At 58.1% G+C, this 56,079-nt stretch overlaps 1 protein-coding gene across 1 annotated transcript; it reads right to left on the bottom strand.

The window, feature by feature from the left end:
- Positions 1-631: 631 nt before the first annotated feature.
- Positions 632-45,648, bottom strand: KNDC1 (kinase non-catalytic C-lobe domain containing 1; the record flags this gene model as incomplete). The annotated part of the gene is given in 33 exon segments (XM_081268803.1): positions 632-863; positions 2,555-2,712; positions 3,364-3,423; positions 3,503-3,625; positions 9,051-9,201; positions 9,375-9,457; positions 10,109-10,315; positions 10,884-11,063; positions 11,153-11,300; positions 11,746-11,859; positions 13,802-14,022; positions 14,129-14,226; positions 14,299-14,392; positions 18,681-19,090; positions 19,879-19,964; positions 20,292-20,436; positions 20,723-21,387; positions 21,462-21,645; positions 22,110-22,203; positions 22,556-22,633; positions 23,145-23,303; positions 26,328-26,389; positions 26,460-26,531; positions 27,316-27,441; positions 27,444-27,485; positions 27,488-27,547; positions 27,550-27,589; positions 29,939-30,669; positions 31,635-31,752; positions 32,179-32,325; positions 37,966-38,024; positions 38,692-38,890; positions 45,454-45,648. Coding segments are annotated over 33 exon segments (5,445 nt in total). The 5' UTR covers positions 45,553-45,648.
- Between the last annotated feature and the right edge of the window lie 10,431 nt (positions 45,649-56,079).

Below are 56,079 nucleotides of genomic sequence, written 5' to 3'. Positions count from 1 at the left end.
CCCAGCTGGGGCACCAGGCATGGGGGAGGAGCAGCTGCCACAGCAGGATGGCTGGCTGGGATAGAGCTCCTTCCCCCACATGCTGGCACAGTGGGGGTGCCCGTGGAAGGCCAGGTGGGTGGGTGGTGGGAGCATGATCCCAGCAGGGCCCAGTCAGAAGCCTGGGAGCTGCTGGTGCAGGGATCAGTTTTGGTCCTTTGCTTCTGGACAGGTGTGGCAACACTGTTCAGTGAGCAGCTGGGTCTGGAATCTGTGGGGTCAGGGATGAAGGGGTTTTGGGTGGTTTTGGGCAGGAGTCACCAAAGAATAGAGTGAGAGACATTTGTTTATGGAGATATTGTAAGTACGAAACTGAAGGAAGTCTACTTATTCTAATTTCATTTCAAGTTGCAGCAGAAGTGGGCTAACAAATGCTATGCCCACCCTGTGCAGTGTCCTGGAGCTGCCGCCTCTGCTGCGGGGTCAGGCTGGAGCAGCTCTGGGCGCCCAGTGGCAGGGCCTTGGGCCAGCTCCTCTGAGCTCCACCTTCGGATCCGGACCTGGTGGAAGTCCAGGTTCTGCGGGGTTCTGGGAATGCAGCTGCCTCCCCCAGGTCTGGTCCTGCTTGGACCCCCACCGGCCAGGTCCCGAGCTACTGGAACGTGGCCTTCATTCTCCGCAGCTTGTCCTGGATCTTCCGAGAGTGCTTTTCGCTCGGGACCTGGTGCAGCTTGGCCCTGTTGTCTGCTGCCAGGATGGCAATGTCGGCCCCGCTGAAGCGGGCGATCCTCTGCTTGAGGTGAGACTGTAGCTTGGGGTCGGGGCTGAATGTGTAGGGGTTCTCCTGGAATGCGTGGACCTGGCTCACCACCTTGGCTATGTTCCTGTGGTGGGGAAGGAAAAGCCACAGTCAGTCTGCACAAGCCACAGGGAGTCGCGTCCCTGTGAATCCTGGCGTGTTCTTAGGAAAGACTCGAAACCAGCGCTCTCAAAGCATAGTCACCAAAGGGCAGGTTTCCTGCCTCTGTTCACAAGGCCTTGGCTCAGGTCCACATGGCCTTGCCCACTCTTGGTTCCACAGCATTTACTGACCCTCTATCAGGCTGCAGAACTGAATGTCCCAGCACCAATGAAACCCGGTGCCAGTGGTCACGGCTCACCGGGGGACGATGCGTGCAGATGTGTCCTTGTGTGGTGCCTCTACTCTGTGCTGCAGTGACGCCAGTGGCCAGCATACCACTGGTCATCAGCTGAGGACTCAGGCCCTTTCGCCTGTCTGGGGGTCGCAGGCCCTGCAGACAGGCACTCCGCCTGAGTCTGGATGGAGAATCAGTGTGTCCAGCAGGAGTTATGTGGCTTTTGTCCATCAGAGGCCAATGTGTCTACACACATCCACACAGAATCAAGAGAGGTCACCAAGCCTCAGCCCGAGTCCCTTCTAAATGGTGGCACTGCCTTGTGTCATTAGTTCTGTGGACTGAGGCAGGCTTTCTGGTCTCTTATGATAAACTTACATTTGGGATGCATTTTAATTTTTTTTTTTTTAAGTCGGTGACTGTCTGAATAGGGAGCCACTGTGCACTGGGCCCTCTGGGCCTTGTCTGTCCAGCCAGGCTGCAGCCTAACCAGGTACTGTGACTGCCATGTGGATGACGCAGAGCAGGGGTGAAGGTGCGAGCTGAGAAGGTGAGGCTGAGACTGGGGCCTGGGTGTGTCTGCAAGCTATGGCACCTGGAGGGGTACCTTGGACAGGTCCTGGATCTCTGAGGAGAGGCCACCTGGCCAGCACCTCCTGAGGCAGAATGAGAGCCAGGCTCCTATGAGGCCTGGGTGTGTGGGCTGCTGGAGGGTCATAGCAGTGGGCTTTATAGCTCCCTCCCAGGCAGCATGTGGATGGTAGTGTGGCAAGTATGCTGGTCAGGGAAACAGCGGGACCCGGGAACGGCTGGAGAACTGACTGGTTCCAACTGATGTCTCGGCGAGGTGCCTCCGGGAGGCCTAGAGAAGGGACACCCAGGCCGGGGCCTTCATGTACTGGCAGCCTCCCTGCTGCAGAAGCCAGGGAGGTGAAGGTAGGGTGCCTGGGTTCCATCAGGAGGTCATGCGAGAACCCGGGGCGTTTAGGGACCGTAGATACCGGCAGTACAGGAATCACACTGTTTTCTGAGAAGTGCTGAGGCCCTGGGGCAGGGCAAGGGCTGAGACAGGGTAAATGCCCTGGCCTCTGAGCTCCATCTGTAAGCCTGGACACATCTGTAAGCCTGGACTCTTATGGTCTGGGCACAGAATGCCGACAGCCAGAGAGCAGGAGGAACTGGAGGAGGGGTGCACCTGAGCCTGCTCACCCGTGGGCTCCATGGGTCATGGTGAAACCTTCACCTGAGCCTGCTCACCTGTGGGCTCCATGGGTCATGGTGAAACTCTCCCACCTAGTCAGCTCACCTGTGGGCTCTGTTGGTCATGCTGAGCCCCCTTACCTGAGCTTGCTCCACCTGTGGGCTCCATGGGTCATGGTGAAGCCCCCAACTGAGCCTGCTCACCTGTGGGCTCTGTTGGTCATGCTGAGCCGCCTTACCTGAGCTTGCTCCACCTGTGGGCTCCGTTGGTCATGGTGAAGCCCCCTGTCTCCAGCTGCTGAATGTGCATGGCCAGGAGGCGGGCTGAGGGCAGGGTGGGCTGGGCTCGAAAGCGCCGACCTTCCATCAGACACAGGCTGTCGCTCTTCAGGAACACCTGGTGGCCCAGCCAGGGGTGTCAGCAGGAAGTCAGGGCAGCCTGTGTACTGGGTGTGTGGGGGGTGCTGCACAGCACTCTGACTGCACATTTAGTTCAACATGAACCTGGGGTTCCTGGACTGAGGGTTGTAAGCCTGGACTCTGATGCACTGGGCACAGAATGCCGACAGCCAGAGAGCTCTGAGCTGCTCTTTCTCTGCTGGGCTCCTAAAGAGCCAGGGGCCCGACCTTCCCAAATGAGACCCCTGCTGGCAGGTAGTGCAGCCCATGATTGTGTTTGCAGTGAGGACACACCAGCCCGACCACATGGATGCTCTGGGGTGTCTGCCATAGGCTGACAGTTGAGGCTCTTGCTGCCTCACTTGGGAAAAGTCCAGGTCACTTCAACAGTGTTTTCTACTTATTATCCTCCGGGGCCACTTGGGTGCCCAGGAGCAGGTCTCTCAGTCAGCCATGCTCAGGTCCTGCTTCCAACCTTGGTTGGTGCCCTGTGCCAGGAAGGCAGCCCAGCCAGGCCATGTGACCTGGCAGGTGGGGCCCCTTTGCCTAGGTGACCAGGCTGTGTCTGGGGTCCTGACATGGGCTGTGTGGGTGGGTGCCCTGCAGGGTGTGGAGTAAGGCCTTAGGTTGGAAGCTCTGTGGTCAGTACCTCCACGGCTTTCAGCTCCTCCAGGACCTCTGCGATCTTGGCAGGCAGCATTCTCCAGGCCTGCAATAGAAGCGCAGGTGAGACCCCTGCTGGCCGTGTGCCTTCCACCCACCCATGGCCATGGCCCAGGTGCACGCACAGGAGACTGCCTCACAGCCAGGTTCTCTAGCCCACCCAGGATCTGCATAGCTGTGGCGAAGTTCCTCTGCTCATAGCAAGACTTCGCGACCAGTAGAAACTTGGACAGCACGTTCACCTGCAGCTGAAACAAGGAAGCAACAAGTTCAGTGTCCGGGAGCCGCGGGGGTGGGGTGGGCAGCTCAGTGGAGAGGCTGGCCCAACATGCACAGGCCCTGGACTCCACCCCCAGCACTGTAGAACCAGGCCCAACAGAGAGAAGCAGACATGGTGAACAGGTGAACCCAGGTTCAAGGCACAGAGTGGTATGGCTGGGTCATTTGTACAAAAAGAAGGTGGGTGGTGGCTGTGGGGGCTCCGTTGGCAGTGGGGTGTGCTTCGCTTGACCAGCCAGCTCCCACCAGGGTTCTCTGCAATCTGGTGTGGTCCCTCCATCCCCTGCCTCCATTCCCTCCCTCCGCCCCCTCCTTCTCTCCCCTCCCTCTGTCCCCTGCCTCTTTTAGTCCTGTCCCCTGCCCATCTCTTGCCTCCAGCAATGGGTGGCTTCTCACACCTTCTCACCACACACCACGTGGCTGCATTCATGGACCCACTTCCAGCCACTTGAAGACCTGGAGAATCTGGCTCGTCCTTGGTTTCCGAGCTGCCCTGACCTTGTTGCCAAGATGGGCACCCTTCAGGTGGGAACAGGACGTGTGCTGGACACCTTGCACCAGGTGTGACCAGGTCTACTTTGGTCCTGCCTGGCGAGGGTCAGCGCTACTCCAGGAAGTCCTTGGTGACCAGTTCTGCTGTGGTCCTGTGGGGTAAGGGTCAGCCTTGCCCCAGAGGTGCTTGGTGACTAGCCTCTGGCTATCAGCTTGAGCCTCTTAAAGAGTCTTCAAAGACTCTCACTTGCTCATGATTGGTAAGTTAACATCTCAATTTTATTCTTCATAGATACAAGGTCTATCATTTCCAGTGTTTTCAGATAAAAATCATTCTATCACTTTTTTTGTTTTTAATTCTTTTCCCCTCAGTGCTGAGGATCAAACCCCAAAACCCAAGGGCCTCACACCTGCAGGCCATCGCTGTACCACTGAGCCACATCCCCGGTCTTGTTTTTAATTGTAAAAACGCATAGTTATGGCTGTGGTGGTACAGTCTGTCATCCTAGGGACTCAGGAGGCTGAAGCAGCAGGATTGGGGGCGATTTAGTGAGACCTTGTTTCAAAATAAACAAGGGCTGGGGATGTAGCTCAGTGGTGAAGTATCCCTGGGTTCAGTCTTCAGCACAGGAAAACCACAATAGAACACAGAGTTGTAATGCTCCCTGGACTGGCCTCAGGAGTCCTCCCCCAGCATCTCACACAGCCGCATGCTCTATTAAAGAAGCTCTTCCTCCCTGGGCGGCCCGGCCAGCCTTGTGTCTGGGGCTTGGACCCTCAGGTGCTGCTCTTGCTCATGATGGAGCCTGCAGGCACTTCCTTTCTGTATGGCTCTGTCTCTTGTGTTCTGTCCTCAGGCTCTTCCACCTTGGGGTATGCCAGAACTTCCTCCCTTTCAAGGTTAGATGGTGTTTCTGGATGTGTGTCCTCATCTGGCCCCCATCTGTGGACATTCAGCCCTGGGCTAGTGGGACCAGGGTCACGGGCCAGCCAGGCAGGGATTCTCCACTGAGCTACATCCTCAGCCCATTCCAATAAAATAAAAATCCTATTTTGCTTTCAAACCTACCATTATTCATCTAAGAAAAAGACAGTGTTCATTAAGGTGAGAAATTTCACATCGTCTCTTGTCTTGTCTTTCCACCCCTACCTCAAGCATTAGGTAGAGTACCGCTGGTGGCCAGCAGCCTCTCTGGCTGGGAGGGGCTCAGAGGGGACTGTATATCAACAAGAGCTAACGTTGATTCCATTATGCTTTCTGTCAATTTCTGTATTTTAACAATGTTCTGGGAACATAAGTTTGCAAATGTAAAACTCAGCTTTGTTCTGAGTTATAGTTCTGGCACCACAATAAGTAAAATGCAAAGATGTCAAAACCATATAGATTTCAGATTGTGCTGAGCACACTGGATAGAGACCCTTGTAATTTTGCAGGAAACACTTCCCTGGGGAGACTGTGTCTGTGTCCTGTCTCAGAGAATTGTTCCTTTCAGGGGGTTCTGCTCCTCCCAGATGGTTCTGCTCCACCCAGATGGTTCTGCTCCTCTCAGATGGTTCTGCTCCACCCAGATGGTTCTGCTCCTTCTGCTGGTTCTGCTTCTCCTGGTGGTTCTGCTCCTCCTGGTGGTTCTGCTCCTCCTGGTGGTTCTGCTCCTTCCCCGGTGGTTCTGCTCCTTCCCCGGTGGTTCTGCTCCTTCCCCGGTGGTTCTGCTCCTTCCCAGGTGGTTCTGCTCCTTCCCAGGTGGTTCTGCTCCTTCCCAGGTGGTTCTGCTCCTCCTGGTGGTTCTGCTCCTTCCCTGGTGGTTCTGCTCCTTCCCTGGTGGTTCTGCTCCTCCCGGTGGTTCTGCTCCTCCCCCGGTGGTTCTGCTCCTCCCCCGGTGGTTCTGCTCCTTCCCGGTGGTTCTGCTCCTTCCCTGGTGGTTCTGCTCCTTCCCTGGTGGTTCTGCTCCTTCCCTGGTGGTTCTGCTCCTTCCCTGGTGGTTCTGCTCCTTCCTGGTGGTTCTGCTCCTCCTGGTGGTTCTGCTCCTCCTGGTGGTTCTGCTCCTTCCCTGGTGGTTCTGCTCCTTCCCTGGTGGTTCTGCTCCTCCTGGTGGTTCTGCTCCTTCCCTGGTGGTTCTGCTCCTCCTGGTGGTTCTGCTCCTTCCCTGGTGGTTCTGCTCCTTCCTGGTGGCTCTGTGGTTCTGGTTCTGGTTCTGGGGTGGAGGGTGATGCTCAAGAGTTTTGCTGCTGTGGTGTCATGGGTGGCTTTTGCCCTCCCATGCTGGGAGTCACTGTCCTGTTGCCTGCAGATTTCCCTCTGCCCAGCCAGTGTCTTGCAAGCTGGGCCTTGTTTACCCAGATGGACGGCTCTTCCTGCCACCTTGGGCTGAGTGCAGCAGGTGACAAGCCACCTCTCTGGCTAGGAGGGGGCCATCCTCCACCTTCCAGGCAGCTTGGCTTGAGAGGGGCCTGAATGCTGAGGTCTGCAAGGTGATTGTCACCATTCTTTCTCTGGTCCTATGAATCCCAGCCATATAGGCCCCATTGGACGAGCCTGACAACCAATGTCATGTGAAGTTTGTGACGTTGTGGATCAGAGGACACTGATCAGCCAGGCCCTGTTCCTTGTGCTGGTGAAGACAGTGGGTCGTGTGGCTGATGAGTGTGCGGCGGCGGGAACAGCCTGTGAAGCCCAGGCCTGGGAACTATTCCCTGTGGGCTGCTGGGTTGGGTGGTTTGCCTCAGGGAGCCTGAGTTGGAGGCTTGATCCCCAGGGTGGTCCTTCAGGAGGTTGGGGTTGAGGGACCTGTCGCAGAAGGTTCAAGGCATCTCGGGGGGGCCCCTCTGGCTGCCTTGAGTGGCAGTGGCAAAGCCCAGCCTGGGCCCTCTGCTCCCTGGATCCTGTCTGGCCATTGCTCCTTCACCCCACCAGTGCCCCTCCACCTCTGCCACTGGGATGTCAAGGCCACAAGAGTCCAGCTGATGCAGGTGCCGGGCCTTTGAACCCCTTCGTAAACAGCCTCCCTCTACTGACTGACACGTGAGCCTCAGTTGCTCCACAGGGACTGTGGCTCTGAGAGACTGCGGAGAGGAAGAGCCCACAGTGGAGGCTGCTTTGGAGTCCAGCAGGGCCTGGACCTCTGGGCTCCAGGGCAGCCCTGGTCAACACCATCCCAACTCTGAATTTCCTGTGGAGCACCCAGCCCACGCCAGAGCCATGCTGGTGAGCATGCCGGGGCCTGTGTCTGGGGCCAGGTCTGCTTCAAGGGAAGCTGCGGCCCTGGTGGTGGGTGCTCACTGTGACCTCAAGTCACTGTCCTCTTGCTGTAGGAGACGGCCACATTGCACAGGAGCCCTTGTACCCTGATGCCTGTCCTCTGCCTGCCGGTGTGGCCACCTCACAGGAGAAGAACCGAGCTAACCCCAGCCCACAGAAAGCCAGTTCCTGTGGACCTCCGTCCAGGGAACTGGAGGCCCCTGCAGTGGGGAGCTTGCTGCATGAAGGTGCAGACCCCTCGGGCCCGAGGCTGGACACTGGGCTCTTCCTGGGTGGAGGGTGGTCCCTGCTGGGCTGCCAGGAGCCCTCTGAGAGCAGGTGGTCAGGTTGGGCTGAGAAGCCGTTGGGCAGACCCAAGGCCTGTGGGACTTTGGAACCTTGGATTTGGCCACAGCAGCTGGAGCTGGACCCTGGCCTGGCCAGAACACTGAGCTAAGTGTCCTTCGTTCCAAAAGGGCTGAGGTCTTCAGCAGGAGCATGGGCTGCAGGCAAGGAGTTTATGGCTGCCTTAGAGGAGCTCCAACCCTGCCCCGGGGCAGGACAGGCACAGGTGTGAGGGCCGCCTGGCCTGGCCGAGGGCTTGCTCTAACGGAGCCCTGTGGGAGGGTGTGTGCAGGACTGGGGACTGTGTGTATGAGAGGGCCCTGTTGGAGGGTGTGCATGTGTGTGTGTGAAGGATAGTGTGTAAGTCAGGCCATGTGAGTGTGTAGGAGGGAATGTGTGTGGGTGTGTAACAGGGAATGTGTGTAAGAGGGCCCTGTCACAGGGGCTGTGAATGTGTGAGTGGGAATGTGAGAGGGCCTTGCCGGAGGGGCTGTGTATGTATGTGAGAGGGAAAGTGTGTAAGAGGGCCCTATCAGGCCGTGTGAGTGTTTAAGTGTGTGAGAGGGAATGTGTGTGAGTGTGAGAGGGAATGTGTGTAAGACGGCCCTGTCACAGGGACCATGTGAGTGTGTAAGATGGCCCTGTTGGAGGGGCTGTGTGTGAGTGTGAGTGTGTAAGAGGGCCCTGTTGGAGGGGCCATGTATGAGTGTGTAAGAGGGTCCTGTTGCAGGGCCATGTATGTGAGTGTGTGAGAGGGAATGTGTGTAAGAGGGGCCTGTTGGAGGGGCCATGTGTGAGTGTGAGTGTGTAAGAGGGTCCTGTCGCAGGGGCCGTGTGTGTGTGTGTGTGTGTGTGTGAGAGAGAGAGAATGTGTATAAGAGGGTCCTGTTGGTGGGGCCGTGTGTGTGTGTGTCAGAAGGCCCTGTTGGAGGGGCTGTGTGTGAGTGTGAGTGTGTAAGAGGGCCCTGTGGCAGGGGCTGTATGTGTCTGCGGGTCTGTGTAAAGGACCATGTGTGAGAGGGATGTGAGTGTGAGCACTAGCATGACCGGTGTTTCTGGGCAGGGCCCACATGTCCTGGCGTCCTGTAGCCCACAGCGCTGGAGCTGCTGCAGAGGAGGAAGGGTCGGCCTGGTAATGTGATGGCCATGCCCGTCTGGGCCCGTGTCAGTGGCCACTGTGGTTTGCTCTTTCCCTTTGACTGGGGTTGAGTGTTGCTGTGAGGGACAGGAAGTGTGGGCTCCCTGACCCTGGAGAAGGGGCAGGCTGTGGGCCCGACGCCCGTGGGTCCACGCCTCTCTGACCTCAGCCAGGAGGTGCCTACCTTGGAGGTGTGGCTGGTCACGATCTCAGCAGCCACCCAGGTGCTGACGTCGTCTGCGTTTCTTAAAAGCTGTAGCAGGTACTTGTCCTGGACGTAACTGGGCAGAAACAGGCTGCAGGTTTGGGCAGACAGAGACTCGGAAGAGCTGGCTCTGGGGAGAACACGGAGCACTTCACCTGGGGATGGGGCAGGTGGCTTGCCCGGCCCCGGGGCGTGCGGAGCCTCTCTGCAGCCAGGAGCAGCCAGGAGCAGCCAGGAGGCACTTGGGGGAGGCCCCCAAACCCTCCACCAGCCCTCTGGGCCTGGGCCTCCTTGACCACTCACTTGGGGATGGTTCCACTTGTGTCCATGACACCCAGGGCCCGTGAGTTCAGGAAGTGGACGGGGTGGCACTTTTGAAACAGTTCCTGCCGGGACATAGAAGCAGATGGTCAGGCCACTGTCCCCAAGGGCCTGGAAACCACGGCAGTGTCCCAAGGAGGACTGGATATTTGGTGTCGTCTCTTGGGGTATCGGGTGACCTACGCAGTGGGCCAATGAGCTCGACCAACAAGCTCCCGTGCTCAGTCCTTGGGGCTGGTGACACGGCCAACCCGGACAATGGTAGGATTTCTTGGCATTTCTGTCACCTGCCTTATGGTATGGTATCCTAGGGCAGCAGGGGGTCATGGAGGGGCTCCTGGGCTCTGGACCCAGGCCAGGAGCAGAGAGAGGAATTGGGCAAGGTCATGAGGAGCTGTGCTGACCCAGGTCCAGAGTGCGGTGGCCAGTATGTGGTGACCTGTGTGACATCTGTGTGCCCTGAGCAGCTGGAGAGGAGGGTCCAGCTTGGCTGGAGACCAGTTCTGTCCCTGACTCCAGCCTCCCCACTCTTGGAAGCTGCTCCTGGGGACCTGTGTTCCTGGCAGCCAGGTCCCTCTTCGACTGTCCCATCTGTGGCTCAGGAAGTGTCTGCTGAGGCCCATGATGCCAGATTGTCCCTGGCTTGCCCCTTGCTGCCTGTGGCCAGCCCAGTAGGGGTCCTCTGCCCCCTCCTGGTGCCCGCAGCCCCCACGCACCTGTTGTAGCAGCGTCAGCTGAGTGAAGAGCTGGTGCGTGCTGTACTCTGTCAGGAAGTAGGACCCCTTCCCGCTAGCCTTGGTGTAGGGGCCGTAGAAGTCCTCGAAGAAGCAGGGCTTGGGCAAGGCGGATGCGATGGTGTACTGGCGCTCCCTGTGGTGTGGCAGGGTCAGCCCGTTGCCCAGGGGCAGTCTCCAGGAGAAGCTCTGTGGGCAGGCCAGGTCCCCCCCAGGTCAGGCAGGCCAGGTGGGGGGGCTGGGTGAGGACAGGCAGGGTCCTGCCCAGGGCTCTTCAGCCTGGCTCAGCCAGAGTCAGAGAGCAAATCCCTCCCACCCACTCTTAGAACAAAGACCACTGTCCTGGGTTCTTCCACCCAGGCCTCCCACCCCAAGGTCAGAGAGGCAAGGCACAGTAGGACCCACCTCATGGGAGTGCCTGGTGGGCCCCTCCTTTGCCCTTGCCGAGGGCAAGGGACCAGCCCCAAAGAGGAATGTGCATGGAGAGAATGTGTGTGCACCTGTGTACACACACATGTGAGTGCAGGTCCATGCGCACAGCGCGCACATATACACACATGCATGCACGTGCAGATCTGTGTATGCAAGTGTGTTCCTGTATGTGCACACTGTCTTCCAGATCGTGTGTGCACATGCATGCATTCTCTGGATGTCGATGCATGTGCACGTGAGTACTTGCACACCATGTCCTCCAGGTGGGTCTCAGGGAACATCATCTGCCCCTACAGGGAAGCCCTTCCCTGGGAAATGCCCCCACCTTCCGGGAGATGCCATCCTCTGAGAACCTCTTGCAGAGGGCATTGAAGGGTCTGGTGTCCTCCTCAGCCTCCTTGGGATCCTCTAGGTCTGTGCTGCGAGGGGAACCATCAGCCCGCCGGTCAGTGCCCACTTCCAGGAGGCCCAGTAGGTGCTCAGCAGAACCGTCCAGGGGCAGGATCTAGGCAGAAGCGTGGCAGGGGTGGGGTCAGGGCAGCGCCTCCCTCTGTGCAGCCTGGAGTGCTGGCTGGCCAGAGGGGCAGTGGCCACCTGAGAGGAGATGAAGTCCTCGAGCCGCCCCAGCAGCCCTGCATTCCTAGTGAAGTCCACGGTGTAGCAGTCCTCCACCCAGGCCTGCAGCACGCAGAGGCTCCGCCTGTAGATCTTGTTGAAGGTCGAGGTGGGGTCCTCGTGGGCCCTGGAGGGAGACAGGATGCCTGTGGTGGGGCACCCGGCTTGTGTGGGTGAGGGGCATGTGGGGTGTATGGGGTGATGACCGGCCAGGCCAGAGACCAGGCCAGAGCTTGCGCCATAGCCCACTGCCCCTCTGCAGCCCCTGTCACTGGCCCTGCTGCCCTGGAGAGGGAGACTGAGGCAAGCAGGCCTCTACCCCCGCTTGGCTGTCCTCTGCTGGGGGTGGGCTTGGCTCTCCCCTGGGCCAACAGGAAGGGGCCAGCCCTCGCCAACCGGGCTGCCTCCCAGGACACCCAGAAGCGCTGGCCCTGCCCTGCACCCTGCTGCTCTGCGTCCCGGCCGTGGCCTTCCCAGGTGAGGCTCTCCTGGGCCTAGTCCCTCTTGGGGCCACCTGGGGCCACCTTGCCCTTCACAGGGCCCTCTCCCCAGCCTGTCCCAATGGGTGGTACCTGGACAGGGTGCTGCTGATGCGGTCCAGGAGGAAGTGCAGGAAGTCCTGTGGTGTGCAGAAGTACCGGAAGGTGTACAGGAACTGCTGGACGTAGCCCTCCAGGAAGGCATCGCTGGGGAGAGAGCCGCCGCCTGAAGCCTGGGCCTCAGGGGTCTCTCAGGGGCCTCAGGACTCACCTGTGCTGACGATGGGGGGGTCCTGGGGCGAGTGTGAGTGTGTGAGGGAGTGTGGGTGTGTGGCTGTGGGCTCTGAGAAGGAGAACCTCTGTGTGAGCTGTGTGCTCCTGGGTGTGGGTGGGGGAGCTCTAGGCAGCTCAGATGCCCCTGGGGGTCCTACGTCCCTGAAGTCCCCCGCCTTCCTGAGGTGCAGCACCAGGCGCCTGTCCCAACTCCGCAGGCCGCCTCCGAGGGCTGCACTCGGGTGGTCAGGGAGCCGCCCCTGGACGGAGCACTGCGCTCAGTGTCCTCACTGGGTGTCCCAGCTGGGGACACTGGCTGGAGCCCCACAGGTGGGCTGGGGGTGGGGGAGGGCTGACAGGGTGCTGCCCAGGTCCAGGGAGGAGTCCAGGGCTGGGACATGGTGTCCACCATAGGGGACCCCTAGGGGACGAGGACCCTCATGGCCACAGCCCAGGGGGGGACTAGACAGCCGCGGACTCAGCTGGCCCCGCAAAGGTGATGCTTCTCAGAGCTGGGCAGAGGCCCTCGTGCCTCGTGAGCATTCACCACCACCAGGGCCCCGCCCACTACAGTGCTGAGCTCCCACACGCACCACACCCTTGCGTGTACACCAAGCATGCATGCCACACATCACGACTACACCACACAGCACCCCAGTGCGCACTGTGTGTGTGCAAGCTTGCACATAACTCATGCACAATCACACAGTACCCATGTTACCCAACCCATCATCCACATGCACACATGTACCACCATACCACATCAGGCCCCACATACCACACGACACAGTACACATCACACATCACATGCACCACACCATACATCACAGGCACAGCACACGCCCATGAACGCACATCGCTCTGTACACACTTGGAGCACAGCACACCCCTGAAGCTGGCAGCAGGCCCCATGGTGGGCATGACTGCACCTCCTGCAGGCAAGGGGAGGCTGAGTTGAGGGTCAGCCTGGAGTCCCAGCAGGCAGGAGGCCCCAGCATGACTGGGTGAGTGCTCCTGGGAGACAGGGCTGGTGGGAAGGAGGCAGCTGTGCCAGGAGGCCTGGGTCTCTAGAGGGAGTCCTGTTCCTTGACTGTCCTCTCTGGGCCCTGCTGACACACAATGATCAGGTCTGGGGTGGCCACGGCCCCTGACCCAGAGGATGCAATGGTGTAGAGCCTGGGAGGAGCCCTGTCATCTGGGAAAGCCCAGGTGACCCATCTGCCCCCACGTCTAGTGTGGGTAGTGCCATGGGGGAAGAGAGCCTGTGGGAGGCCTGGTGCCTGGGAACATGGTGACACTGCCAGGCCAGAGGGCATGGGGCTGGTGTGTGGGAGAGGTGGGCACCTAGCCACAGATGGCTCTGCAGCCCTGGCAGAGGGGGTGGGTTCCAGGGCTCTTCCCTGGCTTCCTGGTGGTCACTCAGGGCATCTGACAGCAAAACAGAGCTCACACCAGAGGCTGGGGTGCAGCAATGCACACTGAGTGCTGAGCCCAACCCATGCCTTGCTCCAGGGGTTATGGCAGAGGGCGTGACAACCCCTCCGGGCCGTACCAGGCTCCTGTGAGCATTCGTGCCCGATGGCGTGCTAATCATGCAGCCTCTTCTCCACTCTCCCAGGACAACCTCCTGGGTACCCCCTGAGACCCGATGCCGGGGCATCTGCAGAAACGGCCGAGGCTACTTGGCACAGCAGTGACAGTGAACACAGGTCAAATGAGCAAACGTTTTCCTAAATTAAAGAACGACCCAGCTTAGATGGGGCTTTCCCTGCCTCTTCTGGGGCCGATTTCCTTTTCCTGAATAAGCTCTTCCTGCTCCTGCTCTCCACCTCGTGCCCAAGGATCGGCAGGCACCTCCCCGGGCACCTGTGCGCACCTGGAGTAGAGGTAGGCCATGAGCCCCAGTGGTGTGCCAGCCTGCAGGATGCGGGCCTTCTGCTGCCGGCCCCCACACGGGGGCTTGTTGACGTTGTAGAAGATGAGGGAGGAGGACTCGTCCAGGGGGCTGAAGTCCAGTGTGTCGCAGGGGGCTGCCGCGATGTTCACGATCACTGGCAGGGCGCAGGGCTCCAGGCCCCAGCGCTCTGCATACATGACCTGGAGGAGGGCTGAGTCACCGTCACGGCTGGCAGCGTGCTCACCCTGCCTCTGTCCCCCGGGAGGGAACCTGGGTGCCATATGCCGCGCAGGGGAAGGGCCTTGCCTGCAGGTACTTCTTGACCAGGCTGAGGAACTGCACCTTGGCCTTCATCTCCTCCAGTTGCCCTCGCAGCTTGGACAACATGGTTTTCACCTCGGAGCCTGCGGGGCAGAGCGGGTTGGCACTGGTGGCCCCCAGGCCCCGGGCTGGCCTGTCTGTCGGGTTGGGCTTACCTTTGTTGCGCTTTTCCTTCTGCAAGAGCTTCTGGTAGAACTTCAAGGTCTTCCGGTAGTTTCTTTTCTCTATCAGGAGCTGCTGCTCCAGCTCCTAAGAGGAAGCACAGAGTGTCAGCCCAACTGCCAGCCGGGGGCAACTGTAGCCGGAGCCACCTCTGGCCGTCACATGAGGCCAAGGCCAGGGGGACGTGCCTGAGGAGAAAGGGACGGGAGGAACACTGAAACAGGGCAGCCAGTGGTGTGTCACCTTACAGTGACCATCACCCCAAGGGGCACCACATCCGCGAGCTCTGGTCTGCCCCTCCCCCCCACCAGGGGCCCTGTTTGGGACATGTCCACTCCTCCTGAGATCTGGTTCCCCTCTTCCTCCAGGCCAGGGCAGCAGGGCATGCCCCTGCCCTTAGTGGCCTCGCCAGATGAACATGTGTGCCTCTGGGTGTTTCTCCTGAACCTGTCTGGAATCCAGGTTCCTGCCCCAGAAGACAGCAGGCCTCACCTGAGTCAGGGCGATCAGTCCTTGCAGGCATCAGTCCACCTCCATGAGGGCAGCAGGACTTGGGCCAGACCCCCCTGCCCTGGGCTTTGCTTGAGGCACCCTATACCAGGTGGGTCTGAGTTATTCCTGGGATGAGGTGGGTTTTTTTGTACCAGGGATTGAACCCAGGGGCACTTAACCACTGAGCCACATCCACGGCCATTTTAATTTTTGTTTTGAGACAGGGTCTCACTAAGTTGCTTAGGGTCTTGCTAAGTTGCTAAGGCTGACTTTGAACTGGTGATCCTCCTGCCTCAGCCTCCTGAGCTGCTGGGATTACAGGAGTATGTCATTGTGCCTGGCTGTATGTTTCGAGGGTTCATTTGACATTCAGGAGGAGGATGCCTTACTCCCCCAGGACACCTCTGTAGCCTGGCAGGCAGCCCCCCTCCAGGTACTATGTCCCCTCTGTCCCATGGCCTGAGACATGGCCTCCCTAATTGCACCCAGGGGCCTTGGGCCCAGCTGGATGGGCTGGGCTGGGGTGAGTTTGGGCCCTCAGCTGGGACTGAGCCTGGGCTGTCCCCATAGGGAATGGGGTGTGGTCCAGTGGGCAGCTCCACGATGGTCAATGTGGCCAGGCCCAGGCAGCTGTAGAGGGGTCCAGACCCAGCAGAACCTGAGTCTTGCTGTCAAGCCAGGTGGTGCCAAGACTTCTGGCCCTGCCGCAGCTTGGCCGAGGCACACTCCGGGCAGGGTCTGTCTCCATGGAAATGTGCTGGAGAACACCGGTGTGGACCACATGAGGACCCCATGCAAGGGCCTTTGCTGGCACTGCCCCAGAGCTGCTGAGCATCACCTTCCCGGGGTGGAGGAGAGCCTGGGTCTGGCATCCCACAGCCAGGCTTCCAGTCTGCCTCCCCTCAATGGCGGTCGGAACCAGCTCTCTTTTGTGGTGGGGACTAGGACGGGTCCCAGCCTGTGCCATGGCTGCATGCTCAAAGCCTGGGCCTCCCACTTGGAGCCACATGAGGCTGTCTAGATTATTAACATGAAATAAAACTGAAGTGCCAGTTCCTTAGCCACACGGGCAGCATTCATGTGCTTAGAAACTGCATGTGGTGGCTCCCTGTACACAGTGCAGACCCAGAACATCCTGTCCTGGGGAAGACCGGGGCACCTCATAGGTCGAGGCTGGTGACTGCAGCCTCCCGAGCTGTGTGCACAGGCTGTATCCAGCTCTCTGCTGGCTCCAGGCCAGAGGTCTTCAGAGCTGTGATCCTGGCCTCTGAGGAGGGGGGCCATGGTCCCAGGGCTGTGCGGCTCCTGTCTGTCCCTGGAGGTCACCCTGTACTGGGTTCTGTCTGCCCTGTCGTCTCTTGTCTGAAGTGGAGGTGCTGATGTTGACAAATCCTTGGGGAGGGTTTGTGGGTGCCAAGGACTTGGGAACATGGAGGTGGTTCCCTGTGGGGCCGCACGTGCCTGCCGCCTGCTAGAACACAGACCATGCAGACGTGCTGCCATCAAGGCCGCTCCCAACGTGAGCAGCACTTGGCACCGCGCAGCCCTGCAGACAGGTGCAGATTTTAGATAGATCTACATGATGTGATCTTCACACAAGCTGGAGAGGAAGACACAAGAGCTGGCCTCCCTATGAGGTCCACACTGTGGCTGATGCACAGAACAGCGTGGCCCGAGGCCCAGGTGGTTGGTCAGGCCCAGTTGCAAGGACGGTGAGGCAGGCTTTGCCCCTATCCTGACCAAGAGCTCTTAGGAAATCAGAAGAGCACTGGTTTATTACAGAAGTAAGTGTGTGTGATCTGAGGTGCAATTTAGGCACCATGGCTACTGGATTTAATTGGCCAAATGGCTAATGGACCCCAAGGTAGACAAAGAAAGCAACAATCAGAGGTTAGAAAACCCGGAAATTACAAAAAAAGGAAGAAAACAGGGATGAACTGAAGCCACTGCCAATCCCCAAACACAGAAAGCAAAGTCCGTTTCCACAGCAGAAGCAAAACCCGGTGCGCAGGCTAGGACACGGGGTGTTGGGTGCGCAACCGCGGCTGCAGACACTGCAGCATGTATTCCCGCCTGTGGCCGGCGGGTGCTCAGGGGCTGTTTGTTCATGCTGTCGGTGGTCAATGCCACCCTCCCCTCTCCACTGGGGTGAAGGGGCTGCCTGTGCAGGCCCTTGCTCTTTGGGTCGCAATGTGAAGTCTGCCCACAAACTGTGATGCTCTCCTTGCTTGAGGCAGACAGTGGTTTCTCACAGGCACAACCACTGTGACGTCTCACCTAAGCCACCCACCACGTAGACCAGGGCACAGGAAACTCATCCGACATTCCCCCAGGGGAGCAAGCCACTCCTTGTCCCCTGTGCCCCAAGGGCAGCCACCCTCCTCAGAGGAACCCCTGTATAGCCATCCTGAGCAGGAGCCACAGCAGTGACATCAGGCCTGGCCACCTGTGCCCTCAACTGGCTGAGGACGGGTCAGTGCTTAAGGAACCTGGACCCAGCTGTGGGACCACAGCCAAGTCAGCAGGAGCTGGCCTCAGCGTGTTTTCAAGGTCTTTTCTGGGGATAGAGCCCACGGCCCCTTCTGGAACTGCCTCGCAACACACAGCCCTGCACCTGGGCTTTTTCACGGTCTGAGTGTTGGAGCAGCCCAGTTAGGGCTGCCCAGCACACAGCTGCAGGGCAGTGCTACTCAGGTTGCCACTGGTGGAGGACTGACCTCTGGTCTGGTGCATGTCCTGGGGGTGCTGAGCCTGGTCTCTTGCCACCTGTGCTAGTGCCTTACCCCTCCTGGTCTGTTTCTTGCGCTGATGGACAACAGGCGGGCACTTTCTGCCACGGTGGTTTTGTTTTCTGCTGCCTGGAAAGGTGGGGCTGGGGTGGGGGGCCAGTGCTCCAGGAGCTGCAGGAAGACGGGAAGCAGGAGGAGGCCCACAGAGTTGAAGGAGCGAGGCTCAGGGACATTCTGGGGCCCGGGAGGTGCCAGGCACCTTGGTCCTGTTCAGGGCTGAGCCTCGTGATGCTGAGTCCCTGGTATGAGAGATGAGGGGTGCTCTGGGCTCCCCTGTTAGGCACGGTATCTGGACCCTGCTAGTCAGTGGATGTCTGTGCAGAGCGCCCCTGCTTGTGGGGTCCCAAGGCACACGTGCAGGGCTGAGGGATACTGCCCTGTGCCATGGGCTGGGCCAGAGGCGTGAATGAAGTGGGCAGGGGAGATCCCAGGAGTCCATCTGCTGAGGGGTTTCCTCTTGTCAGACCCCATGGGCCTGGACCTGTGTAGCTGCTGCCCTGCAGGGGGCTCCTGGTCACTGTCGGGCCCCAAGAGCAGGGACAGCAGCCCTCCATCCAGAGCTCTCCTGCACATGGTGCTGGCCAGGCCCAGCTGCTCAAGCCACAGCCTGCTTGTGCCCTGTGACCCGGAACAAAGAGCCTGGGTTGCCCCTGACCTGGATGGTGCTGCCCACAGATAAGCCCAGGCCAGACCACACTGACCCCGGGTCCAGCCAGGACTTGCTGTGGACAGGACACTTCTGGTGCTTGCTGTCATCTCCGAATGGCACTGCTCAAGGCAAGGGACCAGATAAGGAGGAAGAGGCTGCACCTGCCCATCCCAGTGGGAGGTGACCCAAGCCATACCATGGTGGCCAGGATGGGTGACCCGGTACCACACGCTCCGTTAACAGGAGAGGAAAGCTATTGCCCACCTCCAGAATGTGCACAGCGTGTGCCAACGAGCAGAGCACCGTCCCCACAGGACCCCAGAGTGGGCCACGGGGTACAGGATGTATGTCATCATCAACCCTCAGGGTGACCTAAAGCTCTGCCTGAGCAAGGCCCTCTGCCTACAGTGATCCCACCCCCAGTGGGCAGATGCCCTGGACTCACAGGGCTCTCGGCTTCAGGCTCTGGGTGCCCGCTGGCCTTCCGCATGCCTAGACCCTTCACGTAGTTGTGGACATCGGCCCCGAAGCAGTCGGCTTCGTAGAAGGCGCTGGACCAGCCAGGGCTGCAGCTACGGAACTCTGTTGGGCCCAGAGACCCAGCAGGGCCACGCTCCTTGGGTCTGGCCAGCCGGGCCACCGTGTCCATGTCTGAGGCCCTGCTGGCAGGCTCTGGGCCAGGGACTTGCTGCCCGTTCACCTCAGGCTGCCCTTCTTGAGCAGCTTTTATCGATTTCTGAGGCCGAAATCCCACCTCAAAGTTTCCTTGTGAGAGTATGTCAGAGTCTCTGTCCGATTGCGTGGTGGGCGAGCAGGGGCCCCCGCTGCCCCGGGCTGCCACCACCTTCTCTTTGCCTTGAGAGAAAGAGATGAGGGTCAGGAAGGAGGTTCAGGTCATGTGTCCCAATGAAAGGGGACTTGCCACCCAGGGAGTGTGGGGGAGGCTGGATGCCCTTGGGGGAGGTCCCAGCCAGGCGATCCTGGGACAGGGCTGGAGGCTGAGGAAGCCAGACTTCCCGTGAAGTTCCAGGTAAGGGGCCCTCCCACATGCCTCCTGTAGGCATCTGCTTTGTTTCCAGACTTCTTGTGGGACCAGGTCCCTCTGTCCCTGCAGCCCATCCTCTCTGGAACATTCAGACTCCAACCCCACTCTGTCCCTTCCCTACAACCCTCAGGCCCTTGGTTCTGTTGACTCTGAAGCTTCTGTCTGTGCTGGTGGCTTCCTGGGTCCCTGGCCATCAAGAGCAGGTGGACCTCAGGCCTGGTCTATCATCTGCTCCCTGGTTTGCTTAAATAGGGATGAGGCCACCACGGAGGCCCTATTGCAGCCAGGTGTGGTCAGCAGCCCCCCGTCTGCTCTCTCAGCTAGGTTAGGAAAGTTAGGTTTCAGCTGACCTGGAGCCTGGGCTGATGATCTGGGAAACCAGCTCAGAGGGTTTAAATGGCTAGTGTTTCTAGGGGGGTGCAAAGGCCCCAGTGGGTGCTGGTGGCTGGCAGAGGGAGGAGGAAGGCCCCTAACTGACAGTCCTCAGCCCCAGGATCCTGGGTGTCCTGGGCACCCAAAGCCCTTCCTGCTGCCGAAGGGCCAGGGCTGGCTGGCAGAGTGCGCACCTGTTCCCCGCGCTGCAGGCGGTATCTCTTACCCAGTCCGTGGAGCGAGGGCCTTTTGCCGAAGGTTGAACAGCTGCCTGACGAGCTCTCAGGCTGAGACCCCGGTTCCTGGGAAGTGCTGATAATCAGAACAACTGGTCAAGACCCCTGCCCTCTGGGATGGTCTTGGGCCCATGCAGCTGGCCCTCAGCAGGGAGCCTCACCTGCACACCCTGGGGGAGGGTGGGACCTCTCACCTCTAGCCTGCACCTCCTGGGGCATTGGCCCCACAAAGCTTGCTGGACAGGACTCAGGGACAGGTCAGAACACCTTCTAGAACCACGAGTTAGGGTGGGCCTGCCCCCCAGGGAGCAGAGTTCCCAGGCAAGCACCCCGTGGCCAGTGGCCCTGTGTGCAGTCACCCTGGAGGCGGGGCCTAGAAGGTGGTCTTGGCCTGCGCACCCACCTTTCGGAGGGTGAGGCTGGCTGGTTGACCACCTGGAAGAGATTCTTCAGCAGCCGCTCATCCCAGTAGAGGTCACAGAACTTCTCAGATATGGCTCCACAGAAGGTGGCGAAGGTGAGGTCTTTCAAGGCGTGAATATATTCCCCTGGTTGTGTGGACAACAGGGTACCTTGGGCATTTCTTGTTTTCTGGCTCCAGTCACCTGGAGGAGGTGGTCTCGAGGTGCAGAGGGCTGGGTGTGGGTGGGGGGACACAGGGTGGGCTCCCCAGACCTGCCTCCCACCCTAGGCTGCCAGGTGCTGTCCCTGGCCCCTGGTGGCCCTTGGTAGGGCTGGTGAGTGGGGCTCCAGACTGCCCTTCAAGCCTCCCCCTGGGGCAGTGTCTGCCTACTCTGCCTGGTCCTGGGGCTGCTCTTGGCCTGTGGCCCCTACCCATGATCAGAGCCTCCAGCCCGTTGTCCAGGTAGCCATCAAAGGCAAACTCCTCGCGGATAAGGCGCATAGCTTCCTGCAGTGAGGGGCAGGCCGTCCTCTTGGAGGGGGATGAGGCATCCACACTGGACAGAGAGGTCTTGCGGTCTGCTGTCCGGGGCCTCTCGGGGTGTCTGTGTGGGCCCCTGGGGCTGTCTGGACTCAGTGCAGCCAGGGTGGGGCTCTGCGCTGACGGCTGGGGACCCTCTGGCTCTGTGGCCTTGCTCCTGGGTGGCTTGCATGGATGACCTGGGCTGTGGTTGGCTGAGGAGGGCCCCGGGGGCAGAATGGCTCCAGGCAGGGCCTGCCCATCTGGCCCTGGGTTGGGGGGCAGTGCCAGCGCCTTCTGGAGCAGGGCAGGGCCCGGAGACCCAGGCACTACTGATGTGGCCTCCTCTGGCTGGTTGGTTGGGTCAGGGCCTGACTGGCAGGGGCTCTCCTGGTCCCCAACAGGCTCTGGGGCTGCTCCCTGTGGCCCTGGACCAGACTCTGAGTGGCAAGGTGTTTCCAGGCTGGTGGCCCCCGAGAAGTTCTGGGCTACCTGCTTCCCCTTGCCCTCTGTGTCCAGCTGGATGCTCCTCTCCTCAGCCTGGTTGGCTGGCCCTGAGGACACAGCAAGCTGGTCCCTGTGGGGAGAGGAAGAGTGCTCAGGAGGGCCACCCACGTGCTGTGTGCCACCAGCCAGGGTGGGCATGCTCACCTGGCCACACCTGAGTCTTGCATGAGGACGATGGGTTTAAAGTGCGTGGCTTCAGAGCTGAAGGCCTCAGGCAGCTCTCTGGCTCCTTCGCTGGAGGGCGGGTGAGGCACAGGCCCTGGCACAGCCACGAGCCTGGTGTCACTGCTGATTGGCAGGAAGCCTGGGGCCATGGGTGGTTGAGGTAGCCGGCGGGGAGAAGGGTGGTTAGGGGGCTGGCAGATGCTCTAGAGTGACTCTGCACCTAGGGGCCCCCAGCTCCTTGTGCCCCAGACTGGGTACTGTGCCCTTGGTGTGCCTCCCCAGAGCCACCTCTGTCAGGCTTGGCCAGAGGGCCTGGAAGGTGGAGGGTCCATGCCAGGGGAGGACTGAGGCCAGGCGACAGACTGGAGGGGCTGGCCGCAGCCAGGGGTGGAGGAGCTGCTGGGAGGGAGCGGGCAGCACAGAGCTGGGCCAGGTGAGGACTGGGCCGAGAGCGTGGATGGGAGGGGTGGGCTGGCCCAGTTCTGGGCAGCAGAGGGAGTCTGGAGTGGAGAGTGGGCAGGAAGGCCTGGTAGGCTGCCCTCTGTGCTCGCCGTCCTGGTCTGGGAGCCAGGTACCCCCGGGGCGGGACTTCCAGGGGGCTGGACTCCCAGGAGCTGGCAGACCCACCTGGGCTGGGCTGAGGAGCAGGTGCTGCTCGGGGCTTCAGTTCAACCACAGAGAAGGTGTCTTGCAGGCTGATGGTCTCTTCCTCCTGGTGGACCTGCGCAGAGGGCCATGGAAACCTCATCAGGGGTCACTGGGGGTGCAGTGTGGACACTTGCCCATGGGCCATGGAAACCTCATCAGGGGTCACTGGGGGTGCAGTGTGGACACTTGCCCATGGTTCCAGTTCGAGGAACTTTCTGAGGGATGGAGAAGCCCAGCACGGAGGGCCTCCGCCCCTGAGACTCAGAGCAGGGCCACGGAGGCCTTCCTGTGCTCCCGTCAGTGAGACTGTGGAAGGATTATGGGATGGGAGACGCTGGCCAAGCCAAACTTGCTGCCTTCTGGGGAGTCCAGTGCCCCTGGGGGTGCCCACTGTGCGGTCACCTGAGCATGGAGCGCTGTCTCACCTTGCAGGTGGACACCCGCAGGTGGGCGAGGATCTTGCTGCTGTCCATGCCTCGCTGGAGGAGGTAGCTGCCACACACCTGAGGGCAGGGAGAAGGTTGGGCAGGCCAGTGGGTGGCTCGGGCCTCAGCCCTACCACACCAGCTGTGTGCCCTGATGCTGCAGGGGGGTGGGTGAGAGCCAGGAAGACCTCAGTGAGACTCCACCTCTGGGGTCTGCCCTCCCTGTGTGCAGCTGTGAGTAGAAACCGAACAGGAGCTCCATGCCTCCCTGCTGACACTCGGGGCAGGTGCCAGGGGCTGCCCTGGCTCTGCTACCTCTGTGGGCCAGAGACGAGAGGCACCAGACTAGGAGAGGGTCTCACTACAGAGCCTTGTGGGTCTGGCCAGGACCAGTCCCTGCACATATACAGGACAACCGCAGCTGGTAGCCTGCATAGCAGGAGGGACAGTAGGTAGAGGTCCAGGGCCGTGGGGCAGCCCCACTCTGACTGCCCACATGGATTTGGCCAAGGAATGAGACTCACTCCCTTCCCTGCCCAGTGGCCTGAAGGCTCCGGGACTGTGAGCAGGGCATGACCCCTGTGGTTACCTTAATGGCCTCAGCCACAGATGGCCGCTCAGGGGCGTGGCGCCTTGCCATGTCCAGTAGGAGGGTCTTGAGTCTGCGTGGCAAGGCCAGCTTCTGCTCACGGGGCATGCTGAACTTGGCTGCAGTCCATAGGACGGCGGCCACGCAGTACACAGAAGCCTGCAGGGCGGAAAGAGGAGGATGGTGGCGGCTGGGCCGTTGGGCCCAGCCAGGCCTGGCAGACCTGGTGTCCTAAGGGGCACGAAGGCATAGTCCTTTGGAGCCAGGACCAGCCCGGAGCCTGGGGGTCCACCCTAGCCAGCCCCCAGGGGAGCCCCGGGGCATGGCCTGGAGGCTGCATGGCTAACTCCCCCTTTTGGGTCTGGGCTTTGAACATGGGAGTGTGAAGAGCTCCACTGGGACGCCCCCTCCGTCTTCACAGGTAGCTGGTGGGCAGTGTGAGGAGGCAGCTGCCCACATGGCACTCTGGACACCTGCCCAGTGGTGCAGGCCTGCAGTTAGCAGCAGACCCTCGGACAGGTGCCTGCTCCCTGTGCACAGGAGCCGCTTGGTCTGATGAGGGGCCCACAGCCACACCTGAGATGCTTTCCCAAGAGCTCAGGATGGTGCCTGGTTCCCATCTAGGGGAAAACGTCCAGTCTTTGGCCACTGAGTACTATGACACTAGCCGCGGATTGCTTATTGCATTTATTTATTTATTTTTTTGGTAGATGCTTTTTATCAACTTGAAGATGTTTCTTCCATTTCTGTTTTCTAGAGTTTTTTCTTCTTTTTTGTAAGCTTATGAATGGGCGTTAGACCCTGTCTGATGCTTTTTCTGCATCAATCATTACGATTGTGGGTTTTTGTTCTGTGGTGTTAGTAAGCTTGTCTGCACTGATTTTCAAGTATTGAAGCAGTCTTGGATCCTTGGAATAGAACCCCTCTGCCGAGGCGTATGACTGCTGTTTATATTGCTGCATTACATTTGCATTTGCCTTCATTCTCGTGAGAGATACTGATTTTTTTGTGGGGGTACTCTTTTCTAATTTGGGATCGGGGTGATACTAACTCCATAAAATGAATTGGGAAACATTTTTCTCTTCTGATTTCTTGAAAAAATTGTGTAGAACTGGTGTTAATTATTCCTTAAACACTTGGCATCATTTTCTAGTGAAACCATCTGGCCTAGAGATATGTTCTGGTGAATTTTAAAATCATAAACTCGATGTCCTCGATATTTAATGGGCTGTTCGAGTGCCCTGCTTCATCCTGGGTGGTGGTGGTTTGCTGTTGCAGAACTGGGCATTTTATCTGCGCCTCCGGAGTGGGTGAGGGCTGTGGGCAGCCCTCCCAGGCTGTGCTTTCCACATCTGCAGGCCATCGAGATGCCCCTCTGTTCTCTCTGGTGCTGGTAACTCCTGTCTTCTCTCTTTTCTTCCATCAGATTCCATTTTATTCATAGTATTTTTTTGTCTTTTTGAGTTACTGGAGATTGAATCCAGGGCTGCTTTACCATGAGCTACATCCCCCACCTTTTTTAAAAAAAGTTGCCAGGCTGCCCTTGAACTGGCAATGCTCCTGCCCCAGTCCCCTGGTGGCTGGGGTGACCAGGGTGGCCACACGTGTTCTTCTTAGCATTTCCTGCCTTCCTCCTCCTCCTTCCATTTTCCTTTCTGCTTAAAGATTTCCGTTAGCCATTCTTGCAGAGTGGATCTGCTGGCCACGAGTCCTCAGCTGCCTTCACCGGAGGCTATCTTGCCCTGTCCTCCATTTCTGAAGAGCTTGTGCTGGCCACGGGGCCCTCTCACTCAGGCCTGGAGCCTGTGAGCATGTGGCAGGTGCCATCTAGTTGGCCGCCCTGCACAGCAGTTGCGGTTCCTTCTCTTTTCTCTTTTGGTCTGCAGCATGCAGGGGTTGATTGTGCTGTTGTGGTGTGGATGCCTTGGAATCTATTCTGTTTGGGTATCATTAGCTTCTTGAATCTGTAGGTCTATGCATTCTGCCATAGTTGGGAAGTTTTCATCCATGATTTCTTTGAGTACCTTTTCTGCCCCACCTGCTATTCTTCTCCAGGATTTTGATGACATGGCTGCTACGTCTTTTGTCATGTTCCCACAAAATCCTCAGGCTCTGTGCAGGTCTCAGTCTCTTTCCTCTTTCTTATTTACACTGTGTCATGTCTGTGGTTCTGTCTTCAGTTGCACCAGTCCTTTCCCTTGTCCTTTTCGTCCCAGGCCCATCTGCTGATCCATCTCGAGTGTGCGGGCTGCTGGGACCAAGTGCAGGCCCCAAGCAAGCTGGCAGGTGCTCTACCACTGAACCACCCCGCCAGCCCACGGAGTCGTTTTTTGTTTTGTTTCTTACTTAGTTCTAAAAATGTGCACTTTGTTTTCTCTTTCATTGTTGTAACTTCCTGTTTCCATTTTGTCCTTTCTTCCAGCCTGTTGGTAACTGCTCACTGAAGCCCTGTTGGATGGCTGCTCCCACGCCCTTAGTTACCCCTGGCGTCTGTCACCCGGCCCACACCGTCTCATGGGGGGATCTTCACTGGAAACCTGTGTTCCTGTTGGGACCCCGATCTTGTTGGAGCCTGACCTCTGGCCTTGTCTGGCTGTGGTCCCCACTGACTGTGAGGGTGATGGCCTGCTCCGGTCTCTGCTGGCCAGTGTGGTGGCACGCGCTCTGTGGTGTGGGCTGCAGAGGGGGCTCATGTCTAGACGGCCCGCTGCTTCCTCTGGCGGGAGACCTCTCCGTCTGCCCACCGGGCTTGCCCAGCTCGGCCTCTTTGGCTCCACATGTCCACATGAGGCCCGGCCCTGCCCCTTAGGGAGCTCCTGGGGGGGCCCTCGAGCTGCCTGTCCTCTCCCTCCAGACTCGGGTGTGAGGAGTGTCCAGCTCCGGGAGCCTCTGGAGCGCCCTCCACCTCCCGAGTGGAGGACCCGGTGCCGACTGCGGTACCTACTGCACTTCAAGTGTTCTCCTGACGCTGCCCTCGGCCCTCCAGAGCCAGGGGCCGCCCGGCACACACACTCGCCTTGCCCAGGACCCCGCCCTGGCTCTGCCTGTGCCCTGGAGGAGGCCTGTGCTGGGCACTGCCCAGCTGCCTGCCGGGCAAGCCAAGGCACCGAAGGGGGCACCGGACAGGAGAGGGGTGTGGGCTCTGTCCGGGTGCGGAAGGTGGCCGGAGGAGCTGGGCATTACCTTCTCTGTCACCAGCCTTTCCTCTGCCACCTCGGGAGCCAGGAAGAGCGAGTTGTAAGAGCCTAGGAGAGAACACAGCTTAGGGTGTGCCCACGAGGGCTCGGCCCCAGGGCCCCCGGCCCGTGTGCGTACCATTGGCAGGGGGCGGCCCAAAGAGCACAGCCCCGTCCTCGGCCACCAACACGTTGTCCAGGCACAGGCAGGCTGCAACAGAATGCGGGTCAGGAGAAGCCGCCAGGAGACGGTGCTGCTCTACCTGAGCCTCTTCCTGCCACAGAGGTCCTGGGCCACCTCTTCCACCCCCAGGCAGAAGGGCCTCAGGCAGACACTGCTGTAGTGCCCTCATCAAGCTGGGGATGAAAAGGGCAGGACCAAGAGGAGTGGGCTGTGGTCCACGCTGTGCACTGACCGAGGAGGCTGACCTGGGAGGCTGGATCTCAAGGCCCCAGACACACTGGGCAAGTGGTCTGCTCCAGAGCTGCACCCAGCCCTTCTATTCTTACTCTAGACAGACAGGGTCTGGCTAAGCTGCCCAGGCTGGCCTGGAACTTGGGGTCCTTCTGCCTCTGCCTCCCGAGTGGCTGGGATGACAAGAGAGGCCACCGTGCCCAACCCTCTATCTCTTCTAGACACCATTCTTGTCACAGCCTCAAGAGCTTTGAGAACACAGATGACCACCCATCTGTCCTATGGTCCAGCAGGGTCCAGCTTGGGAGGCCACATGCAGTGCAAAACACTGCCCCACCCTAGCTCATCTGTGGACAGTGCCCCCTTCCCTAGCTCACAGCATGGACACTGCTGCCCCCAGCTCACAGTATGGACACTGCTGCCCCCAGCTCACAGAGTGGACACTTCTACTACCCCCTGTTCTGGTCACTGTTTGGACACTATTCCCCCAGCTCAGAGCGTGGACACTGCTCCGCATCCTGGTCACAGGGTGGACACTCCCGCCCCAGCCTTTCTTTAGCTGCCCCGGGCCCCACGTCACCTGGGTGCTGGCTGTGGGTCTGCAGGGCTCGCAGGCAGGCGAGGCACAGGGCCCATAGCTCATACTCCCGGAAGGGCCGGCCCAGCTGGCACAGGAGGTCTTGCAGGGACAGGCTCTGTGGGGGGAGAGTTGTCCTGTGAGGCCGCCTGGGGGAAGCACTTCCACGAGAGACAGGCGAGAGCCGCCTCCACCCCACACACAGCGCCCGCGAGAGAGCCGGAGTGGCGAGGGACGGCCGGGTGATCCCAATGCTGCTTCTGGGCACACCTGGACCCTGGGTGGGGCAGGGTGCAGTGGGCATGTCCATGTGACAGTCCCTGCACTGTCTGTGGGCAGGGGTGAGGACGTGGCTCCCTGGGGGCAGGAAGGCACACGTGGACCTGGAGGATGGACCCCGTGCCCTTCTCAGAGCCCAGATGGACTGGAGGGCAGGTGGCTGGTGGTGGGGGGTGAGTGGTAGGGCTGGGCACGGGGGCGGGTGGCAGGTGGCTGTGCTGTGCAGTGGTCTGGGCTATTGGCTGGCCCAGGCAGGTCTTCAGGCCCGGGTGTTTCACACAGGAACTCCTGGATTTGGTGCTTCCTCCACGTGTCAGCTGGGGCCAGCCTGGGTGTCGGAAGTTTGGGGACCCTGTGCACAGCCCCTGGTACCCCTGAGGGCTGAGCCACATGTGGCCTCAGTGCCTCGGCTCCTCCCTGCTCACGGCCGTGTGGGCTTCTCTTGACCCGTGGCCTGCTTGCGGGGGCTGGAACTGGGGTGGGCCTGAGAGGCCGCCCCCCACATCGGGGGCCAGGGGGCCTGACCCCGGGGCCCTGGGCCCAGCTCTGTCTGATGGCTCGGCAGGAGCTGCACTCGCTGGTTAGTGCTACCCTGTGCCGGCCCAGCCACTCCGCATGCTGCCCTCTGACGGGCCACTCTGCCACCGGCCGTGACGTGGTCTGGAAGGTGGGCATGACGAGGCCCTGTATGTGGGGTGTCCCGCCCGGGAGGTGCTGGGGCCGCGGGTGCCGCTGTGGGAGCTGGCTGAGCATGGGTTGCGCCAGGTCCCAGCAGGCAGGCTCGGTGCCATGGCTGCGTGCTTCCCTGGGGTGTCCTTCCCCGTCGTGGGAACAGGAAGGACAATGTGACCACAGTTGCCCACCCCTCCTCCCTTGGGCCACAGAGCCTGGTGGACAAGGGGCTGTGGCTGTCACCTTGTCCTCGAGCCTGGGTGCTGCCCAGTGGACGGGCCTGTTTGTGCCACTGGCTCAGGTGTCCTTGCCCTGAGGGGTGCCAGGCCTGGGGACATGGACCTCAGGAGGCTGAGCAGCCAGCAGGAGCTCTGTGCTGAGCTGTGGGTCTGAGGCCCCACAGGGGCAGGCATTGTCCCCACTGCCAGGTGTGAGAGGGTGGGATGGAGTCCAGCCCTGTGTCTGGCAGAGGGCTGGGAGGTGCAGAGACCCTGTCATGGGGGGAGCCACAAACCCTGTGGCTTCAGAGGGGAAGAGAGACCAGAGACACACACTCCCTGCCTCTCCATGTGATGCCCTGTGAGCAAGAAGCCTCCATCAGATGCGGCCCTCAACCTGAGCCTCCAGAGCAGCGAGCTAAATAAGCCCCTTTTCTTCTTCTTCTTCCTTTTGTGTACTGGGGATTGAATACAGGGCCCCCAGCATGCTAGGCAGGCTTTGGGCTACATCTGCAGTGCCCCTCCCTCATCCCTGCTTTATTTCAAACTTATTTTGAGACAGGGTCTTTCTTAGTTTCTCAGGTCAGCCTTGAATTTGTGATCCTCCTGTTTCAGTCTCCTGAGTTGCTGGAATTACAGGTGTATGCCAAGTTAAACCTTTTTTTTTTTTAAATCAAGTGGCCTGTTTCAGGTATTTTGTTATAGTAACAAGAAACTGACAAATATGAGAAATTAATGATATACTTGCTAGTTCCAACTAGCTCAGGTGTCCCTGACTGAATAGAAGGGCCAAAAACGTAGGCTACTCTGATGGTCTCTGGCAATGCTGAAAACTACACAAATCTCCCAAATGGTTGGTTCCAAGCAGAACCCTCTGTCCCTCACAAGGAGGGGTCCATGCCAGGGGACCTGTCTTGCCTGAGGACCCTGTCCTGCTTGGGGGAACCCCTCTGGCTGGGGTACACTGTCCTGTCTGAGGCCCCAGCCTGGCAGGCCCCATCTTGGTGTGATGCAGAGTCCCGGAATTGACCAGAATGCTGATCAGGCTCAGCTACTGCCAGCACCTTCCGGCGCCAGGATGGACGGTGAGCAATCTCAGCCCAGTTTTGGTTTCTAACCTTTAAAGCAATCATAAGAGCAGGACAGGGAAGGCCCTGAGATGAGAACTGGGGAAACAGCCCCCAACCCCCAGCTGCCAGCCTCAGTCTTTTGCAAAAATCCAGCCCCAGGATGTGCTGATCGGTGGGTACATTGGTCTGGCGGGGCTGGAGGCTGCTTCCTGGCCACTCAGGGATCAACACCCACCTCCAAAGACCCTGGGAGGGGCTCTGGCTTGAGGCGGCACCTGGGGTGATAGAGCCTGGCAGCCCCCACCCCCAGCACATTCATAGCTTCCTTCAAAAACAGGCAGCTCCATGCCCGAGCCGTTCCCCACCCACCCCACCTGGCCCACCCACCTGCTCTGTGGCTGCCTTTTCCGGCTGCCCGGCGCCTTCTGGAGTCCCCTCGCCGTCCCCTGCAGTCTGGGCTTCACGGTCTGCATCTCCGGGTTCTATGGGACAGGGTCGGGGGCCTTCCTCCGCAGGTTCCTGGCCAGGGAGTGGGGTCTCTGGTTGTCCTGAGGCCCCCAGCCCCCTGTCTGCTCTGAGGCCTGCACCCGGTGCGCCTTCCAGCTGCAGCCCGGGTTCCTGCTCGGGCCACAGTCTGCTCTGGGGCTGTGCCTTGAAGCTGGGGAGGCCATTTTTCCCTTCCAGAAAGACCTTGGGGTCCGGGGGGAAGAGTTCAGAGACGCTCAGAGGGTTCCTGGGGCTGCTCAGTGAGAAGCAGAGGGTACTGGCCTCGGGGCCCTTCGGCAGCAGCCTGGGGAATGTCTGCACTTTCCTCAGGCTCCGCCTGAGGAGACCTTTGTCCAGCTCGTGGAGGGGCCATTGGCTGTCCAGGACGAGGCTGGCCAGTCCTTCCCGGCCAGGGCTCTCTCCATTCTTCCTGGGGGCTGATAGCAGTGGCCTGGTGGGCGGGGGTCTGGGGCCCCGGATGGCCTCCTGCTCTGGGTCTTCGGGTGCGGTGGGCTGGGGCAGGCTCTCCGGCGTGGGCAGGGCCTCTGGGCCAGCGCTCAAGTCCCCAGGAGGCCTCCTGGGGCCCGAGCTTCTGGAGGCAGGCCTTCCCTTCCAAGTGTTCTCCCCGACGTCTGCAGGAGGCGGTCACCACGGAGAGGCTGTGACTGCTGGTGGCCACCACGGCGACCGAGCCCCCAGCACAGGTCTCACAGGTGGGGACTCCCGTCCTGTGCTGCAGACCCCACCCCTCCCTCAGGGCAGAGCCCAGAGGCCTTCTGGGGTCACCCAGGGCCTCCCTGGCCCTGCCAAGCAGAGCTTCCCTGGCTGGCCCCAGCCTGTCCAAGCTCCTCCTTGTTCCATGACGAGTGCACAGGTCACGCTGACCAGGACAGGACATAACCCGGGGCAGTCCTCCATGCATCTGGCCCTCAGGACTCTGCAGCCTACTTCAGTGGCACCCCTCCCGTGGCGGTTCTGCACCTCAGAACCAACCCTCCCTGCTGTGGGAGCAGGGCCCCCCAGCCACCGGGCCCTGCACACCCCTTTCTCAAGTCCCTGAGGCTCCCCAGACTCCATCAGAGTCCCACACATGCAAAGAAGCCCCAGACACAGCAGCAGGTGTCTGCAGACCCTGTGGCGTGGGCGTGGGGCGTGTGGGACCCAGGGCTTTCCTTCTGCAGGGCAGTTTGGGACAGGCAGAGGTTGACAGTACCAGCTTCGGTGGCTTCTGAGTGTGAGCCCTGTGCTCAGCTCTCCCTGCAAGTCTTGCTCAGGTCACTGGATGAGTGTGCACAGGCCAGTGTGGCACACGTGGCACATGATGCAGACATGCAGATGCATTTGCACGCTTGTGTAGAATGTGAATAGACTTGTGGATCTGCACGCATGTGAGTGTAGCTGTGTTTGTGGGGTGCACACAGCTCTCCTTGAGCATGTGACAATGTGATGTGGTGGGTGTTTGTAGGGGTGTTGGTATGAGCAAGTGTGAGTGTGCCTGCATCTTAATGTGTGTGCACATTCGATGCACATTGCATGCCTACATGTGCATGTGTGTGCATGTGTGCAGGCAGGTACGTGTATGGAGGCATGTGCTTACCCTGGAACGCTCCAAAGGACTCAATGGAGAGCACCCTCCTCCCGACGGCTGAGAGGCTCCGGCATAGGCGGCAGGAGGACCCGGGTGGCACCTTCTCCTCGCACAGTGCTATGATGCTCTGTGGACATGCGCATGCCGCCCAGTGAGGCTGGTCTCTCAGCGGAGAGGCTGCCCTCCTGAGACAAAGCTCCAAGGTGGCCCATCCCCGGCTGCCCACTTGCCCACCACATGCACCTTTTGTGTAAAAAGGCAAGGTGTCCTGGGTTGCAGAGAACGGGATTCTGTTTTCCCACGGTAACTGTAAGGCAAACCCTTCACTGCAAACATGCACACTAAGAGTTGTGCCCTTCTTTTAGCACAATGCAGTGCCACCTAATTCTGGTTGAGGGACCCCGAAGAGGCTTCTGGGGTCTGTGTGTGTGTGTGTGTGTGTGTGTGTGTGTGTGTGTGTGTGTGTTGTGTGCCTGGGTGGGCAGCATTAGACGTGTGGCGGGCTGGGCAGGGATCAGCTGTGGGCATCGGCAGGCAGACACTGCGGACTTACCTCCAGGTCAGGCCGGTCCCTGGGGTCCTCCGCCTGCATCTGGCTCAGTAGCGCCTCCAGGTCTGGGCTCAGCCTGGGTTCCAGCTCGGACTCTGCCACATACTCCAGGGCAGCCTTCAGTGTGGCCCCCAGAGAGTAGATGTGAGCCTGCGGCAGCAAGGAGCCATTATTTCTGGCTCTGCCCATGGGCACCCTCTGCTGTGCTCAGGACTCGGGGCACCTGTCAGTCTGGCAGGGCCCTGCCCACTGAGGCCACTGTTCCTGGAGGAAGCAGCAGCAGCCACGCCGCTCCAGGGTCCCAGAGGCCCCACCAGCCCCTCTGCACCCCTGTCCAGTCCAGCCACAGTGGCCCTGTGGTGCAGACGCAGGCCCCCGACGCTGCCCGACCTAGGCACTCTTCAGCAACAGCAGGGAAAATACCGGTTTGCTTTTTGTTTGAAAGTGGGGGCTTTCCTAACTGTGCGCCTGAGAGTGGGCCCTCCACGGGGTCCACGCCAGGACACCAACCATGCCGAAGGCCGGCCCCAGGTCCTGGTGGGGCCGACAGCGGCCTGCTGTCCCCTGTGCCACGCGATGCCATTGGACCTTGGGCACTTGAAGAACAAACCAGAATGGCTGGGACTGTGCTGTGACTGCAGTGGCTTCTTATATTAATTTGGGGGAGATCAATTTTTTTGCAGAATAATTTCTCTATTGCCGAGCCATGGCCTATCTTTTTTGTTAGTTTTCTCTTTAACCAACAGGTGACTGGACACTCCATTTTCTCCATTGCTGGGAGGGACCCAGGGCCTCCACGTGATACTCCATGCCCGAGTGTGGGCTCTCTGCCTCTGGCTTGCTTTCTTGCATCACAGTCCTTCCTGCTTGTTGGCACCCGGGTTTCTGTGGGCTTTGTGGCTATTATTATGGGATATATAAGCTTCATTTCTAGCTGGTAATTGCCAAAGAGGGTGCCATTTGCTTGGGGACGTGTCTTGTTTCGGCTGGCCTCTGACATTCTCTGTTCTTCTGGGGTCTAGGTCCACAGATGTATTGACAGACAAGGTAATTCTGCCCCGTCCAAGATGCACCCTGCACAGGGTCCATGTCACTGCAGTGTCCTGAGTCTGTCCTGTCTCCTCATGCTCACACCAGGGCCATAAGCCACCCCACCCCTGGCAGAGGGATAATGGCCTGGTCTCTGCTCACATGCTGTGAGGCCTTGGCCAAACCACAGACCCTCTCTGAACCTCAGGGGATCCTGAGTGTCGTCCTTCACAATGACGGGGGCAGTGGTGAGCACAGGGTCTGAGAATGGCTAGAGAGGACATAGGCAAGAGAGGGAGGCCATGGCCCTGCCCTCTACCACCTTCCACCTTGTCTGTCTCATAAGCCCCTAAGCCTCTTGGCAATGTCCACTCAGATCCACACAGCTTCTCTGTGTCCCGCACTTGCTGAGCACAGGCCCTGGGTGGGTGACACACCAGCCACACAGCCCGGCTCCTGGCTGGACCCCTGGACCCACAGTGCTCAGGGTCATGGGCTGGAGGAGGCCCACAGGGCCAGAGCCCAGCAAGCTCAACTTGTGGGGTCTCCTGAGCAAGGACTAAGGTGTTCGGTGTGTCCGGGGATTCAAAGAGCCCAGGAGCCAGTCTCAGAGGTAGAGGGGAGATGGCCCCAGGAGGGGCAGCTGCATGGTGCCTGGAGTATAGGATGGGCTGGGGGAGGCGCCTGGGGGAGGTAAGGGTTGGGGGAGGTTGTTCTTGAGGCTGGAGCGACAGGGAGGTGTGTGTGTGTGTGTGTGTGTGTGTGTGTGTGTGTGTGTGTGTTGGGGGCAGGCCAGCAGGGAAGGAGCAGGGCCCAGCTGCACTGATCAGCACCATCACGCTATGACTGGGCATTGGGGTCTGGGTACCAGGAGGGGCACAGGTGAGAGATGGGGTGGCTCAGCCTGGGTGCAGCCAGCAGCCTCGGCCCAAAGGGCTAGTACCTCAGTCCAGAGACCCAGGAGGCCGGGCAGGGTGTCTCTCTGTGGTGTCCACCTGGCCCTGCCACATGCTCCTGAGAGCAGCATGGCGCCTGGAGGGTGAGCTGGCCACGGGCACCTGCTCCTGGCATGGTGTGCACCTGAACGGGGCGAGGGCTGCCCAGGTGGAGGTGCATCTGAGCCCTGCGCGCCTGAGGCCACGTGCAGCACTTAGATCATCCAGGGGTCCTGCAGCTTCTGGCTGAGGGCCCCAGAGCCAAATTCATCTGGGACCCATCAGAGGTCTCCGGGCACCTCAGGCTGGGTGGGATGATGGGTCCCATGTCCACGTGGGAACAGGCCTTGGTGCACCTGAAGGGCCTTTCCACAGGGCAAGGTAGGAGGGACCCACCTGCTCTGTGGGTAGAAGAATGGAACCATGATGGTTACCTGGGAACTTAGGGACTCAGAACAGAAGTTCCTTGTCATTCGACAATTCTGAGGTGAGGACCTGGGGCCCTTCCTCTGTTCCCCACCCACCAGCTTCCTGGGTGCTCCCTGGTTAAAAACACATTGAGCCCTCCTGCCCCACACTGTCCTCCTGGAGAGCTTCCTGTGAGCTGGGCGGCTCTGGCCGGGGGGCATCAGTGCCTCTGCAGACACGGGAGCTCAGCATCCTCTAGGGAGAGAGCCATGTCTGCCCCCCAGCAGAGCCTGGATCTCAATGCACTCACCTCGATAGCTAGTAGGGTGAGTGGGCAATAAGTTAAAACAAACCAGTGCTACAGAAGATCCAGACACAGCCCGACGCAGGGGCTGGGGTCACATCACAGGAAGCTGCGTCCTGCCCAGGGAGCATGAACCTCTCAAGAAAACCCCAGCAAACCACAAACAACTACAGCACACAGACAGCCTCTGCAGCCACAGGGCGACCGAGTTAGGAGTTGGAAACAGAAAGAAAGGCCTAGTGCGTTCAGGAAGAGGAGAGGGCTGCTGGGCCTGAATGCTCGCCAGTGACCGCATGCTCACGACAGGAGTCGCCTGGCTAGCCCTGCTGAGTCCACCCTGGGAAGCAGAACAGCACAGAGAAGCTGCTCTTAGCTCTGTGTGGCCTGGAGCCCCTGAGGGATGGCGGGTCCCAAGTGTGGAGACACACGCTCTGGCTGTGTGGATGCTGCTCACAGGGATATGCAGTTGAGAGAATCCATGGGGCTGTGTGCTCAGGGTATCATTTTTCTGTATACATATCTCAATGAAAAGTAAGAAAAGCTCAACCCATTCACAAGACTGACTAACTCATGGGCTAAAGAAGGAATCTTGGTGGAAATAAATGCTATGTGGCAAAGCTCACAGGATGCAGCAAAACTCGTTGAGGGAAATTCATAGCCTTGTGTTGTCAACACGGATGTTGGGGAGAGGAACTGAAAATGGGTGAGCAGGGTCCAACTCAGGTTAGAAAAGGAACAGACCCCAAACTCAAAACAAGTAAAGGGAGACAGAGTGATCAACATAAAAGAGTGTGCAGCCAAGAGAGAGCACAGACCCTGAACAGACCAGAAAGCAATGCTGTGCGGCCGACAGGAGGGGGAAGTGCAGGTGCAGACTGGCGCTCTGGGGCCAGGTGGCAGCCTGAGGACCCCTGGCTACAGGAGGGCATCACTTGCAGCCAACCCTTCTACCTGAGCCCACTGTCATCTGCTGAAATTGACCAGAAAGCCCACTCAGAAGAGCACAAACCAGGTTAGTCCTGTGGCTATTAATAATCGACTGTGACAATGAACGTTTCTGCCGGGAAACAGCGAGCTTTGCTGGACTGTCAAGGACAGATCATCCCATTCTTAGACATGCAGGGAAAACAGGGCTGCACAGACAGGCCTCGGACCATCCCGGTGCCCAGAGGGGGAAGACCACCAGCACCCACGGAGCGTGCAGGGGGTTCACAGAGCACACTCCTGAGTCCAGCTCCACTGCATGTAGGAGAGAGGACACCTGGCCAGCTGCCCTTTCCTTGGTGGGAAAGAGCAATTTAATACCAGGAAGTAAATAGGTAAAGTCAATCTTTTTTTTTTTTTGTACTAAGGATTGAACTCAGGGGCACTCGACCACTGAGCCACATCCCCAGCCCTATTTTGTATTTTATTTAGAGACAGCATCTCACTGAGTTGCTTAGGGCAATGCTGAATGAATTGCTGAGGTTGGCTTTGAACTTGAAATCCTCCTGCCTCAGCTGCCGGGCTCTGGGATTACAGGAGTGCACCACTGTGCCTGGCTGGTAAAGTCAATCTGGGTGACAGCGGAGGAACGCCTCACAGAGGCGCGACGGCACTGTGATCAACGTGATCCGTGCAGCAGGGCCCATGTCTTGTGGGGAGGGTGGGGCGCACTGTTGGACGGGGCCATCCTTCCCCAGACAGGACGAACCGCACTGTGCCTCGACCCTGGCTCAACACCGTTCCTCACAGCACAGAGTACCCCAAGGCAGCCCGCCCCCAGGGAGTAACCCTGCTGGTTAGCTTGGTGATTTGATCAGTGAAAGAGAAGAGCTGAGGGAATCTGTCCACTACTAGAAACAACACAAGAGTTTGCAGATGGGTGGATTCAAAGCTAGGATAGTAAAGCGACCTGTCCTTCTGTAGACTAGCAACAAGCAGGAGAAACTGCTACTAAAACACAACGTCCATTTCAGAAGAGAAGCAGAATGTAACAAATTTCTGAGAATAAATCTAATAAAAATCTAACACCCATGACAGGTAAAAGCTTCAGCTGTTGCTAAGATGTTAAAAAGACCACAGCAGGTAAAAAGCTGTCAGATGCTCACAGAGGAGACCAGGTATCTAACTTCAAGCCACTCCCGCCACACGCCAGCAGAGCTTCCTGGGACTTGCAGAGCGGAGCCCAAAATCCCCCTGGGACAAAGTGCCGGAGCAGCACCACTCTGCAGGCACAGCCTTCCTGGCACAGGGCTTGCTGAGCCCTGGGGATCTAGAGGCCAGTTCTAGCGCAGGGATGGACCTGGGACGCCACACGACGGAGTCTGCTCCCGTGGCAGGGAGCCGGTCCACTAACTGCACTGGCAAGTTGCCTGGGATGCGGAAGGAGGAGAGGGGTCCCTGTGTCACACTGGGAAAGAGTGGACAGACTGCTTAGTCTGACTTAGTCACGTAGTGGTGTGCACTTTGGGCAGTGCGTGGCCTGGTACACCGTGAAATGCACAGATTTTGCTTATTAATTGTAGTTGAATAAAAAGCAACAACAGCCTCAGGTAGATTACGTGTGAAGAGGGGCTGGGGTTGTGGCTCAGCGGTACAGTGCTTGCCTAGCATGTGGGAGGCACTGGGTTTGATTCTCAGCACCACATATAAATAAATGAATAGAATAAAAGCCCATCAACATCTAAAAAATATTGAAAAAAAAAGATCACGTGTGAAGAACAAAGCTCTGAAGCTCTTGGTGGGAAACATCAGCGAATACCTGCTGGGCCATGGGGTAGAAGTCCTTGGAGGACACATGCTGCAGCAGCAAGGGAGGACACTTTGCCTGCTGGCCACTTCCTGCCAGCTCCCCTCTCCCCTTTCCTATCTCCACCTGCAGGGACGTCCCCAGAGGCCACTTGATATGCTCTCAGCAGGAAAAGAAATCACAGTAAGGACAAATGGCCCAAGGCCACCCCTCCACACACACTGTCCTCAAGGTTGAAGATGGAACCCAAAGGCAGCTCCCCTGGGGTCAGTGGGTGCACTCAGGGGCCAGTCTGGAGCCCACTGTAGTGGCCAAGGTGGCCAGGTAACCCCAAAGGTAGCAGGAGCTCGGGGCTCAGCGGGTTGCCCTCCTGAAGCGCGTACCTCAAAGGTGTTCCCGGTCAGGTCGAACTCTGGGGGGACAAAGGCACCCTCGGGGTCATCTGGAGAGGAAAAGAAAAGGCGTTGTTCTAATCACCCGTGAAGGAGCAGGCGGACACCCACTGGCCAGACCCAGCCGGGAACCTCCGAGCAGTCAGGGAGGCCCCTGGTGCCGGGGTCCTGTCCTCCTCTCCATCCCACCCCACTGGAGGACGGTCCAGGCACTGGGAGAAGCAGTGGTTAAAAAGAGGACCCTAACCATACCCCAGGGGAAGGAGACAAGGGTTCTGTCCCTCTTCCTGAAGCAGAGCAGCTCTGCTCTCCCTGGGAACAGTGCAGGGCAGCCGTCCACCTGAGCCAGGTAGCCTGACGGTCAGGTCCCCTGTGTCCTGCGGCCACTCCCCACAGGCCAGTAGGGAGAGGAGGTGCTGGGGTCCCCCATTGGAGCAGGGCCCCTTGGGGGCTATGGTGGGTGGGTCAGGCTGGCACAGCCCCTCCTGGGCTCTCTGAGGGCATGTGTGTCAGCCTGGGGCAGCGGGAGCCCACCAGCCACCCAAGTCCCACGTGCAGCCACCTTTCACCCTCTGTGGTACCTCGGGCCCAGGATCCCATCAGGCTGCAAAGGACCCTGGTCTCTGGGTCTGCGCTCCATCCACCTGGCTGTTGGCTCACCCCAAGAGGGTGCCTCTGCCCCGCCATGCCCACCCAGCAGCCTGCCCTTGGCCTCACCGCTGAGCTGCTCCATGAAGCACACGTTCCCACTGGTATTGAAGGCCAGCGTGTCGGGCGTGATGCACAGCGTCTGGAAGATGGCCGCGTGGGCGACGCTCCGCATGGACAGGCTGCACTCCAGGCACACAGCCCAGGCCTCCTGCTCACTGAGACCGCTGTCCCGCAGGGAGAGGATGTCAGCCAGGGACACGTTCTCCTGCCAAGACAGGCCTCAGTGAGCCCACAGAGGAGCTGCCCCAGGCAGGCCACACGCCCCACATGGAGCAGCGCTCTCAGGACGCAGGTGGCTTGCAGCAGTCTTTCCTGGGTCGGGAAAGGAGTCACAGGACTTTCCATTTATGATTATTACTTATGAGATGGGGTCTCAGGATTTCCCAGGCTGGTCTTGCGCTCCTGGATGCAGCTGCTCCCAAGTGCTGAGCCCGTAGCAGGGCCCCACATCCCGCTCTAGCCTCTTTTTTAATATACCTTTATTTTATTTATGTACTTATATGTGGTGCTGAGCATCGAACCCAGTGCCTCACACATGCCAGGTCAGTGCAGTACTGCTGAGCCCCAGCCCCAGCCCCCACCCCCCGCTCTAGCCTCTTAAAATTTACCTGTTTATTTATTTGTGGTGCTGGAACCTAGGGGCTTGTGCTTCCTTGTCCCACCCAAGCCCTCACCACTGAACCACACTCCCCTCTTGGCCTGGTCTTTTTTTAAAGACTCATCCCACTGTTCTCTGGCAGCCGAAACTGTGATCATTTGGCGAACCCCAGCACGTGGCCTGAAGCAGGTGTCTGCTTATGCAGCGCTGGAACCAGGCTGTGCTCCTGGGAGGCTGGTTAGAGCCTGTGAGTTGTACCCAGCCGGCCACCTGCTCAGGGACAGCCTGGCTTGGCAGGCTCACAGCTTGGCCAGCACACCGAACTGTGCACAGGCTGAGCCACGGGACCGTGGAGGCAGTCGATGCCGACAGGCCATGATCCAGTGCCCAGGGAGCCGCCCAGTGGACGAGGTAGCCAGCCTGCGATATAGTCACGTGACATTCAGCCACACCTGCATGACGGGAACATGCGTCCAGACACTAGCTGTGGGCAGTTCACACAGAGGATGCAGCGTGGAGGACCCTGCTCAGCCTCCCCACGCTGAGCCATGGCAGATCCTGCGTAGGCTCCCTGGGACACAATGGCCAGTACCAACACCACAGGCACACAGCTGCCACATGCACTCTTGCACCCATGAGCCCACATGTCCCCACCTACCACCTAGGCACATGCATGCACACACATGCACAGAAACACTCACTCACTCATGCAGTAATATATGCCCACATACGTCCACACACATCACACATGCTTACGTATACACAGCTACACATACCCGTCCCCACCCTCAGTCACACAGTTACACAATAAATACTATACCAGCCACGCCACACACACTGACTCACACCCACCCACCAGACACCTGGACTCCAAGGCTCTGTCCTGGTCAGTGCTCCTCACCGGCCACCCCCTGTGTTCGTGTTGGTGCACTGCCCCACCTACAGGAGGTGGTGGGAGGTTCTGAGAGAGCCGGGCTGCGGCGCTGGTCCAGCAAAGGTGTGGGCACTCTTGGAGGGACGCAGGTGGGGGAGGAGGCAGAGCTTCAGCCTTGGCTGCAGCTCCACCAGGACATAGGCTGTTCTTCGATTGTGGCCAGGAGCTCAGGTCCTAAAAGGTGTGCCTGTGTCCAGGTGGCTGGCACAGGATCCCCATAACCAGAGGTGAGGGGACCAAGGGCTCCACAGTGGGGCCTGGGTCTGCCCGTCCATTTCCCTCTGGAGTCCAGGGAGGGGCTTGTGTGGCCCTTCCCCAGACCTTCCAATTCATTCTGTGTGGAGATGCTGACTGCTTGCTTCTGGCTGATTTTGTTTGAATCTAGAATGTTCCCAAAGGCTTAGTCCCCATGAGACAGTGTTCAGAGGTGGTGACCCTTGAAGGCCTTGACTTCATCAGTGGGCGAACCCCTTGGTGGATTCATAATCTGAGTGGACTATCGGGAGGCGCTGGGGTGGCTGGAGGAAGTGGGTCACTGGGGGCATGGCCTTGGACCACGTCAGGTCCTTCCTGACTGCCATGAGCTGAGCAGCCTTCTGCCTCCAGGCCCTTCCACCATGACGCTCTGCCTCACCTCAGGCCCAGAGGCATGGAGCCCATCAGCCATGGACTGAACCTCTGGAACCATGAATCCAAAAAAACCTTTCCTCCTCCGAGTTGTTTTTATCAAGTGTTTCATCACAGTGACAGGAAGATGACCAACACATTGGCTGATCCAGGTCTGATGTGTCTCCCCAGGACCCAGCCCTGCCATGGGACCTACACACACATACCTCACAATGCACCTCACACAAGTGCACAGTGCAGTGCACACACACAAGCACACATGTGCACACATGCACACACACAAGTGCAGTGCACACGCACAAGCACACACAGCACACATGTACACACACATATGCACACACACATCACAAACACAAGCACACACTAAATGAGGCACTGCCCATGCAGGCCCCGTGGTTCTGTGCCACTTTGAGGAACAAAGCCCGCCCACGACATGAGTCTGCGCCAGGCCCAGTCCCACGGCAAGGCTGCCGACACCCTGCTGCCTGCTGCTCACACTGGCCAGCAAGCCCGCCAGCTCACAGACTGTGCTGCCAAGAGAAGAGAGCCTCTTCTGGCAGGGCCGTCTTGTGGCCCGCAATATCACCTCCTTCTCAGGCCCCGTGGAAAGATGCTCCTGAGAGTCAGGAGCCTTGCCAGTGCTGGGCAGCTGCATCTCCCAGCACCTGTCCATGCTGCGAGGGTCCAAGTGTGGGAAAGCAGAAGCCCTGGGGGTTCTCTGCATGACTTGAGTGAATCCATGGGGTGCAGAGCCACTGCTTCCAGTGGGGCTCAGGCCTCTTCCAGGACCAGGTCATCTCCGCCCTTGAGCTCTCATGGTACCCTAGGCCCTGCTGGCTCCCCTTGACCTGCGCAGAGGGACCCCAGGCCTGGATGCTGGGCCCTGGAGCCACCCGCCCTCTGAGGCCTGCAGTGGCTGAACTAGGGGAGGATGTAGGAACTTAAGATGAGTCTTGGCTAAGGGGCCAGGGGATAGGATGAGAGACCAGGAGGGAGGTGGGCAGCGCTTACTGCCATTCAGCCTTCATCCATAGCACCCCAAACTTCAGCAGAGGCCCACGTCCACTCATGAACAGAGCCAGCCACATGCCTGCACTCACCTCTAGAAGGGGCAGCTCTCAGCCTGGTTGCCCAGCAGGTCCAGGCTCCAAGTGAAATATGCTTAGCCCAGCTGTAGGGCCCTAGAGTGGGTTCCATGAGGCTCAGTGGGCCACAGTAGACACTTCCAAGGAGGGGGACATGCTCGGATGTGTCCAGTTGGCCTGGGCTCTTGAAGAGGTCACCTGTATAGACCCCCTGTCCAGCACACACACAAGGGTGCACACAGCTGGGGGCATCATGGTTCCTACTGCAGCCCCTCTGGCTCCTGCCATGTAACCTAGTGCTTCATCTGCTGGGTGCAGGCCCAGCTCCTTGGGTGGTGAGAGGGTCCTGCTCACCCTTCCTCAATAAGGAGCTGCCCAGGGGGTTGTGGGTAGGTTGAGGAAGGTCACCCAGATTTTGTTCCCTGCTAGGCAGGAAAGAACAGTCATCATCCTGCAGTTTTGTGGGTCCAAACCCAACCTCCATGCCTGGGGGGAGGGTGATTGGAGGACAGCTGGATGGGGCCTCCCAACTCCGCCCCCACCCCCAGGGGCTATTCTCCAGGGCAGAGGTGGTACTTCAGCTCATCTCCAGTCCAGAGGGTGGGGCACTTCTCTGGTAGTGCAGAGGGTCCAGCTCAGTGGACCTCCCCCCACTGCTCAGACTCTGAGCCTGGATTGCAGGGGACCAGAAGTCACTGTGCCTGTTTCAAATACACTTCTTATGACCCACTGACTTTTGAGGTGTGGTATGTTCCAGTGAGACTTCTAACTCCAAACCAAGTTCACTGCCGAGAGCATGGGGCACGTGGCAGGCCCCTGGGCTGCCTGACCCCCACCGGATCCGCAGCCCTGGCCTGCCCTCCCAGGAGTCCTTCCTCCCCTGTCCGGGGCTGTCCCTCCAGGCAGCTCTCCCTGGGTCTCAGGCTGCCTCCTGCTCTGGGTCCATGGGTTTGGGTGCAGGTCATATGGAGTCCAGGAAGGCACACTGGGAGATGCTCCTGGCTGTGGCCCCAGCCACCTTGGGTCCTGAGCCTAGCCCCACCCCAGGAGGTTCTAGAAGGTGCTTTCCGGGTTTGCAAGGGTGAGACACTCTCTCCCCTCAGGGGAGGCATGGGATAGGAAACGCCCTGCCTGGCACCTAAAGGTGCCATCATCATCTCCTAGCCCGTCCTGGTCTGCACCCTGACCTGGGCCTAAGCCACCTGGCATGTGTCTGCTTGTCCTGCAGCCACAGTCCTGCCCAGATCTGATGTTGCTGTTCTGCCTCTGATCCCACATCCCCTGTCCAGAGCAGCTGGAATCCATGGGAGTCCAGGAGGGATGGCTCCTCCCAGAGGCTGGCTTTGTGCAGTGCTTGGGCAGAAGGTCTGCTCTGTGGGTGGAAGGTCCTCTGCGGTAGGCCTGCAGGTGTCCTGGGATCCAGAACCTAGCCAGGCCTTGCTGTCCACTCACTGAGCTCTGCGTGATTTCCAGCCCAGCACCTTCTTGCACACTATGGTCTGCCCAGGTGCTATGCAGATGGGGGTGATACTGCTGGGCTGCGGGGTGCTGGTCTTGCTGTTTTCCAACAGGCTGCTCCTGCTCCTGCTCCTGCTCCCACAGCAGTAAGGGGGCATAGCCAGCAGGTAGGTCCTGCCCTCACACACCATTGTCCACCTCTGTCATCGCCATCTGGTGGCTATGGAAAAGTATTCCGGATGGGCACATTCTGCATCCCGCTGACTGTAATGAACTTTCTCTTGAGTTTGCCAGCCATTTGGACTTTCTCTGGGTCATGATGGGGAAGGGCCATCCTGGGCCTGCTGTCTGTAAGGTTCACTTCTTGGCCTCATTGGTCCCATGTGGTCTGTTGTGTTCTCATTGGCACTGCCCTGGGAGCTGTGCTCTTTGGAGGCTCCTGCAGCAATGCCCTCCCTCCAGGTGACATGGCAGCTGCCCTCTTCCTCACCCTGTAGGACAGGTGCAGAAGGCTGACAGGTACAAAGCACATTTCTTCCATGTGAACCAGGCAGTGCAGGAGGCATGACGTCTGGACCCCATGCCTGCTCTCAGACACGGGACATCCGTTGATTCAAGACTGGGCCCTGGGCACCCCACTCCTGCTAATAGGAGAGAAGGCAGCACCCTCCCCTGCTGAGAGACCCACCTGAACTTCCCACTGGACACCACTAAAATGGCAGTGTCACAGAGGAGACCCTCCTATGCACCGTGCACACGGAAGCTGATGCAGTCTAGGGGTGCTGGTACATTTCTGTGACAGAAGGCAGCAGGGCCTGCTGGGAGGGCAGACCACGCTTGAGGTGCAAGGCTTGTGTTCAGGGCATTGCCCTGTTTGGTGCCTGCTGCTGCCTGGAGTGCTGGGCACAGAGCAGACCCTCCAAGCTCAGCAGCTAGTGCACAAAGGTGCTGTGTGCAGAGCCACATTCTCAGATCTGCTTCCAATGGCGACTAGAGGGCGAATCTTCTGAGGGGTACACTGAAGCGTGTCCTCTGGGGGAGTTTCTGAAGGCTGTGGCTGAGGACACCCTTTCTTTTCCATCAAAGACAGGGAGATATATAAAGATTTATTTATTTCCTGGCCTCTCCTCTCTGCGGCCTTTAATTGCACCAAATCCAGGCCACATCGAGGGTGGGGGCAGTGCCAACCCCCTGCACTGTCCAAGTGGCCTCTGGATGGCCAGGCAGCAGCAATGGATTCCTTCTTCCTCTGGAGCTCACTCCCTGGGGAAGTGTGGGGCTGGCAGAGGGGACAGGCTCTGGGGACTGCAGCCATGGGGCCTCTGCTCCAGGAAGGTTCGGACCAAGTTTCACTCATCAGTCGGCCAGTTTGCCCACAAGGGAGGAGGAGGGTCTTCAGCATCTCACTGTCCCCAGTGGCTGCAGAATGCTGTATTCCTCAACAGAGAGCCAGTAGTCCAGGTTGGAAGTTCTCCCAAAGACCCCATGTTCTGTGAGGAGAGGGCATCCCGGGGTGGGGGGTGGCTGCACCCTCTGGGGGCTGCTTTCATACTTGTTCAAAACATGGAGTTCGTGCATGGGACTCCAACATAGCCTGTGGGGCCTGGTGGGCCCACCTCTCTGTCCCTTAGGGGTGGAGACCACAGGCAGAGTGCCCCCTGGGAGGGTGGGTCTGCCTCAGGTTCCCAAGTCCAGGGCAGGAAGCACAGCTCAGTCCGAGGGAAGGACGGCTCTCACCCTGCCATAACCCTCCACCCACAGCTCCTGAAGCTGGCCAACTGCAAAGGTAAACAGTGCCCTATACTGACCGGTGCCGACGGCGCCCCACTGTCTACCCAACAGTTATAAGAAGCCCACCCCAAGCTGGGCACCAACTTCTGCAGTGACAGCTTCCCCTGCTGTCCCCTGAGGCATGCCAGCAGCGCTGGGAGATATGAGAACAGGGACTCCCAGCGGCCACCACCTGCCCCACGGGGTCTGCGGGGGTGGACGCCGCCCGGCCCTCCCCGTTCTTCCACTGACCTCTGCGCCAGGGCAGGTGGGGTCCCCCAGTGTCCAGGGCTCACCTCGTCCTCCGGCAGAGTGGGGAGCGGCTCAAAGTCGTAGAAGTCCAGGTCCTTGCCTTCCTCCTCATAGAAGCTCGCGGCGGGGTCCATGGCCTGCATCCTACGTGCTCGGCCCGGCCTGCGCGGCGGGCTGGTGCTTCGGCCACGTCGGCGCCCCTCGCTGGCCCTCGCGTCCCCGCGGGTCCCTGCCCCGCAGCTGGCTCCCCTGGGGTCCCCTCCCGGGAGGTCCCCTCTGAGGCTGGCCGCCGCCTCTGCGCCCGCTGGGCCGCGCTGGGCACCACCGGCTACGCGCGCCTGGCCGCCATGGCAACGCGCCCGCCGCCTGCCGCAGTGTCGCCCGGCGGCGGCGCGGGGGACGCCTGGGGCGGGGCCGGGGCGGGGCCGAGGGCCGTGTCACTTCGCCGGCCCGGGGGCTCTGCGGGGCCCAGGCGTCCTCCGAAGAGACGAGACGTCGGAGTCCAGGGTGAACGGCGCGCCGCCCGCGCCCGCCGCTGTGACTGTTTGGGGCGGAGCCACTTTGGATCAGCAGCGGCCGGCCGGGTCTGTGCCCACCCCTGCACGCCGAGGTGTAGGGGCCTAGCCCACCAGGAGAACACCACAGACGGTGACCTTTGCCTGATTCCTGTGCAGTCTCCCCTAGGGACCAGCTAGGTTGCAGCAGTCTTCTCAGTGGCCGCGCAGGTGGCTGGAGGACAGGGCGCTGGGCTTTCCTGAGCGCCAGGGTGAGTCTTGCTGTGGTGGGGCCGAGAGCCAGGATGCTTGCCCCTCAGCCTAGCAGAGACCCAGTTCCCCGCCTGCCCCTCTCCCCACTCCCCAAGCTTTACCCAGGGCTAGGACTTCTGCCTCCCACCTTTCCACAAAAGGGTGCACAGTACTCTTGTCATCTTGGTGGGGTCTCCCCATGCCTTAGAGAGCAGGACTGTGGGTCAGGTCTCTCAGGAGAGAGGACACTGGCTGGGCTCCCCATGCAGCTGGCCCTAACTCCAGAACCTAGCTTGGCTAGGAGGTTCTTAATAGTACTCCTTGTGACAGGTCCTGTAAAGCCTAAGAGTGCAGTGTGGACAGGGACACATTCTGTCCCTGGGGCAGGTTCCCACAGGCTCCTCCCTGCTGGCAGGTGTAAGGGTCACCCAGGATCCTGGAAAAATGGCTGGAAGTAGTTGGGTGCAGCCCCACTGTTCAAAACCTGATTCTAAGCATGGCATGCTGGGGTGCACCTGTACCTTCAGCTACTCTGGAGGCGGAGACAGGAGGATCACTTAAATCCAAGAATTGGAGGTCAGTTTGGGCAACATAGTGAGACCTCATCTCAAAAAACAAAACAAGACCTGGCTCTAGGGCCAACCAAGTCAGCTGAATCAAACTTTGTCACTGCCCCCCTGGGTTGTTTAGGAGTTAGGATCAGTAGTCAGGGTGGGTTGGGGAGCACAGGAAACCACAGTTGGAGAAAAGACATCTCATAGTTGAGCGGCCTTGGCCAGCTGGCCCTGCTCTTTCTCTGGGCACTGCATAGGGTCTGCAACAGCCCTAGCCCTAGCCTCAGGAGGAGGGGAGACACAGCCAGCAGACCTGTTCCAGCCCCAGGCTGGGGTGGCATCTGTCTTTGGAACCTGGGTTTGGAGGTGCAAGCTCATTTGTCAAGGCCTGGGTGTGGGTGGGGCGCCTCTATCTCCCCTGCCCCCCTGTGTCCCTCAGGGAGATCTGGGGGTGCATGGCCACAAGGAGAAGACCACAGCCTGGTGCTGGTGGAGGTGGGTTTTGTCAGGACTTCAGGTGTCCCTGAATCAAACTTTGTCACTGCCCCCCTGGGGTGTTTAGGAGTTAGGATCAGTAGTCCTCAGGCTGCGTCTGCCCTCGGGCTGTCTTGCCTTCACTTCATGCAGCTGGTGTCCGGTTGGCTCACCGAGCACGCGCCATGCGTTCACAGCAACCCTGGCCCCAACACGTATCGCCCTGTGTTCTGGTACCTCCCGCGTCAGAGTACTCGCTTCATATTGGGTGCTTAGACCAGAGCAGGCCTGGGTGGGGCCGCATCTTCGAGAGCTGATGAGTCAGCCCTGTGGCTGCTCTGACCACCAAGTGGCCTCTGATGTGTCCTCCATGAACAGATTGTGGGAGTGGCCTTCCTGCGTGTGCCTACCACATACCTAGATGGCACACCTTCCTCTGGCGGTCTCTCCAGGGACGTCGGACTTCTTCAGAGCAGGCCAGGCTGCACCATCTGGCCCTGGCTTTGGTGGCACTCCTGTCTTCCAACAGCTAGCTTCTCAATTTTTACTCTTCCCTGAATGTTCCCTCTTCTGTCCCCCTCCATCACTCCTCCTGCAAGACCCTCCCTTCTGCATTGACATTTGCCTGTTGGGTCCCTGCCCACCCTGCCCAGGGCCTGCCTACCCTGAACTCCCTCCTCCTCAAGGCACTCAGGGACCCAGCCTTGGACACTTGTTCTGAAATCTGGCTCCATGTTGCACCAGGCCCTTGTCACATTCAGCTGCTGTTGGGATTTGTCCTGTTCTTCTGACCTGTCTCTCTACCAGATGATGGCTCACTCCTGTGCTGGGGCATGCAGTTGGCTCAGCTTGACAAGGCAGGTAGGCGGGGACTTTGAAGTCTTGGCTCTAGTTCTCCCAGAAAGGGCTTGACAAGCTGTCAAATCACTTGTATATTTTGAAGTCAACATCTAAATTTTTTTAAAAATAAAAATATAAATAATTGCAAAGAAGGTAATTTCTTGTGGGGTATAAATATTGATGCTCTAAAATAAAACTGTTAGTTACTCCTGTCAACGTACCCAAGAAGCTAAATACCAAAGTGGTTTTTTACCCACCATCAATCATCCACAAAATCCATAAACACTTTTTTTCTAGGTTAGAAATCTTCTCTGAACATCTCTCCCTCAGCCGATCCTAGGCATCTCGTTCTGCCCAGAACCGTGTCCTCCAGTGACATGTTTTTATTACTTAAAGTTTCTATTGACCCTTTATCAGAAGGTGTGACAAATACATGTAAGTTTTAGTAAGCTAAATATTTAAAAAACAGGGGCTGGGATTGTGGCTCAGTGGTAGAGCGCTCACCTAGCATGGGTGGGATGGTGGTTCAATCCTCAGCACGACATAAAAATAAAATGCATTGTGTTGTGTCCATCTACACCAAAAAATAAATATTAAAAAAATATTTAAAAAACAAAGCATTTTTAACCTTTTTTTTTTTTTTGCTTGCAGTGACCTAAAGCTCATGCATGCTCCCTTTACAGGGTGGAGGTAAGTGATAAGGCCATTTGTGTGAGGTGGGAGCAGACCCGCAAGGAGGCCTCAGTGTGTGGCTGCGACTGGTCTTGGTACTTAACTCTGGGCACGCTGAGCTGCCTGGTCCTGGCCCTCCTTGCAGGAGTGCTGGGGCAGCCGGAGCATAGGTGGAGCCCACCTCCCAGGTGGCAGGCGCTTCCTGCAGTTGCTGCTGAGGGGAAGCTGGCTGTTGCCTTGCCAGCCCCTGACTCCTGAGCACCAGCTTCTGGCAGCAGCTGCTGCAGTCCCTCCACTTGGGGGGGGGTCCCATCCACCTGACAGAAGTCACACAACTGTGAGGGCGCCCGTGAAGTTCATATTGCCAGCATCCGCCCCGTGTGCCACCTTGCTGAGCTCCTGGCCCGTGTCCCTGTTGCCTTCCCCACAGGAGGTTTGTGTGTGCCTGGGTGTGGAGGTGAGATCAGCACAGAGGGGACAGGCATCACCAGCTCAACTGCCCCTTGCAACGTGTGGGGCAGGGAAACTGCCCAAGGGAACTTCCGACACCTGTGACTTCTGACACTGGGCTCCCCACCCGGCATCCTTGGTGAGAAACAGCTCTGGGACTGGATAGAGCCCAGTGGAGAAGGGACAGTCCACCTCCAGCTGACTGGCCAGGAGGCCACACCCCCAGCACACAGGCTACACCAGCACCACCTTGAGGGCTGCAGACCTCTCTACATGCACGCTGGCCGCGCTGCCCTGCGTTCCCTTCGGCAGTGTCTTGGCTACTCTTGGTTCTTTAGGTCACAAACACATTCTAAACCAGTTTGCTGTGCACCTAGGAACCTGACTGATGACCACAGCGCTGCTCTTGCACAGGTCTTTGTAAGGCTCTGAGATGACCACAAGCACCTCTCCACTGTTCCGAGCCTCCCTCTATCCCCTGGGTGATGCCTTGCGGTTGTCTGTGAAGGGACCTGGTGCATTTTCTATTATAGTTGTCATGGATCTTTGAATTTGTGGTATTATTGTAAGGACATCTTTGTACATAGTTTGTTTTCTGCTCAGTGCTGGCCTGTGGAAGTGACATGGGCTTTGATGATGACCTCGTATCCAGGGACATGCTAAGCATGCCTGTCAGTTCCAGCCTCTGGATCGCACTGATTTCCTATGTGAGGAGGTTTGACTTCCTGGAGGCTGGTCCTTGTCACGGTCACGTTCCTTCCTCTTCCTTGATACTCCTGCCGGGACCTCATAGACTATAATTGAATGGCAGTGGTCTGGTTCCTGATGTTCTAGTTCACACTAAATGTAATTTCCCTGAGTTTTTTTTTTTAAGTCTCCCTTTAGCAGAGTAAGCTTCCTTCCACTGCTATTTGCCAAGGGTTCTTTTTAAACCACAAACAGTCGTTGGATTTCATCAAATGTGCTTTCTGCACCCATTAAGATGATTGTGACATCCTCCTTTGTTCTGCTGACATGCTGGAGCCCCAGATAGATGTTTGATGCTCCTGGAATAGATGCACACGATTGTGACCTTTCATCTTCCCACACTGCTGGGCTGGGTGGAGGGTTCTAGGGCAGGGTCTTGGCTTTGCTTTCATAGGCCTGTAATTGTCTTTCTCACCATCCTCATTGACTGTAAGTACAGGTGGTGCTTGCTTGTGGGTAAGGGACCGTGTGTCTTTTCCTGTTCTCTGGAAGAGTTCCTGCAAAACTCCCTTGATTCTTCCTGCATGTTTGGTAGAATTCTCTGATGAAGCCATCAGCCATCTGCACAGAGATGCCTTTTTTTTATGGGACAGTTTCACATTATGTTTCAGTTCCCAGTTATGTAACCATGAAGTTGTTCAGCTCCTTCTTCCCTAGGACTTCTTGGTCCCGTCTCGCAGGACTGCCTCTGGGCACTCCCAGCCTGCCCTCTTGGCCTTCTTGAGCTGCAGGCCACTAGAGCCCCTCCAGCTCCTGCACGTGGCCACTGTACCTTTCTTCTTTGATCAGATTTTTTTAGGGCTGTTGACTTCATTCATCTTTCTATAGAACATGTCATTTTAGTTTGTTAATTTCTGCTCTTCTCTGTATTATTTCGTTCTTTCAAATTTCTGCCAAGGGGGGGGGGGTTCTGTTCTGTTCTCCAGGTGCGTGTTGATCTGACCATCGATCCTCTCTCCCGACCTCTTCTTTCGCTGCTCTCTCTCTAGGCACAATTTTAGCATGACAGGGGTTGACATCACCATGTTCTGGTCACTCAGGTCAAATGTTTTCTTGAGTTCCAATTGTGGGGTGTTTCCTGGTCACCTGGAGGGGCTCCCCGGTACACGCTCCCCGTGCCCCATATTCTCCCACCCTGAGTTCACAGGGCTCCTGTCTTCACTGCCCCATACCCTTCTCCTTTAGTCTGTTTGCTCTTCTAGCCCTGAAAAGGTATGTGACAACCATTCTCTGTGATGAGAATTGGCTTCAGCTAAGTCTGCCTGTTCTGATGTATTTGTTGTTACACATGCAAAGCACAAGGTGTTTTAAATTTTCCTATTGAAATTATCATTATGAAATGCACTTTTTGTGAATTTGGGCAAATACTCCTTGCCCTAAAAAGTATTTGGGAAAATATTCAAGGGCCAAAATCAGCAGTGTTTGATTAGGCAAGACTTTTGTTTATTCTTTTATTCTTACCTTCCTATATCCTGATAGTTAAGTTGTAGATTTTGTTAACAGTAATCAGAGACATAAAGATGTAAATGAGATCCAGCGTGTGACCATTTTTGTGTTTGAACTGGGACATTTACTGTGTTTATATTTAATCTAACTACTGATATATTTGCATTAAATCTATCACTTAACTTCTTTTTCCCCTTGTTCTATGTTCCTTTTTCTTTCTTCTGTCTTAAGTTGCATTGTTATTGTATCTGTTTTTCATCTTTGTTCATTTGAAAGTTTGTAGAACTTCTGGAATCCCTAGCTTGTGTTCTTAGTCAATTTTGGAAAGTTTTATCTTTAGATATTGTTTCAACCACTTTCTCTTATACTCTATTCACCCCCTTTCTCTTAGTGCACCTATAAGGCTTTAATATTTGGATTCCAACTACATTTATGATAGATCTGTTCATACTATTCTCCACATCTTTTGCTCTCTTTTCTGAATTTTCTTTTTGCACTTTATTCTGTATATTTTCATATGGTCTACCTTCTAGTTCACGAACTCTCTCTTTAATTTTGTCTAATCTACTATTCAATCTATTCATTGAATTCTTTTAGTTTTTTTTTGGGGGGGGAGTATAGAACTCAATCATATTAGATCATTAAAGATTTTGGATTCTTTGCCAAAATTCTCAGCCTTATCTTTTATGTCCTTGAGTATGGTGAGCAAGTTAAGCATGTGTCTGAAAACTCCAATAGTAGGAGCCCTTGTGGATATTTTCCTTAGCTCTGTTGTTTCTGCTGCTTTTTATTTATGTTTTTTTTTTTTTTTTTAAATCATGTGCTTGTTGCTGTGTTTGCAAAAGTACTCTTGGAAATCATTTGAGAACTAAGATATTTTGTCTTCCCCAAGAGGGGGCCTGAGTTCGTTATTTGCCACAGCTTATGCTAATGTATTTTAAAGTAGATTCTATAACTGGGGCTCCTTGAGAATTGGAGTTTCAAAGCAGGTTCTGGTCATTGTCCTGGTGAGCTCCGTTTTGTTTCCAGTCTCTTCTCCCTCCTGCCGCCTCCCTTTCCCCCCCTCCCCTCTCCCCCTCTCCCTCCCTGTCTCCATCTCTCCCCCTCTCCCTCCTTCTCTCCCCTTTCCTTCTCCCTCCTTCTCTCCCCCTTTCTTTCTCCCTCCCCTCTCCCTCCCTGTCTCCATCTCTCCCCCTCTCCCTCCTTCTCTCCCCCTTTCTTCCTCTCTCCCTCTCCCCTGTCACCTCTGTCCCTCATTCCCTCTCCATGTCCCTCTCTCCCCCTCTCTCCTTCTCTCTCTCCCTCTCTCTCCATATCCCTCTCTCCCTCCCTTCCTCTCTCTCCCTCTCCCCCTCTCCCTCCCTCTCTCCCCCTCTCTCCCTCTCTCTCCATATCCCTCTCTCCCTCCCTCTCTCTCTCCCCCTCTCTCTCCTTCTCCCTCCCTCTCTCCATTTCTCCCCCTCTCCCTCCTTCTCTCCCCCTTTTCATCTCCCCCTCTCTCCCTGTCTTCCTCTCTCCCTCTCCCCCATCCCCTATCTCTCTCTCCCTTGTCCCCCTCCATCTCTCTCTCTCTCCCCCTCTCCCTCTCTCCCCTCTGTCCCTCATTTCCTCTCCATGTCCCTCTCCCCCCTCTCTCCCTCTCCCTCTCCCTCCCTCTCTCCCTCTCCCTCTCCCTCCCTCTCTCCCTCCCCCTCTCCCTCCCCCTCTCCCTCCCTCTCTCCCTCCCCCTCTCCCTCCCTCTCTCCCTGTCTCCCTCTCTCCCTCTCCCCTGTCCCCTCTGTCCCTCATTCCCTCTCCATGTCCCTCTCTCCCCCTCTTTCCTTCTCTCTCCCTCTCCCTCTCTCCCCTCTCCCCCTCCCTCCCTCTCTCTCCCCCTCTCTCTCCCTCTCCCTCCCTCTCTCCATCTCTCCCCCTCTCCCTCCTTCTCTCCCCCTTTCCATCTCCCCCTCTCTCCCTGACTTCCTTTCTCCCTCTCTCCTGTCCCCTCTCTCCCTCTCTCTCCCTTGTCCCCCTCCCCCCTTGCTCTCGCTCTCTCTGAGCCATTTCTCCTCCCCAGCTGATCTCCAGTTTCTGGAGCAGCAAGTTCTGCATGTGGATCATCTTGTGACAGAAGCCAAAGTTGCCCCTCAAACAGTAATGACCTCCCGGTGCCATCAGGACCATTCATTTTAACCAAGACTGCGTGACCACGCACACTTCTGGCCCCTCCCTAGTTCTTCCTCCGCACAGTGCTGGAGCCATTGTCTGTGTCCCCAAGAAGGCTTAGGACACCAGCCCTCGTTCCTTCCCTGTGTGGCCACACTGAGCAGACTCCTTCACTGTCTCTCCCCCACTGTCCCTGTGCTGACTGGGCAGTCCTGGTGAGTGTCCAGACCTGGCTGTTGGACTGGAGCCCAGCCCTCTACCGAGGATTCCATAAACAACTCCAGACCTTATATTAAGACTTGACAGGTGTTTTGAAGGGAAAAAAGCACTTTAGAGAATAGGGATGCTGGAGGTCAGGTGTATGTGAGGTCCATCTGGCCTGTTTTTAGAAGCAGGGAGGGACAGAACCATGCAGAGTTGGGGAGGAGCACTCCTGGCAGAGAGACAGCCAGGGCAAAGGCCCTGAAGCAGAGAGCCAAGAGGCCTGGGGAGGAAACTGAGCAGCAGCGGGAGGCTCATCGTACGGCCTCGCCTGCAGAGGGGTGTCTGCGTTCATGTTCCGAGGCTGCTATGGTGAAGGGCTTCATCCAGGTGTTGGCAAGGCCACAAGGTGGGCCTCTCCCAGGCTTCTGCTGGCTGCCACAGCCCCCAGCATTCCTTGGCTGTGGCATGACACTGTAGTCCCTGCTCTGCCCTCACGTGGCGTCTCCCCTGTGCCCATGTGTGTCTGTGACCAAACTCCCCTCTTCCATGAGGACACATCGACTCCAGCACCACTCATCTGAGCCAGGTGAAGTCTGCAAGGACTGTATTTCACAGAGGCCTGGGTAAGGGAGACCCTTATTGGATTATAGGTTTATTCTAAAGGATATTGTGGAAGCCACAGCTGAACAGCCCATGAGGTGAGGTGCTCTCTCTTCTGCACAGGGCCGAGGATCATGTAAGGGGCTCCTGAGTCCTGCACAAGAGTTTCCACCAGCAGGGTCACCCACTCCTCCCCACAGGGTTCCAACCCCATCTCTGGTATCTCTGGTGACAGGCCCTATCCTGAGGTTCCCTGGGGGCCTACATCACCTCATTAGCATACACCCCAAGTCTTCAAAGGGATCCTTGGGCTCCTGCCACTCAGAGAGAGTCTTGAAGAGAGTCTTGCCTCTGCAGGTGGGATTGGCCCCACCAGTTCTTCCCTGGCCAACCCATTTGTAGGACCCTCATAAGACTTCCTGGGGGAGGCCGGGGCCCAGGGGGCTCTTGTTCTCACTAACCAGCTCTGGCGTCCCAGACTGGACTGGGGCCTTGCTTCAGGGAGCTGCAGAGCCCCAGGGTCCTGGTGCAGGGCTCTCTACTCTGCCACTTTAGATGGATATCTCTGTGTGGTGGGGCTATGCACCAGGGTAGAGAGGGTGCCCAATGCTCTGTTTCTGAAGGTATCCGTGTGCCTATGTGCACACATGCACACACACATGCACACGAAGGTCAGCTCCCAAACGGGTACTCTCGTGTGCTCACACTCATGCACAAACCCCCCATAGACAGCACGCCTCACACACCCAAACACACACTCACAAGAGGGAAGAGACACATGGAGGCTGCAGACAGGGGCAGTGGGCGGCCCTCCTGTTCCATGGCATTCCTGGTGCAGCTACACGTGAGCCTACACACTGAAAACAACACACAGGTGGAGTGTGTCACACACTGGTCCCACGCGGACCCACGAGGCTGAATCAACATTGAAAAGCAACACAGTTAGTGTTTAATGCTGAATTCTTTGGTCGAATGATGAGGTGCTCTCTCTTCTGCCAGGGGCATTAAGGGCAGAAAGGACATGAGGGGCCCAGGGGAGCATATTGAATGAGGCTCAGATCCCCTGGACCCTCCTTCTCATCAGGGGCGAGAGACACACACGGGATGCTATTGACCAGTCTCACCCAGGACAGACAATGGCAAACACTGTATTTTCAGGACGGTATGCTTTGGTGCAGACCGTCAGGGTCCACGTGTCGCTATGGAAGCAGGCGGGAAGGTGCACGGTGACAGGACTGACCCTGCCTGGTGGCCCTCGCTGCCCGGTGCTGACTGTCTGCATGGAGGAGTCCATGTTGGGTGCAGGTGCTATGGGAGTCACAGCATCTCTTTTAGGTTTCCAAGTGTTGGGTCCCAGGTTCTCGCTCAGATACCAAGTGCTGGCCTCTGGATGGCTACCCACCACAATGCTGCAGAGCACCTGCTTGAAGGCACTCCACATATCCATGCCTTCTCCTCTGAGATGCACATGAGAAAGCTCTGCCCCCCTGAAGCCACCTGCCCAGCTGGCAGAGCAGAGCACATGGGTGAAGCACACAGACAGCAGATTCTGCTGCTGACACCCACAGCTGTAGTGAAAACCCATGCTTGGGGCAGCTAGAAAACACCTAATTCTCTGTGTGCACATGTGCATGGCATGTGCATGTACCTGCACGCACACACATCACATTGTGTACAGTACAGGCACTCTCATGCATGTGTGTGGTGTGCACACTGAATGTGTGTCTGCACTTGGTCATGTATGCACATGTTCTGGTGTGTGTGTGTGTGTGTGCACATGTGCCACAGACTG

The sequence above is a fragment of the Spermophilus citellus genome (genome assembly GCF_964194105.1).
Source record: "Spermophilus citellus genome assembly, chromosome: 15".
In the NCBI taxonomy this organism is placed as follows: Eukaryota; Metazoa; Chordata; class Mammalia; order Rodentia; family Sciuridae; genus Spermophilus; species Spermophilus citellus.
The sequence above is the reverse complement of the archived record's forward strand: the minus strand, read 5'-3'. Positions and strand labels throughout refer to the sequence as shown.